We start from the raw sequence: 72,089 nt of genomic DNA on the forward strand, positions 1-72,089 counted from the left end.
CCGAAAAAAACTAATATACCCTATATTATAAGTATATGCATTCAAATTACATAAATTTTTCACTTGTGACCTCATTGAGCAATGAGTTCATAATATACCCAAATTGATAATGAGCCACACAAAAGGCTTAAATGTGAACCCAATAGGCCCAAACACCCTTATTTCATCATTCCATGTGAGAGTGCTCCTACACCACTAAGAGATATGAGCCACAATACAAATGGATTTTTATGTAGATTTATACTTAATTCTTACTAAGTAAAACTTAAGAGCAACATATTGAAAGGTTATGTTAAACAAAAATAATGTTGATGATGACCTTCAATCTACCTTTGAACCCTTTTAAAGAAAGTCAGATCTCAATATGCTTCATCATTTAAGATGAACCAAAATGTGCATTGTTCAATTCATTTGCTTCATATGTTCTTTACTCTTTTCTATCCCTACCTATATAATTCAAACTTCTACTACATGCAAAATACTTTGTAACACTTCCAACTTGTTAAATGGGCTATTGCTTAACAATTCCACGCTAGGGACCCTTCCCTAAGCTAGACACTTATCCCTTAAGTTGCTCATTTCCCTATGGTAAGGTATGTTTTGACTTTTAGGCCAATTAGTGACTCTTCTAAATACATTGTGACTTCCTACACCCTAGATATCACACCTAGGTCTAAAGACCCTTATTGATGTAGAGCACACAGCCTACTTTTGCCACTTGTTTCTTAAACCTCTAAGGGTACCCAAACCCACTTCAGGATGATGTCTTGGTTACCAACCTTTTCCAAATGATGACATTTACTTATCCAAGTGGACTCCACTCTCCTAAGGTCCTTCCCTTTTATTAGAGCTCTTGGAAAAATTGGATCAAAATATGGCTTTAGGGACACTTGCCCTCAACTAGGCCAATTAAGGCAAAACAAGTAAAAAGGTTTCATGACTTCAAACTTAGACTTATTCATCATTTCTAGGACTAAACCACTAGTATTCATGCACTTTCAAGGACCCAACACCTTCAAAGGATCAATATCCCTAACTTAGGCCTAGAAATCCTAGTTCAAAATTAAGTTTTCCCTGGCAAACTTCCAAAATTTCCAAAGGACAAGGCCAAATTATCATGTTTTCAAATACCTTCTACCTAGTTATTGAAGAATTAAAATGATCAAGGGCTAACTCCATTCTAGCATACCCAAACTCCACTTTAGTCCATAAAAACTTCCAACATCCATAGCTGATTTGCATAATTTACTAAGAAATCATTTAATTTATACTTAATCATAAAACAACTATATCTTCACCAAGTTTTTCTCAATGAACTTCTATAGGATTTTTCATGCTCAGCCATAAAATGTACAAGGAAAAAGAATATTCCTACATCATTTGGTGCTCTTTTTGCAGGTGTCACAGACATCATTCAACAAATTTTACTTTATATTCTTTAATAATTATACATGTAAGATATACTTACTATATGGCTCGTATGAATTTTCATCTCCATTACCATTTATTGTATTCATTTTATGAGGTAGAGAATTCATTCACTTTGAAATGGTAATTATGATGATCCCATCTGAAAGGGTTGTCATACCACATGACAGATTCTAATTCTTTAGTTATGTTTTAGAATTTTCAAATTGTTTCTTCTTTATGCTTATCAATGAATTCTCAATTATCTTCAAATTAAAATATTACACAAATGTAAAAAATGTTAGATTTTTAAGATAGATATAAAATTTAAACACCATATAAAATGGCACTAGCTTTTTATGTAGAATTACCCATCTCAAATGAAAACAACAAATAAGTTCTACTCAAAAGACAAATACATGAACTATCTGAACAAATTATAACATAAAATATACTATTTAGATCAAACCATGAATGATGATAATGTACCTAGATTGACATGCATGTCATCAACAACTTTAACATAGAAATCAACATCCCATTTAGCGAGTGCTATAGAGAAGTAGATCTTGGTCTTTTTTGAGAGCTGATGGTAGCCTTCAACATGTTTGAGTCTAAGGAAATCATTATGTTCTATATGTTCTTCTTCAATTGCACGATCCAAAATGCCACCGGGTGTAGCATTGTACCCAATCACAAACCTTATCACTATCCCCTTCTCCTCCTCCAACTTCTTCAACATTTCCCCTCCCATTCTCATTTCCCATTTCCCATTTTATTCATGGGCTTCAAAAAAGACATAGTAATATTCAAATTAAAAAACTTACAATTGTTACAAGTGTTTTAATTGAGTATAGGTGTTGACCTTGTGGCATCCAAGTGTGTCAGAAAAAATCACGTCATTTTGTACTGCTAAAACCACTATTGATTCCCACCACAACAAATGCTTTTTTGGTAGAAGATTTATTTGCTTTCTCCACTCCATTCATCTTCATTCCACTCACAACTCTTGCTGCTCCTAATTCCATTTCCAGTGAAGATATTTTTTTTTCTAATGACCTGCATCACTTATGCCCCTTTATATTCTTCAAATGAATTTTAAAACTATCCATTACAATACAAATTATCCCAATAGATTCAGCTAATTTAAACTTCTCATATATTTATATATATCTTATATGATAACACATCAAAATTCAATCTAGCAATATAAGATGGGTTTTATAAGTTTATGATTCGAAAATAAATTTGTTTTGGAGTTTATCTGAAATAATTACAGATGACAAAAAAAAAAAAAAGATAAAAGCATATTACTCATAATATCATTTTTGTTAACAATGTTCCAAATGCAAATAATTATTTTTTTGAGATTCTAGCAATGATCAAGCGGCTTACTGAATGGCTTGATGAGTCTTGGAAACTTCTCCCATTATATCTTTGCTTTTTCCAGTTTCAAGTTTCTCATTACATGGACACAATCATGACCTTACATCACAAAGAATTCACATTCTAACAATTTTCATGTTCTTTCATTACAATTTGATCTAAACAACACATTCTAAACTTTCACTTATTCAAATGACTAATCTGAAAATGGGTCCTATTAAAGAATCTAATATAAATTCAAATAATGTATCTATATTCTGAAAAAATCAAAACATAGAATCTATTATTTAAACTTATCTCATCACTTACACATAATAACAATACACACCTTGTCATGTGGATAGTCTTTTGGGAGAGGATGCAACATTGTATTTGGGTGAGTGACAGTCCACATTTAGTAGGCAAATAACATACAATTGCAGAAATAGGCAAGGAAGAGGAATTCAATGAATTTGAAGGGAATGGTAGAAAGGGAAACTCCAATTCCTTGCAGCTTCCTTTGATCTTCTAGACACCTAAATCTTTTCCCAAAGACCCCAAGGAATTTAAATCTATCTAAAGACCTACAAACTACTTGTTGCATACAAAATAACTCAAATTCCTCAAATTTGATCTTTGGTTCAATTTGGTATCCTAGCTTATAATGACACCAAGGATCCAATTGACCACTCTTTCTCTCTCTCCCTCTCTCCCAATTTAATTTAATGAACCAACTAGATCTTCTCTACATTTTAATGTCTCAAGTATTGCCTCATGGTCTGACTCACGAACTTTTCAAAGAAAATTATTATATGGTTTTCCACCATATTTTATCAAGTGGACATTTGATGTGACAATAAGGTTTGAATAATGAAGAATCTTCCTCTCTATTTTCCAATCCTCAAGTAAGGGTTCTTCATAGAATATTGTCTAAGCCATGTGCCGATTACAACCATCGCACTGATACGGTACTCTAAACCTTCACCATCTATAACTAAGTGATCCAATTTTTGTTTGGCTTGGACACAATGACACAAATAATAATCTATCCCTTCTTCATTGTCTTTAGGTGAAATAATAACAAAAATATGGCCTGCAGAAATAAATGTACAAAATGTGGTCATTAATTCAAAAAATACTTAGGTAAAAGTTATAAAGTTACATATTGAAATTGCAAAGATATATATATATATATATATATATATATATTACCAGGTTGTACTAGATCAGATAAGTGGCCAAAGTCTATAGAGTAATCCATCTCTACCATTTCCAATGCTTGTGGGGAATGATAGGTGTTAATTGGGTCCAAAACTCATATATCTCATTTGTCCACCCATTCAGTCGACTCATAGTCATCCCAATTTTCCTCTGCACATGATGGACAATAGCATGCCATTTTTTATGTGTGGATACTCCATATACTTGCATCAGAGCTTCTAAAAGAGTGCAACTCACTTTATCTTGTTAATGTGCAACAATCCTCATATGGTGCAATGTTAGTATTATCTATCAACCAAAAAAATCTATGAACCATAGACTCACCTTCCTTACCTGGACCTATTATAGCATTACACCACTGAATGATGGATTTTGCATCTGTCAATATTGCTCCATCTTTGTATATTAGTTCTTCATGAGCTAAGGCTATTTTGATGCATGTGCCTACACCATTGTGCTCTTCCTTTCCATAACTAGCCTCTATGAAATTCCACATATGTTGAATTCTACACAACTTGTGCATCCTACTCAACCAATAGAACAATCATGCATTCTTGAATTGAGATGTGCAATTGTCTGACTAAATAATGTGCTGACAATATGGTATGCCCCTGTTAGCCAAATCTTTTATAAAATAGTTGAAAACAACCATGTACAAACTCCATAGATTGTGATTGATCATTGCTGATGTAAAAATGGTACTCCCTCAAAATCTTCCTATCATTCTCTGTACTTGTAGGTGAATGCATGAATGTTATGTGAACAAATATGGAAACTTGTTGAGAAGTACAACACTTTGCTTGCACCTCATTTTGTGGTTGTAGTGTGTAGTTCTCTATGAATTCTACAACTGAAACAATGGTATCTAGTGGAAACATATCCTAGTACAACTTGAATTGCAAATCCAACCATCGAGCTCTATGTGTATGCCTTGCATACTTATAACTAATCTTTTCACAAAAAAGCTTCATGAACTCATACACTAGAATCTTTTCAATGACTAAATAACATCTTTTACCCTATTTCCTATCTTTTAGAGAATATGTCACTATCTTAAATTTTATATAATCTACTATTTCATTTCCAATTACATGTGTACTATCCATATGTTCACAAGTTGATAAAAGTTGCAAAGAACCACAAAATAAACATGTACCATCCAAGCATGATGTCTTGTAAAATTGTTGGTCATCCCCTATTTCACATAAAATGTTGGATATGAATTCCCTTGAAGATCTTGGTGGCTCATTCATGTCACAATCCCGCAAAACAAACTTAGAATGCAAAAACACAGATATATGCCTAAAAACATCAAAATGGTTAGAAAATTCAATATGTATCCTACAACAAGTTGTGGGTGTGTGATTTATCTTCACATAAAAGATTTATCCATCTTAAAAAGTCTTTGACTTATTTGAATTTGAGGATATGTACCAATAAATTTTGCAAAAAATTGTGTTTGAGTTGAGTCCAAAAAATGTTTCACATGTGGGTCTTAATTTTGGCTACCAATCCTCCTTCTTACAACATCTCTTTGATTAGGGGAAACACATGTGTTATTTTTCCAAAACTATTTGATCAATGATTGCAAAGGTTCACTAATTTCTTTATCCTTTTGCATTAGTTTACTGCTAAATGTTCATAACTCATTTTTTGTTGGATCTTCCAATCTCTCATGCCTTAGCATGGCTCTCCTTAGAGTACCTCTACCACTTTTTAATATTTTTCTTATTTCTCACGAGTCTAGATTTCTTTATTTGGGTACTTATTATTGTCAATGTAAGCACTCATCTTGTGATATTACTATATTTGGTGTATAATTTAGAACCCATTTTTGAATAAGCACTCATTAGATTCTTTACAATGCTTTTTTCATTTGAATCATCCATCATTCTTATCCCAAGAATCTTCATGATAGGCCTAAATTTAAAATTCTTCATCATTTCAACAAATAATTGGCATTGACATATAATATTTAATTCTTCAAAGAATAATCTCCACATATGATTAACTTTTCTTTGACAAGTATGCTTGCTAATCTTGTCAGGCACTGATTTCAAAATGCTAGCATCAATATCAATCAAATATTTTGGTCTTCTAAAATGAATTCTAGAAGGTGTTATAATCTCTTCCATTCCCTCAAAATTTTGAACATCAACAAAAGGTTAAGTGTATTGCGTACCTTTAACTAAAGGTGATGTGCCTTAGCAATAAGATGCAAAAGATGGAATATCACCTACTTGATATGTTGATGTTGTGCCTTCAACATGACATGATGGAGTGTGTAGATCGTCAGATCTACAAATTAGTGTCTCTTCAACATGAGAGGATGATATGAATCCAATATTGGAGGATAGTGTAGCTTCACAATTTAGTTGTATTCTTGAGCGTAACAGTCTCAGTCGTTCTCTTTGTCTTTCCAATTCTTCCTCTTTGTTTCTTTGTATTAGTGGTTCTTGTTCCTCTTCAAAAGTCAATTCTTCATTATTGATTTTCAATTTTCTTTCTTCACATAGTAGTAACATTTTATCTCTTTTAATTTCCAAATCTCTCTCCCTCTCTTCATTTTTTTGAGTTTTTGGTTTCTTCCTTGGCATGATGATGATTTCTACATGTCAAATTATTCAAACATCTAAATTGCTTACAATTTGTAAATTACAAATCATTCAAATACATATAAAAATTATAATTATTTCAATGAGTACACAATATATATCAAACAACTTGCCAAATTTCAAACCATTTCCAAATAAAAATTCATTCAAACATACAAATTTCAATGAATTCACTATATATTAAACATGTCAAATTATAATCAAATTTGTCTCTATATATCAACAAACAATATTTAAAAAGGATTGCACTAACCTTTTCAAAAAAATTCAAATAGTGCTTGCTAACTTCCAATAGCTTGAAACCTATGTTTTTTGTCGGAACAATAGAATGCACAATAGACAAAAAGCAGAATATGGATCAAAAGGGACCCAAACTTGCTTTCTGACCATTTTTTGGTGATTTCACATAGTGCATACGCACTATATCACATACACACTATAAAGCATGTATGCACTATAGTGTGTATGCTCTATGTGAAAATACATCTCTCCCTATCCCACCATCCCCCATCCCCTACTCTCTCTCTTCCTACTCTCTCTCTCCTCTCCCATCCCCTACTCTCTCTCTCTCTCTCCCTCTCCTACTCCCTCTCCCATCGCCTACTCTCTCTCACTCTCCCTCTCCCATTGCCTACTCTCTCTCACTCTCTCTCTTCAATCCCCTACTCTCTCACTCTCTATCCTCTCCCATCCTCTACTCTCTCTTGCTCTCTCTCCCCTCTCCCATCCCCTACTCTCTATCTTTTTCTCTCTCTTCTCTTCCATCCCCTATGCTCTCTCACTCTCCCTCTCCCACCACCTACTCTCTCTAACCCTCTCTCCTCTCCCGTCCCCTACTCTCTTTGTCTCACACACTCCAATCCTCCCCTCTCTCTCTCCCATCGCCTAATCTCTCTCTCACTCTCTCTCGCATCCCCTACTCTCTCTCACTCTCTCTCAAGCCTCCCATCCCCTACTCTCTCTCACTCTCTGTCTCCTCTCCTATCCCCTACTCTCTCTCACTCTCTCCTCTCCCATCCCCTAATCTTTCTCTCTCGCTCTCCCTCTCCTACTTCCTCTCCCACTGCCTACTCTATCTCTTCCATCCCCTACTCTCTCTCTCTCTCACTCACACACTCTCATCCTCCTCCTCTCTCTCTCTCGCTCTCCATCTCCCACTCCCTCTCCCACTACCTACTCTCTCTCTCCCATCCCCTACTCTCTCTTACACACACTCCCATCCCCCCCCTCTCTCTCTCCCTCTCCCACTCCCTCTCCCACCACCTAGTCTCTCTCTCCCATCCGCTACTCTCTCTCTCTCTCTTTCTCTTTCTCTCTCTCTCTACTCTCTCTCTCTCCCCTCTTCCATACTCCCATCCCCCCCTCTCTCTCTCTCCCTCTCCCACTCCCTCTCCCACTACTTACTATCTCTTTCTCTCACTCTCTCTCTCCCTCTCTACTCTCTGTCTCCCATCCCCTACTCTCTCACACACTCTCTCCCATCCCCTACTCTCACTCTCTCTCTCACATCTCATACTCTCTCTTTGCCACCCCCTAATCTCTCTCACTCTCACACTCTCTCCCATCCCCTACTCTCTCTCTCTCTCTCTTACATTTCCATTCCCCCTCTCTCTCCCTCTCCCTCTCCCTCTCCCTCTCCCTCTCCCTCTCCCACTGCCTCCTCCCTCTCCCCCATCCTTCTCTCTCTCTCTCTCTCTCTCTCTCTCTCTCTCTCTCTTCCCCCTCTCTTATCCCCTACTCTTTCTCTTTCACACACCCACACACTCCCATCCCCCCTCTCTATCTCCTCTCCCATCCCCTACTCTCTAGATCTCTCACACACACTCCCATCCCCCCTCTCTCTCCCTCTCCCACCATCTACTATTTGTCTGTCTGTCTGTCTCTCTCTCTCTCTCCCATCCCCTATTCTCACTCTCTCTCTCTCCCATCCCCTACTCTCTCTGCCATCCCTACTCTCTCTCACACTCTCTCCCATCCCCTACTCTCTCTCTTTTACACACACTCCCATCCCCCTCTCTCTCTCCCTCTCCCACTCCCTCTCCCACTACCTACTCTCTCCCTCCCATCCCCTACTCTCTCCCCTCTCCCATCCTCTACTCTCTCTTTCCCACACACACACACCCATCCCCCTATCTCTCTCCTCTTCCATCCCCTACTCTATCTTTCACTCACTCTCCCTCTCCCACTCCCTCTTGCACCACCTACTCTCTCTCTCACTCTCTCTCTCTCTCTCACACACTCTCACTCTCTCCCTCTCTACTCTCTCTCTACCACCCCCTACTCTCTCTCACATTTTCACACTCTCTCCCATCCCCTACTCTCTCTCTCTCTCTCTCCCTTACACACATTTCCATCCCCCCTCTCTCTCCCTCTCCCACCACCTAATCTCTCTCTCCCCCATCCCCTACTCTCTCTTGCGCTTCTCTCTCTCTCTCTCTCTCTCTCTCTCTCTCTCTCTCTCTCTCTCTCTCTCTCTCCCCCTCCTCTCCCATCCCCTACTCTCTCTCTCTCTTTCACACACATACACTCCCATCCTTCTCTCTCTCTCCCTCTCGTTCTCCCTCTCCCTCTTTGTCTGCCACTGCCTACTCTCTCTCTCTCTCTCCATCCCCTATTCTCAATCTCTCTCCCATCTTGTACTCTCTCTTTGACACCCTACTCTCTAACACTTCCTCTCTCTCCCATCCCCTACTCTCTCTCTCTCTCTCTCTCTCTCTCTCTCTCTCTCTCACACACACACACACACACACACACACACACACACACATTCCCATTCCCCCTCTCTCTCCCTCTCCCTCTCCCTCTCCCTCTTGCACTGCCTACTCTCTCTCTCTCCCATCACCTACTCTCTCTCTCTCTCTCTCTCTCTCTCTCTCCAATCCCCTACTCTCTCATTTTCACACACCCACACACTCCCATCCCACCTCTCTCTCTCCTCTCCCATTCCCTACTCTCTAGATCTCTCACACACACTCCCATCCCCCTATCTCTCCCTCTCCCACTCCCTCTCCCACCACCTACTGTCTCTCTCTCTCCCTCTCTACTCTCTCTCCCCTCTCCCATCCCCTAATTTCTCTCTCTTCCACCGCTACTCTCTCTCACACTCTCTCCCATGCCCTACTCTCTGTCACACACACTCCCATCCTCCTATTTCTCTCCCTCTCTCACTCCCTCTACCACTGCCTGCTCTCTCTCTACCATCCCCTACTCTCAATCTCTCTCTCCCATCCCATACTCTCTCTATCAACCTTACTCTCTCTCACACTTCCTCTCTCTCCCATCCCCTACTCTTAATCTCTCTCTCCCAACCAATACTCTCTCTCACATTTTCTCTCTCTCCCATCCCCTACTTTCTTTGCCACCCCTACTCTCTCTCTCTCTCTCTCTCTCTCTCTCTCTCTCTCTCACTTCCTCTCTCTCCCATCCCCTACTTTTTCTCTCCCCTCTCCCATCCCTTACTCTCTCTCTCTCTCTAAAACACACACACATCCATCCCCCCCCCCTCTCTCTCTCACTCTTGCTCTGCCCCTCTTCTTCCCTCTCTATGCACTATTTAAGTCTCAATAGTGCATGTGCACTAAAGCATGCACATGCTATTAAGACACAAATTTAAAAAGATTTAAATAGTGCATGTGTGCTATAGCACATGCACACTATAGGGTATACACGCTATTCAAACCTTTTCATTTTACCAATCCTAAGGCTTGGTTTTTCCTTGGGGATCCAACCCAAAGGTCAGGAGTCTATAAACTAGTTGGAGACATGTTTTGCTACAAACATACAAAAAATGATTGATTTTTCTTGTGTGCTCTCCTTCAAGATTCCTTGTGGTTGAGCATCAATAAGATTAGGTTACATGACATTGTAGGTCTCTGTGTTAGCTATATAATCATATAATTTATTTTTTATTTGAACTATTTCAAGCCTTTCATCTATAATTTCTTTTGATTGGATGCCCATTTTTTTTCAAAAACCAACATGGACTAATTGGGCTGTAGATTTTAGTTCGTTCATTGAATTTTGCAACAACTTAGTTTTTTAGAAACTAGACTCAATTCTACACACTTTGAAAAAAAGAAGTTTTGATTTTACATTAGTTTTCAATCATTTCTAGGGGGATCACATAGATATTTGTCATTTTTTGGATGTGTCTAGTTAAAAAATTCATTAAAAAGAAATACAAATTATAAAATTACCCGAAAAATCTACGATAAACTACATAGTGTTAAGTAACTATTGACCAAACTGATTAAAGAATTTAAAAAAAAAAAGTTAAAATTTTAGGGGGGCCACACTTTGTACTATGTTACATTTTTTTGGAATAAACAGTACCACTTTCTGTGGCCCCCTTTTTTGAGGACCTAAAACTGAACCATTTTGAAAAAAAAATATTAGTTTAGAAACTAGATTCAAAGGACTGCTACTTTTGTTTTTGTCATATCTTAAACTTTTGAGTGTAACTATCTTCAAATTCTTGTTGAAGTTTAGAAATTTTTGATTTCAGAAAAAAGATGTCCACTTATACCCCCCCTTTTGGCACCACAACTTGGTGCACTTACCCCTTACTAACCATGTTCAAAGACTTACTACCCCAACAACACTGGGGATAAATAGAGTAATTAGTTAACATAAACCTTACCATGATCAAGAGTTTATAGAAATGTTTGTAAGACATTACATAAAAAAAGTAAGCTACAATAAACCAAAAAAATGTACCAAAAAAACAAGAAAAGAAGCTAAGTCTATTTAATTTTCTCTCAATATTCATTGAGGTACATGATCTCTTTAGTCTTGTTCTCAATCTAGGTAGCACTCTATATCTCCTCGCAATTCTTTTCCTTAGCTTGGCTCACCTTTTTCATTTTTCTCTTCCCATTGATGACCCCAAGCACAACCTTTCTCATCATTTATTTTTAAACTTTGCAAATAGAGGAAACAACCACCCCAATTCAAGATCAATAACCATAATTTTGAACTATTTATTAAGAGTTTCAATTTTTTGATTTATTTCATCAAATTTATTATCCTAGTGATGCAGAGCCCTCTGTATTTATCTTCAAGGAATCTTAGTTCAACTCAAGGTATTCAAAATAGGCTGGTACACCCTCAAGGAACCAAGAACATCTCAAAGATTACAACAAAGAACCCTAACATTATACACCGATAAAGACAACATCTTCACTCACACAATCAGATTGCTATGTCTGATTGCATTGTTCATAACTCCAGTTCTAAATATCTTATTGAAAAAAAATTTAAAGGAATTGTTATAAATTAGTAATTATAAAACATATCCAAATATGATACCAATCCAATAATCAGATTATAAATTATGTACTCTGAACCAAGACCCATATTTTCTGTCGTAAACCAGAAACAAAACTGGTAACCCTGCCTAGGGTATCAGATATCTTCCTCAAAATAAATCTAAATTAAACCAAATCAATTCCATATTATCCATTCTTGAGTCTAGTTTCCAAATATGTAAGAAATTTATTTTTTTCATTCATATATAAAGTTTCAAGCACAAATCAGTGTCTATAACTCCAATGAAAATTGTTGAAAACCAGTTTTCACTCAAATACCCATAACTTTCACAAATCTATATAAAAATGATTCAAACTAGTTGTAAATGAAAGTTAGTTCACATATATTTCCAATGAATATCATTAGAGATCTTGAGTCTCCAAAATATGTCCACATCACATGCTGCAACATGACTGTATTCAGCGAATCTCAAATCTGCAAACATCCACTTTCACCAAAATGCCCATAACTTATTCATTTCTTCATAAAATTGAACCAAACCAAAAGCATGAGAAGAATTATTCATCATACTATATATTAATTACTATATTATATGGTTTCCAGGCTGTACATGGCCGTAAAATTCTTGGAAACTACTTTAAAACTTAAAAAACCAATCAAAACCACAACAATAAAATGCACCAAAAATGTATCAAAGTATTTCCTCTTCTTCCAATTGATTTGGTTCAACCATAAAATGATTTTTATATCCATTTGACAGTTATAAACCTTCCTAACTACCCCCAAGACCAACCATATACCCTTTTACATCATTATTCTATTATTAACAACTTTCTCAAAGTTGCATTTTACAACTTTTTTACGCAACTTTTACATTTTTGACAAAAAATGGCTTCATAGCCTTTACAACTTGACCCAAATACAATACAAATGACTCAAATGACTTTAGATGGATGTCAATAGATCCATTCACCAATTAAATAAACATTTTTACATTATTTATCATATTAAGACCTCCTTTGACAACTTATTACAAATGGCTTCTCTAGCTTTTATATCTTTGTCTTCTTGAAATTTAATGTGCTCCTGCACCATACTCCCAAACTTGAAAAGTTTCCAAGTCCCTTGAAAACATAGAATAAATAACCTACAAGAAAAAATATTAGATCAAAATCCTCATCTTTTCCTTTGCCTCTTCATGCCTTTATCACCATCATCTTTTCCCTTAAGGACACAGGACTGTCCTCAAAATCATCTTCTCAAATACTCCTTTTAGTGGAGCATTAATGGCTGCAACTTCCATGGTGCCTTATCAGTAAGAGATCCATCTTTACCATTGCTGCTTCAAACTAACCAAAAACAACTCTCCCTTATGCCTCACCTAGGAGTCCTCCTCTTTGCCTCTCTCCCTAGTCTCTTGGCAATCAACTAGACCAATCCATGGCCCTTGACCATTCATCTTACCCAACAGTAGATCCTGGAAGATGCCTCACCTTCTTTGTGCCATGCACCTTCTACCCAGCTTTATCTCCATTGGAGAATGGTTATGATAGACCTTCTCTTGTCTACCCATACATCCCAACCTTCATGTGTAGCAAGATGGATAAGCACCTACAACCAAAACTCATCAACAAAACAAATACAAATTCTTCAAGGTTCTGGTGTGGATTGCCTCCCTCGGCACTCTACCCACACACTCAAGATCTTCAAGCTCTAATACCAATCTGATGCAGAGCCCTTTGTATTTATCTTCAAAGAATATTAGTTCAACTCAAGGGATTCACAATAGGCTGGTACACCCTCAAGGAACCAAGAACATCTCAAAGATTACAACAAAGAACCCTGACATTATACACCGATAAAGACAACATCTCCACTCACACAATCAGATTGCTATGTCTGATTGTATTGTTCATAACTCCAGTTATAAATATCTTATTGAAATTTTTTTTGGAGGAATTTTTATAAATTAGTAATTATAAAACATATCCAAAGATGAGACCAATCCAATAAGCAGATTATAAATTATGTACTCTGAACCAAGACCCATATTTTCTGTTGTAAACCAGAAACAAAACTGGTAACCCTGCCTAGGGTATCAGATATCTTCCTCAAAATAAATCTAAATTAAACCAAACCAATTCCATATTATCAATTCTTGAGTCTAGTTTCCAAATATGTAAGAAATTTATTTTTTTCATTCATATATAAAGTTTCAAGCACAAATCAGTGTCTATAACTCCAATGAAAATTGTTGAAAACCAGTTTTCACTCAAATGCCCATAACTTTCACAAATCTATATAAAAATGATTCAAACCAGTTGGAAATGAAAGGTAGTTTACATATATTTCCAATTAATATCATTATATATCTTGAGTCTCCAAAATATGTCTGCATCACATGCTGTAACATGACTGTATTCAGCGAATCTCAAATCTGCAAACATCCGCTTTCACCAAAATACCCATAACTTATTCATTTCTTCATAAAATTGAACCAAACCAAAAGCATGAGAAGAAGGATTCATCATAATATATATTAATTACTATATTACATGGTTTCCAGGCTGTACATAGCCGTAAAAGGCCTGGAAACTACTCTAAAACTTAAAAAACCAATCAAAACCACAACAATAAAATGCACCAAAAATGTATCAAAGTATTTCCTCTTCTTCCAATTGATTTGGTTCGACCATACAATGATTTTTATATCCATTTGACAGTTATAAACCTTCCTAACTACCCCCAACACCAACCATATACCCTTTTACATCATTATTCTATTATTAACAACTTTCTCAAAGTTGCATTTTACAACTTTTTTACGCAACTTTTACATTTTTGACAAAAAATGGCTTCATAGCCTTTACAAATTGACCCAAATACAATAAAAATGACTCAAATGACTTTAGATGGATGTCAATAGATCCATTCACCAATTAAATAAACATTTTTACATTATTTATCATATTAAGACCTCCTTTGACAACTTATTACAAATGGCTTCTCTAGCTTTTATATCTTTTTCTTCTTGAAATTTAATGTGCTCCTGCACCACCTAGTCCTTCTTTAAGTCTTCCAAATTCCTCTAGATATTTGAAAGGGACTTCATCATTTCTCCAACCTCAGTTTTTTTATTAATCTTAATCCCTTAAACTTCTATAATACCTTAGTCCACTAGCACTTTCTTATCTTGAGGAAACTAGGTTTCATCATCAGTTTATGTTGCTTTTGCATCAAAATCAGCTTCATTAGAGGAGCAAAAAATAGATTTCTTTGACATTCCCTCAACTTCCATATCTTTTGCCTTAACCTCAATTTTTGAATTATGGGAGTCCTCCTTGATTTTTTCCTTAATACTCTTCCCTTTTTATATTTTTTGACCTCATAGATCTTCTCTCTCTAGAGCTAAAGTTCTCCTTTTTCCATTTGAAGTTTGCATTTCTCTCCTCTGCCTCATTAGCATAATTTCCCTCCCCTTCACTTTTATCAATACCAATAATATCTTGCACCTTTTTAATTTTTTTAGGGGTACTACTAGAGCTGGATTTTGCAGAAGCATTTTTTTTGCTTCTTGGGGGATTTAATCAAAAGGGATTATCCCAAAGATATATAATTTTTCTTAGTTTTAGAGGAATGTAGGTTATCCAAAAATTGGGGTGACTCCATTTGGGACTTATCAACATAGATTTCTTCTATAACCACTAAGGAATTAGGAGCTTTTGGGGTTATCTATTGGTGAGAGACATCTACCAAAACTTGGGTGGTGAGCACAAACATGGTGATAAAGGACAAAAATGAGCCCTTGGTGAATAGGAGGGCTTTCTTGTAGGACAATACTATTGACCAGAGAGGAAAATAGAAAATAAAAAATGTTAACTTTTTCCCCATGTCTAAGCATAGTAAGCAATAGAAAATGATACCCATGATAGGTCATATAATGAACTTCAAGAAAAAAATACTTGATTAACTAGTAAAAAATGACACCAAAAGGGCTAGAGAGAGAGATCCTACCATACCTATTTCTAGAACTCACACTAATAGGTTCTTCCATTCCTTCAAAGAACTTATGCCTAAACTTACTATAGTCCAATGTACCTTTCCTTTCCACTTTAACACCACCACATTCCAGGTCTGTTGCTTCATCAATCAGTTCTACATCACCAAAAATTTGATACTACTAATCTCCAATAGACCTTTGTTCCAAGAATTATAAAACTTATTGGAGAGAATATTTTTGTGGCCTTTCATTGCATGGATATAAAAATTTAGACCCTTCTTAGAAAAATATCCCCAAATTTATTTACTCTACTCTATCTCTTCATAGTTTCTAAGTTCAACACATTTTAGTTGGCCTCCCATGGTGTTCTCCTTCTCAAATAACCACTTTAGATTCTTATGGCCCAAGTTTAGATTGACAATACTTTTCTCTACAATATCACTCATCATGGAGACTTCCTCTGACAACTAAAGATTATGCATATTATTTTTTGGAAGTTTATTGGGAAGGGGTGGGGGGGGGGGGTTCAGGGGGGTTGTGAATGAGGACCACTAAAACTTTTATCCTTCAAAAAACATTAATCTCATTCACCACTTAATCCATCTAATATCTAGATCATGCATAACGTAATCTTAAACTTCAAATGCTGAAATAAATGTAACTTTATATCACATCCGTCAACATGAAAATGTAAACACATAACACAAGATTTGGGTTACCTAGAAATCCTCTAGGGTAAAGGTAAAAGTGGGGTGGGGATGACACCCACAAATCTTCACTACTATAGTAACAAAGTTTTCCTATTAGGACTACAAATTTGATCACTTTTGATGATCTACCCTGTGAGGGGTTTTCCCTGTCGAGAGCTTTACAAGACTATTAGGTCTACCTTGATTAAAGGATTTAAAACTCACAATGAAGTAAGCACTCAGTTAAGATATTTAGCCTGATTCACTTGCCAAAATGATTTAGTACCTGATCCTTCGATCTACACTTATAATGTTGATTAAAAATATTCTCTTTCCACTCTTTGATCCGATCTCCTTTCTGATATAGTTTTACTCTCATCTTCACCACTTCACTTAGTCGCTATAATACTCTGTTACTTCAAAACTTTTCTTGTAGCCTTATCAAATAGGGTTTGGATCTTCTTTTAAATACACATCTATAGAATCTTTCAGAATAAGAACAACGACTTGGGTATTTCCCTTTTTTCCTCTTCATCTAATTGGTTATCTTTCCTTCATAAGGATTGATGATCCACGTCAAAATGTGTAAGAAAAATTGTAACAAATAATACGATCATTAAATGGCATTTACATGTCAACTCAAAATGGTTTACCTCAAAGTTTGCACCATTTCAAACATTATTGTTCAAATTGTGTTACTCAACACATATTGTCTCTGATGATCGATCATAATTATTCTTCCTACTGACACTTGATCTCAACTAGCTCGACACCTTCTATATGACCTAGCATCCACTTGATCTACTTTTCCCAGTATTAACTTAACTCAACTTACATAGGAATACTTGACAACTATCGACTTTATCATCTCCTATAAAGCTCAACATATACAAGATTATTTACAAGTCTTGACAAATACATGACTCAATCTATATAGAGTGACTTAGTTACAGTGATGACCGACTAACACTATCTTCTATGTGATTAAGTTTTTGATACTAATAGACAAAAAAACTAGAGGGATCAACAATCTCCCCATTTTACATTAGTGGAAAAACACTTTGTCATGATTACATCATTACAGTGTAATTCAAAAAATGATAGTACTCCCCCTATGCCTATGACTCAGGCCATATAGGACTACAAATTTTTTACATCATACTCATCTATACAATACATATATTACATGACTTAAACAGTTTGATGTTACTTTTCATACCTTTGTTCTAGCTTCTTAATGTTTATCATTTTTCTTTTTCTTCTTCTTTCTCTGTTTCTATTGCTTCTTCTTTCAAATCTTCTTCTATCCCCCTTGATTTTGTCACTCATATCTACTAATGGGGTTGGGCAGATAAAATCAAATTGCATTTATCAATGAATGGCTTGTGATTTTGGAGGATCATGGAAATAGAATTATCCCATGTGGTTCTAAATAATTCCAAAAATTGAATCTTGATCTCCAAATTTTCAACTAGGTCAATCAAGCTATCACCAATATAAAGATTATGATTTGATTACACTAGATCCTTTGTTGAAGCTAACTTGCATTATGTTACCTCCAAATGAGTTATTAACATGGACTGTACGGAGATAATTTTGGCCCTCATTCAACTAATTTTTTTTGTATGGCTCAGTTAACCACCCTTGTGCAAAAAATAGTCTATTGTAATGTATTGAACTTGATCCACTTGATTGAGATATAGAATTTCCCAAAGAATTCAAATCAACCTCAATCTTCTGAATACTAGCTTGAATTTCATTGGAAAATCTGGGTAGATCATAAAGAATATTATATAGATCTTGTATTTTCTTCACAATTTCTTCTAGATTATGTACAAGTGTCGACAATTCAATTTTTCTCAAACTTCTTCTCAGACCATGCCAACAATTTCTCATTTGTTTCGATATCCTCATAGTTTACTTTTTCAATAATTTGTAGCAACTAAGAGATAATAGGGGCTTTCTCATCAATTTGATGAATGCTGAATGCGTTAACAAATATGTCTTTAATACCATGCAACACTTGTCTTTGTTGTTTCTCTCTTTACATTTCCTCTAGTCTCTTCTTTCTTGCCAAGATGTCTTATAAGATTATTGTTTTCTCAAATGTGAGATTCTTCAAATCCCAATCTAGCAACTCAATGAATTCATCCAAGGTAATAGATTTAATTGGAGTGTTTATCTTTTTCTTCTTCCCTTTTGGCTGTGTGCAGGGTCATGGTGTGCCAAAAAGTGGTGATCTAAAAAATATGTAGTTCTAAAATGCCTCAAAGCATTTCCAAATCTATTCCAAATTTTTTTGCAACCACAATGATAGAAAAGTAGAAAATTAATAGTTTTATAAGGCCTAGCATATCTATTGAAAATAGATTGATACGAGTATGATAAATTTGTTTCAATCATTGTTTTTCATTAATGTTAAACCTACCTAGTTACTAGTAAGACAACTTCTTATATGATTTAAGTACTATCATTTATTTGATTGATGAAGAGGATTTGATCAAATGAGGTAACAATAGCACCTAGAGGAAAGGTTGAGTTATGATATGAAAATGATTATAAGAATTAGTTAAGACAGTGATATTATAGTGCATTAATAATATACTTAAGGTTGCAAAGGTTGGTTACACTGATTAAGTTTAGAAGAACAAGTGAAACAAAGTTTTTCTCCCAAGCTTAATATTCTGCATAGTAGGTGTAGAGAAAAGTTAGTACAAGCCAAGAAGAAAATCAGTTGGAGACGAGAAAATTCAATTTTAGTGTAAGTTGAGTGAAATAGTGTAAGCTAAGTAAATTTTGGCTAATTTTGAGTACTAGTAAACTTTAGTTCCTATTGAGTGATTTGATAGAGGATGTTGTGCAACACAGTATGTGTTGAGCATCGTAAGCTACTTAACACTCAGTGCCAACATTATGAAGAAGATCAAGAATTCAATGAATTTGAGCCGACAAGTTTGATTTCTTAAATTATGTGAACCATATGGAAGATAAGACTAATGAGTTGGTGGCACATAATTCATGGTAAACCATTTTGAGGCAAATTCAAAGAGGATTGAAGGAGAAGTTTCTAGAAATGAATGACATGAAATAAGGGGTAGATTTATTGAATCCTACCTAATCTAACCTAACCCTAAAATGGACAATGGAGGATGAATGAAAAAAGATCTTAATTCTCTATTTATAGATATGGTTGGTCAAAAGAAAAGGTTGTCATGTGCAAGAACCTAAGGAAGACAAGGAGTCTAGGGTATTGCTTCATTCAATGACCTAAGATAAGAGACTGCATTGGCAAGTAAAGCAAGAAGGCTTAAGGGCATGGATGCTTGAAGGATGAACAAGCTATTAGAGATGAAGTGTGTTAAAGATAAGAAGAATGGAGGATAGAAAAAAAAAGATCTATAATCTACAAGTGTGTTGTAACTTGTTATCAGATCAAGCCTTATTGTTCCTTTCTAATCATTGTATTAGTCTAGGGTAAATCCTTTGGATTAATGTTGACCTAACAGTCATTTGTAAATCCTTTAACTGGGTGACATTCCAAGTGAATGATATAAAGTCCTCTAACAAGGATCACTCCTAATGGGGTGATTGAAATCCTTTAACCAGGTCACATTTAACATTATGCATTGTAACCTTTAATAGGGTTGGCCTTTCACACGGCATCACTTCAAAAGAGTGAGAATGAGTAGCATGTTATTGGTGGTTTTTCCTAAATTAGGTTTCCACATTAAATCATTGTGTCAAATGTGTTATTGAATCTATTATGTTTCATGTTTACATTTTTGCAAAGTTGATTTGATAGTAACCTACAAGTTTAAGTGATTGCATAATCTAATGGATGCATGCATGATGAAAATGTTTTATGGGTTCACTATGCTGTAAAATTTTTTAATTGTACATCTAGACCTTGAATAACTAATTCATCCCCCCTCTCAATTATTCTAAAGAATTCCATCAATTGGTATCGGAGCCATCTGCTTAAGAGGACTAGTTTGAGGGTACTAGTAGAAAAAGATAAAGATGTCAAAAAGAGAGGTACCAAAGGTTAATAGAGATAACTTTCCTACATGGAAAATTATGATGAAGCTACACCTAGAATGTCTTGGAGATCATGCACAATCTACCATTATTGTTGAGCATGTTGATTCCACTAGAGCCCTAACTATTAAAGATCTGAAAAAGAAGAAAGAACACAACCAGGCAATATTGGAGATTGCCTCTGCCCTAAGCTATGTCAAGTTTGATGATATCAAAGGTTATGATAGTGCAAAGAAAATGTGGGATGCTCTACATACAATATATGGAGGTGACAAGAATATTTTAAGAGCCAAAGCTAAAAGTCTTAGAGGTAAGTTTGATGATATGAGAATGCAAGAAGGTGAAAATATTGCTCAATATTGCTCTAGGATAAAAGATGTTGTTAATGAAATAAGAGAAGCTATTGGTACAATAGATGATGATACTATACTAAGAAAAGTCTTGATAACACTTATGCCCATCTATGCTATTATAGTTTCTGCAATATAAGAATTGAGATGTATGCCAGGGAATAATCTAACACTTGAATGTCTAGTAGGCAGGCTCACTACTTTTGACAATTACAAACTTGTTGATGTTGAATCTACTTTCAAAGCTAAGGTGACATTGAAGGAACCTAATGAGAAGAAGAAAAAGGAAAAATATGTGTCCAGTGATAGTGATACAGATGAGGAAGATGTAGATAAACTTGAAGCACTACTCATAAGGAGATTTCACAGAGGTAAAGTAAATTTCAAAGGTAAGTTACCCATCATGTGTTTTAATTGTAACGAGGATGGTCATATTGCTCTTAGATGTCTAGAGAAGAAGAATTAAAGAGGTGGTGACAAGTACAAAAGTAGAAGAGATGAAAACAATGAAGATTACAAAGATAAAGGCAAGAAGTCTTGCTACATTATTGAAGAGGAAACAAAAGATGGATTTGATGACCATGATGATGAAGTGGTGTATGTCACAATGAAGGATGAATCTGATGAAGATGAGGCAATTGAACTAGTGTCTTTTGTGAACAAGAATGACATATGGATCATTGAAAGTGGGTGTTCACATCACATGACTAGAGATAAAAGTAAGTTCATTACCTTGAATTATTATGATAGAAATAGTGTAAGGTTTGGTTATGGTGCACCATGTTTGATAAAAGGAAAAGGTTCTATCAAGCTCAGAGAAAAGATTTTATGTGACAATGCTTACTATGTTGAAGGACTTAACTATAATTTGTTGAGTGTGTCACAATTAAATAATTCAGGATGTAAGGTTGAGTTTGAAAATAAGATTGCTAAGATATATAATATTGATGGAAAATCAATTGGAAAAGTCAATCAAACTAGAGGTAATTTGTTCTACCTTGATATAGAGGATACTACTTGTTTAATTGTAGAATTTGATGATATATATAGCTATGGCACAATAGGTTATTATTGATGTTGTAGTCAAGTTTATCTATTAGTAACACATACACTTAATTAGATGTTAGTATCTACCAAGCTTATAATATAGTTTATAGTGTTAACAAGGTAATTTAGGCTCTATCAAGTTCTACACTTGTTACCCAGTTTCATGAACAATATTTAGTTCACACCAAGAAACATCTAGCAAGTTGGTTGTTATCAGTGTAAACTGAGCTTCATAGTGTTTGCCAAGTTTCTTAGTGCAAACCAAGTTCTCCAGTGCTTACCAAGTTCGCAGTTTTAGTGATGTGAATCTAGTGTTGACCGAGCTATGCAGTGTCAACCAAGTGATTTAGTTTATATGCTAAATTTTATACTATTCACTAAGTCACTAGTATAGATTGAGTTCAAACTAGTTGGAAGTGATTAGTATGAACTAAGCTTCTACATCTATCGAGTGCATGATGATGTCGAGCATTGACAATTGTTACCAAGTGTCTAGACCTCACCGAGTTTGCCTCTAGAACTTGAGTACTTGTAGTCGGGCTGACTTTGTGTATTTTGGTGAAACTTTTATTGTAGCCAACTTTGATGAATTGTATATTGGATTGGTATATATGTAATGTATTGTATCACATCCAAAGATATAGAAGTATGGAAGAATGTAATATGTATTGAAAAGTAGAAGTGCAAAGTATGAAGGCTACAAGTAGTATAAGGAGTAGCAAAGATATATCCATCATAGCAAGGTGATCATTACACTACAAAGGAGTCGCATTCAGCAAATCAAAGTTGCATATCAAAGATCAACCACTAGTTCATCCTAATAGGTGGAATAGTTAAATCCTTTTACAAGGTAGAGTTAATAGTGTTTTGTAAATCTCTTTACTAAGTGCATACTTCACTGTATGTTTGTAAATTATTTTGCAAGGTGGAACTAGTACTCCTTATTACTCCTAACAAGGTAGATCATTAGAAGTGATCATTGTAAGCCTTAATAGGCCAACTTTATACTGCAGTACTAAAGTTTCTGGGTATCAACCCCACCCTAGTTTTACATTCTATTTGGAAGGTTTCTAGGTTACCATATTGTGTGTCAGAGTATTATGAATGTTTTGATTCTTTTAGGTATGAATTCATGCAATTAGATTAGAATACATATGAAGGATCAATTGGTGAATTAAGATTAAGTTTTATTGGTTTCTAACCTCCCCTCTCAGTCACCTATCCTATCTTATATTTTTAACAATTGGTATTAGAGCTTTGTGGTTCTCAAAGAAGAAGTTTAATAGCTTGAGCAAAGATCAGAGGCTATGGAGGTATTTATACTTGATAAGGCTATTGAAAATGAAAAGCTAGATTTAGAATTAGCTATTGGGGAACTTAAGAAAGAAAAGGAGAAACTTTTTCAATCCCTAAAAAGAAGAAAGGATCTTGCAATGCAAATGAATGAAAAAATATACACTAAAGAAAGAATTGAAGATATCCATTTAGAAAGTAATTTAGATGAAGCTAATGAAGCAATAATAAAAATATTAGAAAAGAATGGTACACTCCAAGAAGAAAAAAGAATGCTAAAAAGAGAATAAGAAATTCAGTTAGTAAGATTGTGTAAAGTCATGGAAGAGAAAAACAAGATAAAAGAAGAGTTAGAAGGTAAGAATAATGAAAGTCAACATCTATCCCTTCAACAAGTAGACTTCATTGATCAGCTTACTAATGCAAATGAATAAATCATGAACCTAAGATCAGAAAATGAAAGATTGTAGAATGATCTAAACACTGAAAAGCAAACCAATGAGAGGATGATGAAATCTTGAGCAGACATGAATCAATTGAACGAACAAAGCCAATACAGGTAGAAAGGAAAAGCAAGAATTGGATATATAGAAGAAGGTGAATCATCCAAGCAATAAGCTTAAAAAAATAAAAGATCTACTTGCCATCACTGTGGTAAGTTAGGTCATACATCAAACAAATTTTGGAGTAATGGTAAAGAAAAATTCAATGGAAAATGTTACAATTGAAATATGCATGGTCATAGAGCTAATGAATGCAAAGAGAAACCAAAATTTTAAGGCAAATGTCACAAATGCAAGAAGCATGAGGACAAATGTTTTGAATGCAAAAACAAGATATTGAATCTAGCATAATAGATTATAAAAGCTATACTTGGTTGGGACTACAAAACATGGTGCAGATGTCATTATTGTGGAGAATTTGGACATATTGGAATAAATTGTGTAAAACATCACATTAGGATAAGAGACACCACTAGAAGATGTTTTTTCTGTATAGAACTTGGACATCTTGCCAAAAACTATATGAACACTAGAAGAATTGAAGATTAAAAGAAGGTCAAGGTTGACAACATCAAAAATTGGATGAGACAACAATGGATTCCAAAATCTTTTAAGAATGCAAGTTCAAGCAATGAAGCAGTTGTCACTCAAGAATTGGGTGACTCAAGCATTTCTACTTGATCTCTCACAAGGATAACTAGAACTAAGATTCTAAAGTAGACATCATAGATTAGTTCTAGTCAGCTAGAAGGAAAGATCCATATCAACATTCAAGATGCAAAGGGATCATTGAGTGTCTATGGAAATACTAGACCTTACCAAGCTAGGTTAAATTGCAAGACCCCGCTGAGCAAGGTCAGGAGTAGCTAAGTTATTGTGTGGACACGAAGTCATGAATGCTCCTAACAAGCAACTAATTCAAACCAAGTGGAATATAGTTTGTCACCAACCAAGAAAACATACTAGGCATTTATGGAAAATGGAAAGTTGAATTTGTAAAAAAGGGAAAAATTGAATTCATTTGTCACTGTCAATTTTCAAGAGCTATATGTGAAGAGCAATTTTTGTGCATCTGAGTGATCTGCATGATTTATTGTTGAATTTTTCTATCTTTTCATAAACCCTACCGAGTGATGGCATTCTCTAGAAGCAAAACAAAGAAAGGTTCCAAAATGTTAGTTCGAGTTGAATGGAAAGCACCATATTTCAAGATAATTTTAGCAATTGCAGAAACACTTGATCCCATCGGAGCACAATCACAGATTCCATCAAAGGTACTTGTAGTAAATGATATTCGATCACATTTTTGTTGTTATTTTCAAGATATTAGAACCCTAGAAATGGATGAGACTTTGGAAAAGTTGTGTATGAATGGTGTGTTAAAACCAAAGCATCAACACCTAGAAACCAAGGGTTTAACCCACATTCCTCACATGCCCCAAGAATTTATGAAAAAATGGATAATATTTATCCTTATCCATGTGCACAATGGTAAGTTATTGTTGGAGAAACCTATTTACATAATGAAGAAAATGATTCATTATATCACAAGGCTTCCAATGTTGGCAAAGGAAAAAACAACTAAAACCCTAAGTCAGGTAGAACTGTAGAAGAAAACCCTTACCGAATGGGATGGAAGAGGCATGAAGATCAATTGTGTTATTGATATGAAGCTGAAGTTTGGAGTTCATGTAATTGCACACAAAATATATAGCTCCAATAAACTCAATAGTGTATCATGTGAAACAATAGATCTCTCTTTCAAAGTGGTGAAGAACAACATGTCCTTCGACCTTGCCAAGTTGATATTGAACTAGTTTAACAAAAACATGGAAAGCATAAGAACTTTGAAGAATAACCCTTGTAAGTTCGGTTCAATTTTAACTTGTTTATTGTTCTTTGAACAATTTTTTTCCCCTCAACATGTATAGTTGTATGGAGAAAAGATGTTCCTATTCTTTATCAAATCAATGACTACATAGCAGAAATGGGAGAAAATTATGTCAGTATCATGGACAACTATTTTGATGCATTCAAGGAAAAGATGAATAACATATTTAGAATCCCAAAGAAACTTTTTGAAGATTACAAGGATGATATTTTTTTTAATGGTAGATTGTGACAAAGTGTATATACAAGTAGTAAAACCTAGAGTGGTATGGGTCAAGCCACTAGGTTATGAAGTTAATATTGATGACACTAGAGATATCATTGAAGAAATGTTGAATGAACTTGTGGATCCAAAGGCCACATATTTTGGTACATATGATGAAGCCAAAGCAAGAATTGAACTAGAGATAAAGCTTCCTTAGGCAGTCAACAAAGGAAACAAAAAGATAGCTAAGTTGAGACAAACTAGCTCTACTCTCTTGTTAATAGAAGGTAAAGGAGATGATATAGAAGAGGATGATAAAAAAAAAAAAAGATAGATGAATAAAAATTTGAAGAAGAATAAGATCCAATCAAGAATAAAGGTGAGGTTATTATAACCAAACCTACCAAGTCATCTACTGTAGTGTTTACAAGAAGCAAATCTAGAAATAAATTGAAATTGGGTGAAGAAGCAGAGGATGTGATTTTCAAATGGCCTCCACCCACATTTGAAGAGAAACTAAATGAAATTGATGTAGGAGCTAGCATGGAAAACTTTAAATCATTGAGCTATGAAACCAAAAATGCAAAAGAGAGGTAGCAAGTTGAAGAAATGGTTATGTCTAAGCTAGGTAAATGGAAATATTCACCAGAACAACTTGTACAATAGATTCTCAATGAACCGATGGAGAAAATCAAGCCAAGATGGGAATATGCCAAAAAAATTGCAAAGGACATATATGAGCAGACTCTAAGGCAACTCATATTGAGCTTAAATTACAAAGAAGTGAAAGAGTCCATCAAGCAACATGAAGAGAAAATTACTTTGAAATTTAACACCTGCTTGATAGTGGTTAATGACATTGAACATGTGGTGAAGAATTCCACTAATACATAGAAGAACATCTATAAACTTCATAAGCAAAGTGATTTTGTTGTTCATGTTAGTAACAGAGATGATGATGAAAAGGTAGAAATCGATAATGATGATGATGAAGAAGAAACAAATGATGAGAATAAAGATGATGAGGAACAAGTATAGGAAGCCACTAAGGAGAATCTCCCTGAGATTTAGAGCATTGAGGAGACTAACCTTGAAAAGATTGCAGTAGTAGTTATAGCCTCACTTCCTCACTCTTTGAGAAAAGCTTTAAAGCCATAGAGCTCAGAGAAAGCTACTACCGAGTTGATTGTGTCAAACATTGAAAATCCAAGCACTCAATCAATCTTTGCACTTGTTTAGCTCAATACTTCATTGACTAAAGTGACAAACAATTCATCTTTTGAGTAGTCAGTACTTCCTCCTTCATCAGTTGTGGTTACTCAACAATAAGGTATTTCTTCAATTAGTGCAATATCTACTTTTATTACCAGTCTTTCCATTTCCACTATTGTTTCTATTCTGAGTATGCAAATAATAAGTACAAAGATAGTTGAGAGAAATCCTCAACTAAGTACAAAAGTTTATAGCAAAGGCAAAGATAAAGAAGAAGACATTGATCTTAATGAGGATATAGTTATCTCAAATTGGGATAACTGTATTCTAAATCTTGATCAAATACATATAATTGATGAACTTTTTTAGAAGAAAGATAAGAAAAAAAGGCTTAGAGAGGAGAGAAATAGAGAGTTTCAAGTGCTAGAGGATGTAAAGAACATTCTTGTAGATGCACTTAGCACCGAGGTTGATACTTCTGAACCTATTTTGGCTCAATTAGTAGACATGGTCTAGAAATTCAATGAAGATTTGAATGGACAAGAGAAATTTTTGTAGAGAGTAGACAAGAAATTTAAAAATAAAGTATTGGATCTAGTAGCATAGAAGATTGTAATACACCAAATAGAGTTGTCTACTATTCTTAGCTCATTGGAAACCTCTACTAATAATGTCACTTCTCTATTTGGTAAACTCTGTGATACATCTATCTTCACATAGGAAATCAAAGATAAACTCTCCAAGATAGATGAAGATCTAAAGGCAAGTGCACATCAATTGTTACTTGACCCGAGCTATAGTTCTTCTCACTACACAAAGATTAGATTTCTAACTGATATGCAAGTAGAATTGTTAAGGGAAGAAGCTAGGGTAAGGGCCACACTTGTATACATACAAGGCATGATTCTTCCAAACATGGATGCATTGTAGAAATGCATTTCACATGATACAATTCTCATCCATGATAAGAAATTGTCCATTGTAGATCACATGATGGAAATATTTGTAGAAGTTTAGATTGTATTGCATGCAAGCAAGGTGTTGCGAGAAAATTGGGACAAGACAATTTCACTGATTTTAAAGGCACATTTTGAATTCTTGTCACATTTTTGCATTATATTGTAGAATACACCTTTGGCATTTATGTCAAAAAGGGGGAGAAGATGTATATAACCTATGAAGCATATTGTAAAGGAGGAGAATATGAAAATATACAATAAAGGGAAGAAGATGAGAAGATGTATATAACTTGTAAAGTATATTGAATATATATGTATGGGGAAGCATCATAATATTATACATATACATGTACAAATATTTAGATAAACATATCTTACAAAAGAAATTTTGAAAAACATAAAAAACAAAGTATGTTACCAAGTTGCAAACACAAGATGGAGACTAAGATTGTTTTGGAACTTTTTGAGAATTTAGTTTTGATTGATAAGTATTTTTGTCACTAATGCCAAAGGAGGAGATTGTTGACATTGTAGTCAAGTTTGTCTATTACTGACACATACACTTAATCAGATGGCTAGTATCTACCAAGCTTATAATATATTTTACAATGATAACCAACTAATTTAGGCTCTACTAAGTTCTATAGTTGCTACCAAGTTCTAAGAAAAATATTCATTTCACACCGAGTTACATCTACCAAGTTGATGATTATCAGTGTAAATTGAGTTTCATAGTGTTTACCAAGTTTCTCAATGCAAACCGAGTTCTCCAGTGCTTACCAAGTTCACAGTTTTAGTGATGTGAATCTAGTGTTGAATGAGCTATGCAATGTGAATCAAGTGCTTTAGTTTATACTGAGCTCACAATGATAGTGTTGACTGAGGAATGTAGTGTCAACCAAGTGATTCAGTTTATATGCTGAGTTTCATAGTGTTCATCGAGTCACCAGTGCAGACCGAGTTTAGACTACTTGGAAGTGATTAGTATGAATTGAACTTCTACATCTACCAAGTGCATGATGATTCTGAGCATTGACAATGGTTGCTGAGTGTTAGAACCTCACCGAGTTTGTCTTCAATACTTGAGTACCTATAGTTGGGCCGACTTGTGTATTTTGGTGAAACTTGTATTGTAGCCAGCTTTGATGAATTATAAATTGGATTGGTATATATGAAATGTATTGTATCACATCCAAAGATATAGAAGTATGGAAGAATTTAATATGTATTGAAAAGAAAAAGTGTGAAGTATAAAGGCTACAAGCACTATAAGGAGAAACAAAGATTTATCCATCACAACAAGGTGATCATTACACTCCAAAGGAATCTCATTTAGAAAATCTAATTTGTAGATCAGAGATCAAACATTGGTTCATCCTAATAGGTGGAATAGTTAAATCCTTTCATAAGGTAGACCTAACAGTCTTTGGTAAATCTCTTTACCGAGTGCATACTTCATTGTATGTTTGCAAATTCTTTTGCAAGGTGGACCTAACAGTCCTTATTGCTCCAAACAAGGAAAATCATCAGAAGTGATCATTGTAAGCCTTAACATGCCAACTTTATATTGCAGTACTAAAGCTTGTGGGTATCATCCCCACCCCAATTTTACTCTCTATTTGGAAGGTTCCTAGGCTTCCATATTGTGTGTCAAAGTGTTATGAATGTTTTAGTGCTTTCAGTTATGCATGCATTCAGTTAGATCAGAATACATATGAATGATTAATTGTTGAATTAAGATTAAGTTTTATTGGTTCCTTATTCACCCCTCCCCTCTTATTCACCTAGCCTATCTTATATTTCCAATAGTTATGTCATGCTGATTTTGATAACTTGGTTAGTATCAGTAACATGAAAAGAGTCAAAGGTTTGCCTAAGCTAAAGAAGCCTAAAAATATAATTTGCAAATAATGTTAGTTAGGAAAAATGAAAAATTCAAGTTTTAAGAGTAAAACTCATACCTTTGAAGGAATATTAGAGATTATTCATATTGATTTGTGTGCACTAATTGAAGTGCAAAGATACAAAGGAGATAAGTACATTATGCTTCTCATTGATGATTATTCTAGAATGATGACACTTATGTTTCTAAAATAGAAATCTTATGCTTTCCAAACATTTAAGTGGTACTTAGCAAGAGTTGAGAAGGAAATAGGTAAAATTCTAAAATGTTTGAGATCTAACAAAGGAGGAGAATTTACATCAAATGAGTTTGAGATGTTTTGTAATGATAGAGGAATCAAAAGACAAATATTTGCTCCTAGAACTCCACAAAATGGAATTGTTGAAAGGAGGAATAGATCTATAATGGACTATGCTAGGACACTCATGATGGAGAAAAATGTTGCTTTGAAATATTGGAGAGAAGCTATAAGTACAATTGTCTATACCTTGAATCATATACAGGTCAAGAAAGGTACTCTTTCAACACCTTTTGAACTATGATATGGATACACACCCAATGTAAAATAATTTAAGGTATTTGGAAGCAAGTATTATATTCTCAAAGATTTTAGAAATGATAAACTATATGCAAAATGTGAGGAAGGTATACTTTTTGGTTATTCCACAAGAAGTAAAGATTATAAGTGTTTAAATACTAACACTAACAAGGTTGTCAAAAGTGCAAATGTGAAATTTGATGAATATACAAAAGTTTATGAGGCTAAACCTATGAAGGAACAAGAAGAATACAAATCATTTGTATACTTTTATGAAGTTATGTCTGCTGATGAAGATGCCATAAATCAAGTTGCAAACCAACAACAAATTTAAGTGATTGCTGAGTCACATACTATGAATGTGGAGTTACATTTAGGAACTGAGCTACATTTAGGTGTCGAGTTACAGAACTAAGTGGAGGCACATTCTAATTCTAAGATTAGTGTATATGAAAGAGTTGTTGAACTACCTGACATAGAGGTACATAGGGATTCATAAGTTGAGAGACCAAATGTAGAAGCTAGAGTTGAACCAAGATTGTCTAAGTATGTCAAAAGACATCATCCTGCTACACAAATCATTGGAGATAAAGATGCTAGACCAATGAAAAGGGAAAAAATGAGAAATGATCCATGTTTTCTGAGCATACAAGAATCTTAAATAGTGAAATATGTCTTAGATGTGGACTGGAGTAAAGCCATGGAAGAAGAGATTGAATAAATTGAGAAAAATAAGACATGGACTCTAATTCCTAGACCAAATGACAAAAATGTGATTGGTACCAAGTGGGTATAAAGAAATAAGTTAGATGAAAATTGTGAAGTCACAAGGAACAAGGCAAGATTAGTTTGTAAAGGATATGCATAGGAAGAAGGGATTGACTATGGAGAAACATTTTCCCCTATTCCAAGACTAGAAGGAGTAAGAACTTTGCTTGCTTACTCTACACACAAAGGTTTCAAATTTTATCAAATGGATGCTACGTTGGCATTTATGAATGGTATATTAGAGGAAAAGGTTTATATAGAACAACCAAAACGATTTGTTGATGCTAAAAATAGAAACATGGTATGTAGATTACACAAAGCTCTATATGGTTTGAAGCAAGCACCAAGAGCATGGTATGAAAGGCTTCATAATTATCTTGTGAAGATTGGATTTGAAAGGACTAATGATAACAACAATCTATACTTGAAGACAAAGAAACGAAAAGGAATTTTGTTATCTGAAATTTCTATTGATGATATAGTATTAGGAGGTCAACATACTTTATGCAATGCTTTTGCAAATGAAATGAAGAAAGATTTTGGGATGTGTATGTTTGGAGAGATCAATTTCTTTGTGGGTTTTCAAGTACATCAAAAGAAATATGGTATATACATCACTCAGTGAAAGTATGTTAAGGAAATATTGAAAACTTTTGGATTGGAGGATTCCAAGCCAATAAGTACACTGATGGTAATAGGACATAAATTGTTGAAGAATGATTATTTAACTAAGGTTAATCAAGCATTGTATAGGTCTATGATTGAAAAATTATAATATGTAGTACACATCATACCTAATATTGCATTATCTATAGGGATAGTTGCAAGATTCTCTACTAATCCTAGGGAGAATCATTTGATGACCGTTAAGAGAATAATGAGATATCTAAAAGGAATAGGGGACTATGGTCTATACTACAAGAAAAATGAGAAATTTGAATTGAGAGCCTATATTGATGCTAATTGGGTTGGAAATGTTGATGAAAGAAAGAGCACCAGTGGAGGAGCATTTTTCTTAGGAAAAAGAATGGTTACTTGGACTAGCAAAAAATAAAACTGCATTTCTCACTCTACTGCTAAAGTTGAATATGTTGTTGCTAGAATAAATTGTACAAACATTGTATTGATCAAACAACTACTCAAAGGTATGAAGGAGGAAATCACCAAACGTGTGATACTTTATTGTGATAATACAAATACTGTAAATATATCAAATAATCCTATGATGCATATAAAGACTAAGTACATTGCAATCAAGTATCATTACTTGAGATAATTAGTCCAAGATAAAGAGGTGAAGATGAAATGTGTTAACACAAAAGAAAAAATTGCTAATATCTTCACAAAAGCATTAGCTAAGGATGCTCATGAGTATCTAAGAGGTAAACTAGGGGTGATACCCCTATCAAAGCCTATCTAAAAAGCATGAGGAGTGCCCTACATCAAATAAGTTGATTGACACATGTTACACATTGATGTAGTGGATCTTACTTTAGGAGCAACTTAAAGTAATCAAAGAGCTAGAGCTACAAATTAGTCACAAGCTACGTGACCGAGGGAGAAACTAAAAATATTTATATCTACATATAAAGATGAAAATTCTTTGGCATTGTTGTCAAAGAGGGAGAAAGTGTATTGAGTTCACAAATCACAAAGGGAGATGAAAGTTGAGGGAGATGAAGGAGAAATCTTGATCTGCCTAATCCTACCGAGGGAGAAATTGTGCTAAGAGAGCAACTGTACCTATTGATTAATCTACCTAGTAAGAGGGAGATAATGTTAAGGGAGATATAAGAAGTAATCAAGAGGGAGACATAAGGATGAGTTGATTGATTTTCTATTGATAAGAACATAATTTTGTAACCTATTTAGTGTTGGAATATTCAAATATGGAAAGAATACTTATGAGAGGGGGGGTGAATCAGAAGTATCACACTTTATCCTATAAAATTTTTAACTAAAAGTAAATTGCATGCATGTAAATACATTAAGTAAACATGAAACTAAGACATGCATCAACAACACATAACACTGGAATTTGGTAACCCAAAAACCCTCCAGGAATAAGAAGGTAAAACTAGGGTGGGGATGATACTCACAAAAATTACTGCAGCAATATTGTTCAACCACTTATGATGGTCTGCCCTGTTACAGGCTTTACACTGTATTAATAGTGACTTGGTTAGAGGATTTACAAACACTTTACATGAAGTGTCACTCTGTTAAAGGATTTAATTACCTATTTAAAGGATCTACGAAATAGTTGTTAAGCTAACCTATCACCATAGGATTTTCATTCTAATACAATTGCTAGAAAGTATTAGGTACAATGAACCTAATAGATTACAATACTTGATTGCTGAATGCAGGCACTTGTTCTGCTTTCTCTGATCTTGATCCTTTGTGATCTGATAACCCTTGTTCTAAAAGTAGATTTCCTTATACACCCTTGTATATCTACTTGTATTTTTTACAATCTAATTTCATCTTCCTTATAAAGACATTTAAGGATTTAGGGTTAGGTATGGATCTACGATCCATATTCAATCTCTATTTTTTTCTTATTGTTTGCATTTCTTCCATTGGTTGCATGCCTTCATCATTTTTCTTATTGGCTGCATGTAGATTGCATAGGAAAGATAAAAGATTTCATCTTATCATTTAATCCTTTGAGATTTACCTTATGTCGGTCACAAAAATTGTTTACATCATAGGTTGTGCAATTACAAACTCTTATGCTGATATTCTGAGTTACTCGACTCTTGAAGCATTGCTGATGCTCAACACATGTTGTTTCCTAGATAACTCAACACCTAAACAAAACTAGCTTACTCAACACTTGTTTCATTTGTATATTACTTGGCATCATCTATGACTTGACGCTTGAATATCACTCGACACTTTATTCTGCTCGGCACTTAAAGTCATTCAGCACTTGAACTTCACTCGACACCTAATCTTTACTTGGCATCAAAAAACTACTCGGCACATGAAGATCACTCGGCACCTGAAGACTTTCCTAACTTGGCTCATGTTGTGGAATGTGATTAAGTGTGTTTGAACTCAAGTGTCAAAAAACATTATGAGGTTAACAATCTCCCCCTTTGGCATGAGTGACAAAAACACTTAACTAACCTTATGAGTACATTTACTAATCTGTTTGCTATATACAGAGTTTAAAGAAAACTTGATCAAAATTTGTAACTTACAATATATACCTCAAAATTTTTTTAACTCCCCCTGAGTTGATTGTGCCATTATGTGTATATCATGCTCCTCCATTTATCTTTTCTCCCCCATTAATTCATCTTCATAATAGCTACATCTCCCCCTATTATATATCTCTTTTTCTCCCCCTTTTTTGACACTTATGTCAAAGAATGTTTAAGGGTTAAGACCATATTTAGCCAAAAATGTGATGTTTACCTCCATAAGAATCTTGAGAGCTGCATCCCAATTGTTTAAAGAAATTTCTAGTGACTTATGTTGGATGGCAGTCTCTGCAACAAGTTGAATAAGTCCATCTGATGTAGAAAGATAAGGGCCTTTCTTGAGAATAGTTTCAGCATAAACTTGCTCTTTATGGAGTATTTCTAAATGTGGGGTAATGGAGGACTGGAGCTATATCAATTTTGCCTTGATATTGGCCTCTTCTACTGTTAACACAACTATTTCCTTTTGAGTGTGAAGCATCTGGGTAAAATGCTTCTCACTTTGAGCTGGATCTTTAGGTAGCTGCATGCTAGAGACATTTAAATTTCTTTCCAAGCTCATTATCTTTTGGCTTGTCTCTTGTGTGAAGTATGAAAAGTCACACAACCTTTTGTACAATGAGAATATATTCTCAAGTACCCTTTTCACTTTGTCAATTAGCTTTGCCAATTCAACCTGGGAAAGTGGAATTTGACATGATATTTACTCATTTACTTTTCCCTGGAATTTTCTTTCAGACCATTCCATAAGTTTTGCATTTGTCTCTTGGTCTTCATTTGTCACCTAGTCAACAATATTTGTCAATTGCTCCGTGATATGCTTTGACTCATCTGGTGATTGCAAACTGAAGGCATCCATAAATATGTCCTTAATCTCATGTAGTGTTTGCTTTTGTTTATACTCCTTCCTAAGTATCTCTTGTCTTTTTCTCCTATTTAGTGCTTCTTGCACCTCATTTATTTGATCAATGGTTATTGTTTTTGAGTCGTAGCCTAGTATGACTATCTCCTCATCTAATTCAGGGTCTCCATAGTGAAGTACCCTTGCAACTTTTGTAGTACTAGATGTTGGTATAGATATTTGCAATGGCTAGTGTGAAAGAGTTCCCAAGGTAGGAAAATTTATCAATGTTTATATTGCCTCCTGCTCTTTAGGGGTTTCCACTATTTCCTCCTCCTGTTGTCTTCTATCTTGATCAATTATGGTAATCTTAGGAAGTGCACCTTGTGTTTGTGTTGTAGGATCATATGTAATAGTTTGTCCTGTTTGTTCTATTTGTCCTGTTTGTTTTGTTCCTTTTTCTGCAGCTGCACTAGGCTTCTATATTGTAGTATCAACTATGTCTATTGAAATAACTGTTGGCATTTGAAGCTGACTACTAGTAGCTGTAGAGATGATGGAAGGTGGTTCTTGTGGATTCACCTTATCCCTAATTGTGCTTTCTACTAGTTTTTACAATTCATCCATACTGACCAATACTGGATCTGCACATAATATTGCTTGTTGTGTAGATTGGTCAAGGATTCTTTTAAGATCTTCTAGAGTTAATGGATTGATATTCTAACCAGAAGTATCAAGAACATCAATAATAGTTACAGTTTCTATAGGTGTGATGGATACTTGAGGAGGGCTAGCGGGTGGCAATTGTGTGTCTTGCACACTCTGATCTGGTTGCTGCTCTTGCTCAGCTATTGCCATTATATCTTGTTTTTGTGTCTCTTTCTCCTCTCCATCTTTCTTTTCTTCTTCCTTCTTCTCTTCTTCTACCTTCTTTTCTTCTTCTACCTTATTTTCTTCTTCTACTTTCTTTTCTTCTTCTCCCTTCTTTTCTTCTTCTACTTTCTTTTCTTCTTCTCCCTTCTCTACTACTATCTTCTCTTCTCTCCTTTTTCTCCTCTCTTCTAGTGGAGAAGTAGCTTCTTCCTTGTATTCTTCTTCAAGAAAATCTTCAATCTTCTTGTACAAGTTTTTCCATGATTTCATTGTTCTTTGAACAATTTCTTCCATCTTGTTTTGGAGTATGAAGAATGCCCTATATTTAGGTGTAAACCTATTATTATGCCTTTTGACTGCTTTCTTTACTTGTTCCCTAGTCAAATCTGGCAATACGCTTGCTAGGGTTGATTCCCTCATCTCCTTCTCCATTTTCAAAAAAAAAATGCCATTTGTCTTCTACAATTTTAGACAATTTTTTTGGCAATTGTCCATCTAGTTCAAGTGGAGTGTACTTGAACTGTGCCATCATTCCATAAACTATTTCTTCTATCCTATTCTATTCTTCTTTAGTAAACTTATTGAAATCAACTTTATTTAAGTTGCTTAAATCACCATTTCCAATATTTTTACATAAAATATCAATTGAATAATGGCTTACCTTTTCAGATTGATCTTCTTCATTAGTATCAGGTTGAGCCACATATCTTCTTATTTTCCTTGGCTCTTCCTATGTTTCCTTGATTTGTTTCTTCTTTTTAACTTCCTCTTTAGCCTTTTGAGTGGAGGCCCTCGCTGCAGCTCGTGTTGTAGGCTATTGAGGTGATGGCATAGCAGATTTCTTTGATTTTTGTTGAGCTGGAGGCTGTATTGTTTCCTTTCTTTTCTTTGACTCAGCTTTAGTTGGTGCTTTCTTGGCTTCTTTGTCTTCTGTACCTTCCTCCTTGTCTTCTTCTTCTGCTTTAGCCTCAATTTTTTCACCAAATTTCTTCTTAATCTTCTTTAACAATTTGTCTTTCTTCTTTAGTGTGGAAGCAGTCTTTAATTCCATGTTTATTTTTTTACCTTACTACATCATAAGTGCCAAAATGTGGAGCACTTTTATCTATTTCTTCTGCCAATAATGCAGTTATTGCTGCAGATGCCTCATCAACATTAATTTCATATCCAAATGGCCTTAGCCATCTCACTCTTGGAATTGCTACTTGGATGTATGTGAAGTCAATATCAACTAAGAAACATATATCATTAACATGTTCTTCTACTAAAGAAATTGGTATTCTCACCCTTTGTTTCATGGATTTTTTGAAATCTTTGAAATATCTTGTCATTAGGGTATCAAAATTTTCTCCCATTTGTTCTATATATTCATTGATTTGGGCAATGATTGTTCTATCATTCCTCCATGTCACTTTGCCAAAAGAGGGAAACTCATTTTGAACATAGAAGAATATACAAACTAGAATTGCTCCAAATTTGCATTGAGTACCCTTTGTCCTTCTTATGGTAGCTAGGTTTTCATTAATCCGTTGTAGTTTCAGTTTTGCAAGATCATAAGTATGATCTTTTTTCACCAATTTGTAGCCTACATCTACTGCAATACATGGTACACTATTGAGTCTACTGGATTGGTAGAACCTATGGGCAATTACTCTAATAGAAAATTCAACTAGAGGATCCTGTATGGTGTGAATTGTCATTCCTCTCTTATTCCACTAAGAACCAGTGTTCTTTTCATTAACCTCCTTTGATTCACTTCTCAAGGTTTTGAACTGATCTAGGGTTGGGTACCTTGTTACTCTATGTATGATTTCTTTGGTTAATTTGATGGGAATATCTTCTAACCATAGATTACCACCATGAATTCTGCTCAGCACAAGTCTAACCCATTCTGTCTTGAATACGATGGGAAAGCTCAAAACTCGGGTCAAACCCTTTCTTTCAAAAATTTTGAATTTATCTTTTAAGACTCCATCTATGCACAATTTCTCATAGGCTTTCCTTATTTCCATATCTCCTAGGGCACCTATCTTACAATTGTAGCATTTCCTGATGTCTTGAACCATTACAACTTTTGGGGGTATTTGGGAGAGAGCTCTAGCTAGGTCATTTTTGTATGAAACTTCAAGTATAGGATGAAAATCAAGTTGCTTGACCTCATTTGACACTAACTGGACTTCAAATGACTCTTTGTCCTCAGTTTTCTTGGAACTTGATGCCATTTATGCAAACTAGAGTTTCCTTTTTATGAAATATAAAACTGCGTAGCTCGGCACAAATGAAAAATACCTCAAGATCGATGAAAACACATTGGGAGATGTTGCAATATGCTTGAAATGCTAGATTCTTTGCTATGAAGTTTCTCTACTCTTTTTCTCTTCTTTGATTCTTGATCATGATGAGTAAAACTGATTAAAATCACGATAATATACCCTATTTTCATTGCATTAAATGCTCAACTGCCAACTTGGCATCAATTATCAACTCAATTTTTGTTAGGAGCTCGACATGTGTTGGAGTTTAACTTGGAATCCAAAGATAGCTTGGCAACATCATTTAGATTTTGTTTTGACATCTTGTCTCATGCAAATTTATACTTTGAATAACTTCTTTGTCTTGGGACTGATGTGTGATATAGCTTTGTATATCAGTCCTGTATACTTCTCATGCTTAGTTTGATGAAGTGTGATCACTTGACCCATTGGGTGAAGTGATCCCTCCACTTGATGTGTTGCACTCATCTTTCTTTTTCCAAGTTTTATTCATTTCCCCTCTTATATTTTTGACATCAATCTTTTCTTTGCCCTTATTTTCTTCAGTCTGGGGTTCCTTTGACCTTGTAGGATAGTTTCTGCTAGTATGACCAGTTTGCAGACAACTGAAACCTGTGGTTTGGTTCAACCATCTCTTGTAGTTCCCTTTGAAATGTTTTTTTATGCAGTTTTGGGGCATATGTCCATATTCTTGACAATAATGACAGCTATACCTGGTGTTGTAATCCCAATGATAATGAATTCCATTCCCTTTTGTTTTTGCTGGTTGATTTGATGTCCACATAGGTTTTGATCTGCATTCAGATGCCCTATGTCCATACTTTTTGCAATTATAACAATGTCCATCAAATCTCTAAGTCCTTGTGACATTGGATCTGCAATCTTGTGTCATATGTCCTTGCATGTTACACTTGTGATAGAAACTCTTACTCTTGGGTGTATTTGATTGGTTGAATCTTCTACTCCTGCAAACATTAGTAGTATGCCCCTTCTTATTACAGTAATGACAAGTGGTTTTTGAATCCTTACCTTTGTCACTTCTTTGTTTAGCACTCTTTGATGATTTTCCAACTTCAGTGCTATTGTATCCAAGTCCTAATGTATCATGGGCAGATCTTGGAAATTTTATCAATTGTTCAAAATACTTGATGGCTTCACTTGATCTGTTGAGATTCTCTGCTACCTCTTTTTCTCTGTTCAATTCATTATGTATTTGTTCATTCTACATCTTCAAAGTAGAGATCTCAATATCTTTCACATTGAGTTCATGATGAAGGTTCATCATTTGGCAAGTGTATCCATCTGCATGTTTGAGATCCTTGTCAATTCAATACATTTTTCTTCAAGTCTATTTGCAAGATTTATTTTGTCATTTTCCATCATGACTTTCTCCTCAACTGCTCTTTTCTTTTTTTCAATAATTTCACATATCATTATGGCCTATGATTCATGTTCCATATTGAGAGATATTATCTCCTTTGCTTGAACTTTGTTTTTCTCCATCAATTCTGCTATTGCTGCATCAAACTCTTTAGTGTCTCCATTGGCAAACACTTGTGTGGTATCAACCTCCTTGTAGTGTATATCATTTTCAGCTATGGCTATCTCCTTTCTTCTCTTTAAAGTTTTTCTTAATTCCACTCTTGCTTCCTCTACTTTTTGTAGAGCGAGATGCACATCAATCACCTGGTTTTCAATGATCTTTCCAATTTTGAAAACTTCCATCTTTAGATCTTTTTCTTCAAGCTTTCAAAATTTTCCTTGTAAGAACCTAGGTTCTCTGATACCAATTGTTGGAATATTCAAATATGGAAATAATACTTATGAGGGGGGGGGGGGTGTGAATAAGAAGTATCACACTTTATCCTATAAAACTTTTAAGTGAAAGTAAATTGCATGCATGTAAATACATTAAGTAAACATGAAACTGAGACATGCATCAACAACACATAACACTGGAATTTGGTAACCTAGAAACCCTCCAGGTATAAGAAGGTAAAACTTGGGTGGGGATGATACCCACATAAATTACTGCAGCAATATTGTTCAACCACTTATGATGGTCTGCCCTATTAAAGGCCTACCCTGTTAAAGGCTTTACACTGTATTAATAGTGACCTAGTTAGAGGATTTACAAACACTTTACATGAAGTGTCACCCTGTTAAAGGATTTAATCGCCTATTTAAAGGATCTACGAAATAGCTATTAAGCTAACCTATCACCATAGGATTTTCATTCTAATACAATTGCTAGAAAGTATTAGGTACAATGAACCTGATAGATTACAATCCTTGATTGTTGAATGCAGGCACTTGTTCTACTTTCTCTGATCTTGATCCTTTGTGACCTGATAACCCTTGTTCTAAAAGTAGATTTCCTTATACACCCTTGTATATCTTCTCATATTTTTTACAATGAAATTTCATCTTCCTTATAAAAACATTTAAGGATTTAGGGTCAGGTATGGATCTATGATCCATATTCAATCTCTATTTTTTGCTTATTGTTTGCACTTCTTCCATTGGTTGCATGCTTTCATCATTTTGCTTATTGGCTGCATGTAGATTGCATATGAAAGATAAAAGATTTGATCTTATCATTTAATCCTTTGAGATTTACCTTATGTCAGCTACAAAAACTATTTGCATCATAGTTTCTGTAATTGCAAACTATTATGCTGATATTCTGAGTTACTCACCTCCTAAAGCATTACTGATGCTAAACACAAGTTATTTCTTGGATAACTTGGCACCTAAACAAAACTGGCTTACTTGGAACTTGTTTCATTTTTGTAGTACTCGACATCATCTATGACTCGACACTTGAATATCACTTAGCACTTAAAGTCATTTGGCACTTGAACTTCACTCGATACCTGATCTTCACTTAGCATCTAAAAACTACTCGGCACATGAAGATTACTCGGCACCTGAAAGCTGCTCGACACCTGAAGACTTTCCTAACTCGGCTCATGTTGTGGAATGTGATTAAGTGTGTTGGCACTCAAGTGTCTAAAACCATTATGATGTTAACATAAGATGGAAGTTGTTGATAGAGGGAGAGATTTCAATACAAGGAATTATTTTCTATTTGGTATTTTGTTAGTCATACTGATTAAGTATGGTCAATTTGGTTTTTCGTCAATGCCAAAGAGGGAGATTGTTGAAAATAGATTAATAAAAGTATGATAAATGTGTTTCAATCATTGTTTTTTCATTGATGTCAAACCTACCTAGTTGTTGGTAAGACAATTGCTTATATGATCTAAGTACTATTATTTATTTGATTCATGAAGAGGACTTGATCAAATGAGGTAGCAATAGCACCTACAAGAAAGGTTGAGTTATGATATGAAAAAGAGTACAATAATCAATTAAGACAATGATATTATAGTACATTTATAATCTACTTAAGTTTACAAAGGTTGGTTACACTAATTAAGTTTAGAAGAACAAGTGAAATGAAGTTTGTCTACCAAGCTTAACATTCTGCATAGTAGGTATCGAGAAAAGTTAGTGCAAGCCAAGCATAAAATTAGTTGGAGCTAAGAAAGGTCAATTTCAGTGTAATTCAAGTAAAACTATGTAAGCTAAGTAAAGTTTAGTTGATGTCGAGCACCAATAAACTTTAGTTTGTGTTGAGTGATTTGATAGAGGATGTCGTACAATGCAATATGTGGTGAGCATCAAAAGCTAGTTAATATTGAGTGTCAACATTATGAAAAAAGATCAATAATTTGATGAATCTAAGCTAACAAGTTTCATTTCTTAGATTGTGTGAACCATGTGGAAGATAAGATTGATGAGCATGTGACATAGAATTCATGGTGAACCATTTTGAGGTGAATTCAAACAGGATTGAAGGAGAAGTTTATATAAGGGATTGAAATGAAGTAAGGGGTAGATTCATTGAATCCTACCTAATCTAACCTAACCATAAAATGGATGATGGAGGATGAATGACAAAAGATCTTCATTCTCTATGTATAGAGATGGCTAGCCAGAAGCAAAGATTGTCATGTGTGAGAACCTAAGGAAGACAAGGAGTCTAGTGGATTATTTCATTCAGTGACCTAAGAGAAGAGACTACATTGGCAAGCAAAGAAAGAAGGCTTAAGGGTATGGATGCTTGAAGGGTGAACAAGCTATCAGAGCTAAAGTGTGTGAAAGCCAAGCAGAATGGAGGACAAAAATAGAGATCTATAATTTGAAAGTGTATTGTAAGTTGTTATCAGATCAATTCTTACTATTACTTTATAATCATTGTATCGGTCTAGGGTAAATCCTTTGGATTAAGGTTGACCTAATAGTCATTTGTAAATCCATTAACAAGGTGACATTCATAGTGAATGATCTAAAGTCCTCTAACAAGGCTCACTCCTAATAGGGTGATTGAAATCCTTTAATTAGGTCACATTTAATAGTCTGTATTATAACCTTTAACAGGGTTGGCTTTTCATAGGGCATCACTTCATAAGAGTGAGAATGAGTAACTAATGGTTCTTCCCAAATTGGGTTTTCATGTTAAATCATTGTGTCAAATGTGCCATTGAATCTGTTATGTTTCATTTTTTCATTTCTGCAAAGTTGATTTGATAGTAACCTACAAGTTTAAGTGATTGCATAATCTAATGGATGAATGCACGATGAAAATTTTTTATGGGTTCACTATGGTGTGAAAATTTTTAATTGCACATGGGTAAAAGTACAAAGTTGTGTCACCTTTCAGGCCAACTTATCAGAATGACTAAATTTGAGTATTTCTATCTAAAAATCAATTTTTTTGAAACACATGATCTTTATTAACTTATTCTAGCTAAGTTATATATGGTCTAACACTTTTTCAATTGGAAATGTCTACTAAATGCATGTTTTATATTAGTTAGTAGCCAATTACTAAAGAAATAAAATTATTTTAGAAAATTGATATTTCAATAACTCTTACTATTTTTTATTATATTTTTTAAATAAGATATAAACACCATTTTATAGAGCTCAAAGTCATGAATATTCTCATATAGAGTTCATAGTGTTTTAATTAGATATAGTATATTATAATTAAAAAATTCTACAAGTATGTATTTTAACACTTGAGAAGATGTCGATTTTGAGAAAGCAAAAAATATTGAATCGTATCAAAAAAAATTTAAAAAAATATGACGTTCTAGAGAGAGTCCTCTTCGAGAATATATAATTTTTCTTTTGGTTGGAGTAAATTTATTCAAAAAAATATGGTGGGAGATGAAAACTATCAATTTGAATAAGTTGAAATTTGAATTGTTATCAAAGAGAATATATAAGTCTAAAGCCTATTTTTATTTTTGATTGTTCTAGCTACATACATTATCTATAACATAATTTGAAATCAAAAGGAACTAAGTTTATTTCCATGTCATTTTGTGGTGGGAAATAGACCCATAATTTCTAATGTTTCTCAGCAACTAAAAAGTTATCTTTAAAAATAAGAAAATATATCATTTCTTATCCCAAATAATTATTAAAAATTATAATCCTATTCTTCATCCATTTCTACACATTTCATTAGTTTACTTCATTTTGAAATTCTAAATAATAATAGCAATTTTATGTCATTCAAGGTGAACAATTAAATAATTTTGTTAGCCTTTTCCTTTGTAAAAGGGTGACATGGGTTTGTGCTTTTACCCACATCTAGACCTTGGATAACTAATTTACCCCCCTCTTAGTTATTCTAAATAATTCTAACAATATCTTTTGATACCAACCCTACATGGTCAACTTTAAAAATGTCCTGGAAACGTGTTTTTGGCATGTTCTTGTGTTTTTTTTTTACTTCAGACATGTAGCTGACGACTTTTTTCTCACCCAAATTTGATGAAATGAAAAGGTTTTCTTAAGAATGTTCTTAGATTTCTATAGATGTAATGTTTGTAAAATTACAAGTTTGATAAGTAATTATTATTTATTTTCTAATGGAATTGCATATAAACTACTAACTGGCACACTAATAGAAAAACAACTATAACTTTCAAACGACACAACATTTTTGAAATCCAAAAGATGCATCACATTGTATGCTTCTTCTACTATAAGGGGAAAAAAGGAAAAATTAAATTTTATAGAGTTTTGAATTAGTTAAGGTGGTCAAACACGAGATTTTTTAAATTCCAAAAATAATATAGTAGATAATTCATAATTAATTAATTATTTAGAATAAAAATACCCAAAAATATGCATCACATTTGAGCTTGAGTCTACTTATTATATCTAGAACCTTATCAAAAAAATATTATCACTTGAGTTTGGTAAGGGTGGTCAGACATACATCTACTTCTTATTTTTTTCCTAAAATGTTTGTATTATTGCATTAAAATTTAAAGTTTTGACCAATCAATTTTTTACTTTTTTTTATAAGGCCTAGTATTTAAGAAACTAAATGAAATTTATTAGAGACTCTTTTCTCTCATTGTTTAGATAGAAAGTCTATAAAAAGTTGAAAATTATAGGTCAAGTTGGCATGACCTTGATTTTCTGATTTTTCATTGCCACTTAAGGGCATAGTTTGATTGACAATGATCCTGCACATAACCTTTTCCATTTTTAAGAGTGTTGTTACTCGACACATCTAAGGCTAGAGTGGGTGAAGGGGTTTCACCACTTAGTCTATCTTGTGCATCAGTGCTAGAGACAAAAATAGTAGCACTTGGCATGATTTGTACTATAGGGGCTTGCACCTATTGTGCAGATATTGAATCTAAAGTAGCAGGGGGAGTGTGAACTATCACGCTCAGCTCTATCTATGAAATATCTATTCTATCATCTTTCTTCTCTTTTTCTTTTGGTTTTGTCTCTTTGTTTCCCTCTTCTAGAGGTCTTTAGACTTCTAGTTCTTATTGACTTGTAGTAGATTGATCTACTTTTGATTCTTTGTTTTTCTCTTTTTGCTCATCTAAAGCCTTTGTTTCCTCTTTATTATTTTCCATCTCCTTGACACCTGTATGAATTTGAGCAGTAGGTTTTACAACTACAGCTTTTTTTTCTCCTATTTTACGATAATCCCTTATTTTTTGTATTATAGGAGTGTTAGTTGTGGTTGAACAAATAGGGGATAAGTTACCCTTTTCCTATGAGCTTGGCACACTTGTGTCTTCTTCATTTGTATGAACATCTTCAAACATTACTGTATCTTTCTTTACTCTCCTGACCTTTCACCTTATGACTTCTTCAAGTGTATCAAGGTCATTATATCTATCTTGTACATTATCTAGTTATGCATCTCCAACACCCTTACTATTATCACTATTAACCTTATTGGTTTCTCTACTAGTAGTCAATCCAAAAATAATTTTCCACAACAATTCACTTTTTTTACAACATCTTCAATTTTATGTTGCAAGACCATAAAAGATATATATTTAGCAACAAATCTATTTCTATAATTCTCCAAAACTTTTGTAATTTTCTTATTTGTTAGCTCAGGCATAGTATTGGATAATTCCCCTTCTCTAATCTACCTCTCAGTCTTTATTGCATGTTTCCACTTGGCATCAACTTTACTATACCATTCATTAGGAATATTATTTCCTATCTCTATAGGTGTGGTCTTAAACTTCACCATCATCCACAACATGGTTTCTTCTACCCTATACTTTTCAGCTGCCCTAAGGTTCCATACTTTTCTATTTTCTTTGCATCTTCCTCTATACTCAACTTTATAAATGTTTCTTTGTTGACCTTTGGTGGTAGATAATTTTCTCCTTGTTTCACTAGAACCTTCTCTTGGTTTTATAATTCTTGCAACACTCTTTTGCAATGGTGGTTCAACACCTACTATATTAGTTGCCCAAGTTCTTAGTTTTATTTATGGAGAAGGATAGAGGATCTTAGATATTACCTTCTTTAAAACTTTCTTCACCTTAAGTTCAATGATTTTGACTATCTTAGCCTTCTTTTTTGGCTAGGGAACAAGAGCTAGAGCTTTACCCTTCTTTTTTGCATTTTCTTCCTCTTCCTCTACATCATCTTCACTTTCTTGATCTCCACCAATACCTTGAGTAATCACTAAAGGTCCTTCACCTTCATCCTATGTTCCTAGTTTCTCTTCTAGGTCTTTAATCATTTTCTTCCTTTTCTTGTTAGTTGAAGGAATCTTAATATCTACTGTTATTTTTGCTTTAGCTTATTCATATTTTCCAAAGGGCTCAACCTTTGTATAAATTTTCTTAGTAAGAAGTGGAATGATTTCTACATTCATGTCATCAATGTTAATCTCATACCCAAATGGTTTAAGCTAGGCTACCCTCTGCTTAATTGCTTGTACATAAGTGTAATCAATATCAACTAAAAAATATACATCATTATAGTATTTATGTACCAAAGATGTAGGAATCCTTGTTCTTCTCCTCATTTTATGTTTAAATTCATCAAAATATCCATCTAACACATTCTTAAAATTGTCTCTCATATTTACAATGTACTCAATTATTTGGCTATTAGCAGGTTTTCTTTGCTCCCATAGAACATTAAATAAAATATATATTATCAATGATCCAAACTTAGATATTTAATTCTTTTCCTTCTTGATCAAAAAAATGTTCTCAACCAATAGAAACCATTGGAGCTCATAAATGTCATATTCATGGTCCTTCATCACAATCTTTCAAGCTTGATCCATTGCCTAATAAAATTCAATTGGCTTGACTAGTAAAATTTATGTACAATTTCTCTCACAACAAAGTCTATCAATGGAATAGTTACGTTTGAAATCAGCATGCCACATCCATTCCAATTGGTCTTTGTTTTTTCCTCAACTGTGTCCTTTCTCTAACATCTCATAGTTTTCTTCTTGTCAAATGTTTGATACCCTATTATAGCATGAATAATCTTCTTAATGAATTTTACTGGCCCATTCTCTAGCCATAACTTCATATCATGAATTTGTCTCAACACTGATTTAATTCATTCAATCTCAAAATTTCTAGGAAAATCCAAGGCTCGTGTCAACCCTTTCCTCTCTACAATGTTAAGCACATCATTCAATACTCCTTCATCAGACAACTTCTGATATCCCAATCAAATTTCATTGTCTCCCACTTCACTGATCTTACATATGTAATAGCTCCATACATTATGTATCATGATAACCCTAGGTGGTATTGATGATAATGCACCTGTTCAATCTCCTTTCATAGAAATTTTAGGAATAATATGGTATTTAGGTGGTGGACACATGCACTCTTTACCAATTGAACATTACTAACCTCTTTTCTTTGATTTATTACTATTGCTGATGATCCAGATACCATTCTCATGTTTAGGGTTTTGAAGTTTTCTTCTTGAGTAGCTTGGCACAATTGAGAATCAATGCTCATTCACTTTTCAACAAAAAATTCATTTGTTATCATTTTTAAAATAACTTTACAAATTACTCAAATCACTTCAGACTCTCATAATCTAAATAGAAAGTGTGTAAAAAGCTTTAAATTTTTTAGTATATATCTTAATTCATTCAAATTAGGACACTCATACATGCTATATACTCTATTACATAGAATCTAACTATCTCGATCGATATAACATCTTTTAACTTGGTCTCCACTATACAACTTGGTCAATACCATTTAGCTCAACCAATACATCAGCTCAGTCATTGTAGGAATTCAAACCATACGGTAATGCTCAGTCAATACAAACAATATTAGTGATGCTCGACACTCAATAGTGTAATTGATTTGATTTCTTAGTTCTTTCCACAAATCTATTATAATGAATCTTATCTTATACAAATATGAACTTAGGATCAATTCATGTTAGGAACTAATGTAAGATATGTCATTATAAATGTGGAGCTCCTTACATACCTTACTTGATCAATTTGATGTAGTGTGATCACCTTCTCCATTGGATTGGGTGACCTCAACTTTACTTTTTCCATCGCTTCTACCTTCTACTTTCTTCTTCAAGGTTTGATTCATATCCTTCTTTGTTTGTTCTACATCTACTTTTACTTTTCCCCTGTTGTGTTTAATGTTTGGTGCGTGTGCTCGGATTATGCACTTCATGGTCACATGACCAATTTTGTGACAACTAAAACAAATTATACTTTCATTCAACCATTTCTTGTGATTGTCTCTAAAATGTTTTCTTATGTATTTTTCTAGAATGTGTCCATATTCTCCACAATAATGACAATTATACCATGTATTGTAATCCCAACTATAACAATTACCTTTCTTAGGTGCATTTTCTTGCCTTTTGGTTGTCTAATTAGATTTTGCCTATGTTTTGGATTCTTGTACTCCATGTCCATAGTTTTGGAAATTTTAGCAATAACCCTTAAATCTAGGTGCAATAGGTGTATTTCTAACCTTTGATCTGCATTCATGTGCTTGATGACCTTTCTTCTTGCAATTAAAATAGTTACGAGTAAACTTAGGTTTAGGGTTTTTCTTACCAATCTTACTTTTGCAAATGTTTGTTGTGTGTCCCAACTTGCCTCAATGATGACATGTAGGTTTTCATTTTGGTTCCAAATTTATTTTCTCTCCACTCTTGGATGATTCTCCTTCTTCAGTAGATGAGTAGTCCTTGATATGTCCTAATGCAGAGGTATCACTAGATGACCATGGTGATCCCATCAGTTATTCAAATAATCTTATAGCTTCATTAGGTTTTTTCATCCTCTCCAAGAGTTCTTTCTTAGATCTTAACTCATTCCTCAGTTGGTCACTTTTTGATCTCACATTTGTAAGCTTCATGTCTTTTTCATTCAGTTCTTGATTTGCAAACCATAGTTGATTCATCATGTCTAGCTAAGTGTTTGTAATATTTTTCACATATGATGACCTTTCTTCAAGTCTGATAGTAACTTTTATTTTGTCTTCTTTAGCCACAACTTTGTCTTCTTCAACTTTCTTCTTTTTTTCAGTCCCTTCACATAGCCTTATTGATTGGATTTCATGTTCTCTCTTCAATTATTTGATTTCTTCACTCATAATGTTGATATTTTCCAATAGATCTTCTACAGTTGCATCACTTTCACTAGAACATCCATTGTCAAACATTCTTTTGGTATCTATGTCTTGATAAAGTGTCATTCTACTAGATAGCCATCTCTCTTCTTTTCCTTAAGGATTTCCTTTGTTCCTCTCATGTTGCTTCAATTTTTTGTAGTATGAGTTAGACGTCAATCATCTAATTTTTAGTACTCTTTCCCAATTTGTAAGTCTCCATCTCCAAGATCTCAAGTCTCATGTGGTTAATCTCCTTTTAAGAGAAAAAAATATTTAACACCAATTGTTTGAAGTTTATTTGGAAGGTGAGATACTGGTAGCAGGGGGGGTGAATCAAGATCAATAAAACTTTAATCCTTCAAAAACACTTACATTCACCACTTAATCCATCTTATATCTAGATAATGCATAACATAACCTTAAAATTCAAATGCTGAAATATATCTAACCATGTATCACATCCATCAACATGAAAATTTAAAAACATAACACAAGAGATTTTGGTTACCAAAAAACCTTCCAAGGTGAAGGTAAAACTGGGGTGGGGATGACATCTACAAATCTTCACTACTATAGTATAAAACATTTCTTGTTAGGGCTACAAATTTGATCACTTTTGATCATCTACCCTCTGAGGGGTCTACCCTATTAAGAGCTTTAAAATACAACTATGTCTACATTGATTAAAGGATTTAAAACTCATAATGAAGAAAGCACTCTGTTAAGAGATTTACATAGGCCTATTGGAACCACTCAGTTAAGAGATTTACCCTAATTCACATGCCAAAATGATTCAGTGCTTGATCCTTCAATCTGCACTTATAATCTTGAATAAGAATATTCTCTTTCCACTCTTTGATATGATCTCCTATCAGATATATCTTTACTCTTCTCTTTAATGCTTCACTTGGTCTCTATATTCTATTACTTCACAACTTCACTTGTACCCTCCAAAACCTAACTCCTTCACATAAGAATTCACAAAACTTTATAACCTTGTCAAATAGGGTTTGGATCTATCTCTAAATAGACACCTATAGAGTCTTCCATAATAAGATCAATGATCTAGATGTTTTCCCTTTCTCCTCTTCATTTGATTGGTTATCTTTCCTTCATAAGGATCGATAATCTACATGAAAACATGTAACAAAATTTGTAGCAAACTCTACAATCATTAAATGTCATTTACATGTTGGATCAAAATAGTTTAGCTCAACGTTTGTGTCTTATAACACCTTCTTATTTAAACTCTGTTACTCACTACATACTCTCTCTAATGCTCAGTCATATCTATTCTTCCTACTAACACTCAGTCCTAACTATCTCAACACCTTCTATATGACTTGGCATCCACTTGCTCTACTTTTCTCGATATTAACTGAACTTAGCTTCGATAGGAATACTTGGTGACCATATACTTTCTCATCTCCTATAGAGCTCAACATATACAAGATTATTTAAAACTCTTAAAAAATACATGACTTGGTCTATATAGAGTGACGCAAATGTAGTGATGACCAACCAACTCTTCCTTCTATATGACTAAGTGTTTGACACTAATAGATAACAAAAATAGAGAGATCATAGTATTTATTATGTCTATTTAAAATCATGTCACAAATCTTACTCTCAATCCTTGTGCCTTAGCACTTCACATAGCTAAGTCTTTTTCTACCATCAATGTGAAAAATATAATAAATTATGGTGACATGCTACACATATAGCCTTGGTTGAGTAGAGAACTTTCCAACTCATCTCCACAAATACCTAACATCAATATTATTAACCACCTTGGGAAATAATGGGTGAATATATGGTGTAGGATTCACAGAACAAAGATTAAAAAAAAAAATATATGGGAAGTAATTTTTGGCTGAAAAAAATTAAACTCATTATTAATGCATTTATTGATCTTGAAACTCAACAAAGGCTTAGTCAAGTTATATCTTTAAATAATATTCTTAGAAAATGAACCCTGATGACTTGATAGCTTAGCAATCCACCTGTCAAATTTGATATTCCTATTACATGGCATGATATTTTTTATTATAATTTAAAATTATTAAACTTAACTCTTGTGTGCACTCCATTTGAGGCACCATCTTCCACTCCTCGTAGTTCAATCCCCACATGGCCAAATAGTCAGCAACTTTATTCCCTTCTCTGAGGGTTTTTTTCATAATAAATTTTGTAAAGGATAAGATCTGTCTTCAATAATCATTTATAATCAAGGAAATTCTCCAAAGGAAATTAACTTTTTTTAGAAGTAAATCAATCATTAGCTTTGAGTCTCCTTCGAGCTTAATGTTATCCACTTCTAGGTCCTATAGAGTTTTAATGCCAAACCACATTGCAATAGCCTCAGCATAGTTGTTAGACTTTATTCCCACCAACTTTGTAAAGCCAGGATCATTTCACCTTTCCAATCTATGGTAATTTCTCTAGGATTACCTTTAGATCATCCTTCCATATTAAATTTAATCCATCACCTTTCAAGAAAAATCCAGTAGCACTTTTTCCTTTTCCTTTTACCTTTTGTTGATTTGATGTTTTGAAGGTCAAAGTGATTACTAGTTTGATTAGTTTCAGTGGGTGTCTATTTATGTTTAATTTGGTGATTATTAATTTTACCCTCCCCCCTCCCACCCTCTATAATCATTCCTATATTAAAATTTGAATAAGATATTTGGTGCCTAGATATGGATAGCTTAAGAACTAAGGGAAAATATCTTAAAGATGTGTAGGAAGGAGTCACCTAAGTTTACAAAGGACAACTTTAACACATGGAAATCAAAATGAGGTTGCATTTATCATGTCTTATAGACACAATAGTGGTACATACCTTACTAAAAAGTACACACAACCTACTAGAACTTGTAGCGTAGATGATAAAAGAGAAATGATGATCCAAAACTCGATTATGATAGAGATTGCAAGTGCTTTGTCTTATGGGTGATATATTGATATCAAGGACATGGATAATAGAAAATATAGGTAAGGCAAACTATTGAAAGTATATGGAGGTGATTCTTATATAGAAAAAGATAAAGTTGATAGTCTCAACAGAAAATATGATGAAATGAAAATGTAGGAAGGTGAAAACATTGCACAATACAGTTCAAGGCTAAAGAATGTCATTTCTATAATCATAGGGGCTAGAGGAAAAATTGAAGTGGATGAAGTTGTACTTAAAATATTGAGAACTCTCACAATACAATATGTGATTACTATTAGAGTAATTATTTGTTTTCACTTATTAATTAAATTACATTGATTTAATTAAATAAGTTGCCTATTACTCTAGTTTTCTTAAGCTATTTCTTCGGTGCATATAATTAATATTTTATATTAATTATAATGTGCAACCTAGCTTTTTTAGGCTTTAGGCTTTCATTCACCTCTAAGGTTGAACTCTTGTAATTCTTTTTTAATATATCTTGGAATATAGTTTTGATCTCCCTTCGTTGAGATTTTTCAAGCTCTGCTTTTTCTTTCTCTAGATTCTCTTCAACACAGGTTATTTTCTTGCAGGTGTTCTTGGCAATCTATGAAGTTGGTTTTCACAACTTCTATATGTTATCATAACCACCCTACTACATTGCCTAGTCTAGAGATCTTGAAGTCATGATTTGAAGAAGAAAAACCCAACTTTTCATTGTTGTTTTTCTTCAATCTGGAGGAGGCGCATTTTTTTGGGGCACTTTGGGCAAAAAAGGATGCCACCATCATGCTCTGAAGGCTTGGTACAATAAAAAATCATATAAAATTTTTGATTTTTGGTCACTGTAGCTTTTGGAAAAAAACTCTTGGCCTCCTCGAAGGCCATACAGATGAGAAAATAATTTAAAAATAAAAAATAAAAAAATATTAAAATAACCGATGAAAAATAGTTTTTCAGCACGCAATTGACTTGTCAATGCCATCGAAGGCCTTTTTGGCACTGCTGATAGCCTTTCCAAATCTCCAATAGTGGCGGTTTTTATCGGCCATCAACGACATTGTTTCACTAGGCCACCACTACCATGCCATGGGGTTTCTATTGCCTCACCTCCACCAATAGTTTGACTTGCTACCTCTGTTGACCGCCAAGCTTTGCGCTACCCCTACAGCCACCATAGTGCTACCCTATGATGGCCACTCTATAACACACCCATGTGATACAGTAGGCACTTGCGATGTGTCATAGGTGCCACATTAGCACTTGCCACATGTTAGGTTCCATGTCGGCACCTGCCACATGTCAGGCACAACGTCACCTATCTCTGTGCCCAATGCCATGTGGTAGTATTTTTTTCTATTGTGGCCTGCAAGCCATCAAATTTATTTTCGTGAAATGTTGACATTAACATGATGTCAGCACCACATCAGCCCCTACATGCCCTTCAGGTCCTTTTTTGACCTACTGTCAATTTTTTGGCCGTAACTTGAGCATATAGAGGTGTTTTTTAGATCCAAAAGAAGCATCAAAATGCTAGTACTAAGACAGAGATAGTGGTGCAAGATTTTTTTGGTTTTGATGCAATTTTTTTGCCTACTTTGGTAGTCAAAGTTGGATGTTTAATATGTCACTCCGGAGGGCATATCTTGAGCGTCCCATCTCTTCTTTTTGAAAATGTTATATTTTTGGAAAGATGGTTCTGTCTACTTTTCAAAAATGCTATAATTTTTTCTAGATTCTACTCCATGCTCTTTCTATCATTTTTTTTTCCTTTTTGTACTATGGTGGATATCTTGGATGTTTCAGGTCTGAGGATCATTTTCATGGCATGGGATCTCTTCTTTTGGGTTGTACTTGTTGAGATAATGGGTGTTGCACACATTGCATAATATTGTTATATTTTATTATTTTATTATGTAATGTTGTGCCTAGATGGACGTGCAACATGTAAAGATTCCCATGGAATATTCTTGATGAGTTGTATTGTAACATTGTGAAAATATTTTATGTAATTATTTAATATTGGGGAAAAGAATTAAATGCCCAATATTAAATGTGGGGTTAGTGGGTTAGGTAGCACATGGTTTATGTAATACCACTTGGTGGTTTTGTGGGACTTGCTACTATATAAGTAGCCACAAAGGGTAGTTGTTGTAGAGTAAGAGTGAGAAAGGCAAGAGTCGAGTGGGACAAGGCTTGATAGGTTAGCTAAGAGAGCATTTGTGAAGGTTGAAAGCATGGCATGGGATGTGTGGATTCATGCTTGTTCACATAGTTTTCTCGATTGTGGCTATGGCCATGAAGGCTTCCATGGTTGTATGGCAATGGTATTTTTGCTGAATAATACATGGTGATGGATGCTTTTGGAGGCTGGGTTTTTCCCTCAATAAGGGTTTCCCAGGGTATATCTTGTGTCACAATTTTGTGGGTATGTTGTCTATTCTCTTGCATGTGGATTTACTTCCATTTTTATTTTAGATCTATTATGGGTTATGTGGAAACGGTTATATTCTTTATTGCCAAGTTTCCTTACAAGTGGTATCAAAGCTATGGTTTTATTATTGTAACCCTAGATTGAATCCATGGGAATGCATGAGAGGATAATAGAAAGGGCAAGATATATGAATGATTTATTGCAAATCTGAGGGTTTTGGATTTGCTATTATGATGGGATGTTAAAATGTTTGGGCATGAGAAATTGTTGGACAAAAGAGTTTTTCGGATGTTTCATTTAAAATGAGGGTTTTAGGGGGTAGCATGCAAAAATGACCTCCTGGGTAAAAACAGACCTCACCACTGGATCCGGGTCAACATTTCCATTAATTTTGATATATAATATGCCCTAGTTTGGCCATGTTCAGAGGAAATGAAAGAGTTTTTTAGTTTCAGCCCATGATGGCTGTCAAATTTAATCCCGTCGGAATTTTCGTCATTGAAAAAATAAAAAATGAAAAATCGTACTAAAAATGGTAAAAAGTCTGTCTTAGTAAAACGGCCATAACTTTCTCTCAGAATATCGGATTTCAGAGTTCTTATAGGCGTTGGAAAGTTAATTCATAGCACTACAAGATGGTGTAGGTTTGGTTCTATGATTTTGATATTTTATCAAGTTTTGAAAGCCCTAAAGTTAGATGTTATTTATTTTGAGCATGGATTAGGGCATAACTTGGGCATACGGAGTTGGATTTTAGACTTCAAGTAGTCAACGGAAAGCTCTTGGAGAGCTCTAAAAATTGGTTCAGATTTGGTGTAGATTTAGCATAATTTATTTGTTGATATATTGATCTGAATAGTTTATAGATATATTTTGACTATGGTAACATTGTGAGTTTATAGCATTGGAAATTTATGATTTGATGTCATTATATACTCAGTTCATATTTTAGATTGGTCTCATAATGATATGGTTATCAGTGTTTGGTTTGGATATGCATGATGACTTGTTGGATCTATAAGTTGTTCAGTGTTGTAAGCGGTCTATACTTACAGGTTGCATTTATAGCTTGGTTATGGGTTGTCTTTGCCCATTGATCTTTCATTATTGATGCATATTCAGATTGGTGGCTTGGATTTGGGTTGTCTATGCCCTAAGTCACATGATTTTATCTTCATGTAAAAGGGATGAGATGTTGTTACCAAGTACAGTTATGGTGGAGGATTGTGGTTGACTATTTTATGCTGACAGATTGGACACTTTGAGAGCCAGATGCTTGGTTCATGGATGTGATCATGGTCTCATAGATTTTGACATGACATGATTGGTTATACAGGTACATCCTTGATGTTCATTAGCTTGGATTTCTAATTTGGTTATGGTGGTATATCTTCTTGGTTGAGGATCATGGTTATTTGGTTTCTTTTGAGGAGCTCATGATGTGCACTTTGAGTTCTTTGATGGTTTGATGTCTTGGTTGATTCTCATGGTTAGAGGATGGGTTTTCATCATGATGTCATGGATAGCTTGGATACACGGTTTAGTGGGAGCTTGTGATAGTGATGGGGTGACAGTGCAGGATTAGTTCCTGGTTTGGTTTATATCTTCTTGGTTTGGAGAGGATGGATTTTATGATGTCATAGGTGACTTGGTACCACAGTTGAGTGGGAGTTGTTGGCATTGATATATTTATTGAGTGTTTACAGATGTTGGAGGTTTGTCTTAGATCCTATTGCTGTAGAAGGGTCTTTGACATTTGCATGGTGCACTTGTTATCTTCATGGTGTGTGAAGATGGTTAGATCTTGAGGACTCATGGAGTTCTTGGTTATCTTCATGGTGTGTGGAGATGGTTCTTCCTAGTATGTGGAGATGGTTTTCTTCATGGTGTGTGGAGATGGTTACATCTTGAGGACTCACATGGTTCTTGGAAAAGGTGTGGTTTATATTTTTTTTATTTGGCATGTTATCCTTGGTATGAGGATGGTTTCATTATTATGTCATGGTATACTCTTGATACGCATTTAGAGTTGTGACAAGTTATGATATATTCATATAGAGCATGTTATCTCTTTAGTTGAGATGGTAAGATCATGTTGTCATGTTTATGTTCCTGAGACCATGGTTGGAACTTTGACATTGATCTTGGTTTAGTTTCTTGGTATTGAGTACACTGATCATAAGCTGGATACTTCATGATATTGCTATGTTGCATTTGGAGTTGGCATGGATTGATTGGTTACAGGTGCTCATGGATACTTAGAGATGGTGGTGATGCTGATTTATCTTGGATTAGAGAAGTATTTGTTGGGACGGTTGATGGTTTCAGCAGGAAGTCCGAGGGGCAGTCACCTAATATGGAGTTGAGAGGAGATCTTTCTTAGATGAGTCTTGGTTGGAGACTTGGGTATCTTGATGAGCATTCTCATTCCCCACTCTTGGTCTACTCAGCGGTTTGCTACTTGAGAGGTATAGCCCATTGTTTCTCTCAGTTGCATTATATTTATGCTTGTCTTTCATGGATATGGATCTTGAGCTATGGTACATGAGTTAGTTCTAGAGGGTTCATTTGAGAGATGGTTTAGCATTGGTTATCTCCATGTGCATATGTTGTTATGCTAGTTGAGTTTAGGAGATGGTTTTACATTGGGCATTTTTCCTTGGATTAGGAATGGTTATTCCTTGGTTTAGGAATGGTTTATTGAGTTTGATCTTCTTGTGAGAGGCTTACATCCATAATTAGTTATATGGTATGGTTTGGGTGTTGTTGAGGCTTCTTGTTGGGGTTTTATGGAGGAGATCATACTTGCACAGTTTACATCTAGAGGTGTGTGTAGAAGGACATGATACAGGTTTGATTTGCATGGTTTCTCTGGTCTTGGTTATCTTCCTGGATGTTCAATTTTGACTACATTGGATTTGAGATTGGTTGGATATTATGATCACTAGTTTGTGCTCATGTATTTCATGTGAGAGATGACATGATTATTTCTTTCTCTTTCCTCTGTTGGTTGTGGAGAATTTGAGAGACTATTGGAGACTTGTTATGAGAGTTATTCTTGTAGGATATTGGATTATGTATTATGGATGTCCTTGATACTACATGGATTCACTTCTTTGAGATGTGTTGAGTGGATTGGTTATAGATTTGACATTATCTTTTGCAGTAGGAGCTTCTTGGTAAATATGTGGCAGGTATTGCTCTTGAGGCTTGTGATTGCAGGTTGCAGATTGGATATGTCGGTGATATGAGATTCACTTGTTATACCTTTGAGGTATGGATTGTTGGATGGGTTTGGCACTTTGTTGTGGTTGCTATTTCAGCTATGGATATTTTGACAACTACGGATACATGTGATTACCTTTGGATCAAGTTTTTTGTGCTTGGAATTTTAGTTGGTATAGGATTTTATGATCTTCTAATGTGACAGGTTGGGTGGCTTTCTCTTTTGGATGGCTTCTATGTATGTCCAGTGGGAGTGTCATAATAGGAGGTGAGATCATTCATGTTTGAGATGCTAAATACTTTGATTTTGTTGTGGGTATCAGGATGGAGCACTTGGTATATTTTGATCCATGATGGTGGATGTGCTGGGAGGGATTGTTCCCTTGTTCATTTATGTGGCTACGGATTGACCCTATGCAATGTATACAACAAGTGGGAGATTGTTGAAATAATGGGTGTTGCACACATTGCATAATATTGTTATATTTTATTATTTTATTATGTAATGTTGTGCCTAGATGGACATGCAACATGTAAAGATTCCCATGGAATATTCTTGATGAGTTGTATTGTAACATTGTGAAAATATTTTATGTAATTATTTAATATTGGGGAAAAGAATTAAATGCCCAATATTAAATGTGGGGTCAGTGGGTTAGGTAGCACATGGTTTTACCACATGGTTTATGTAATACCACTTGGTGGTTTTGTGGGACTTGATACTATATAAGCAGCCACAAAGGGTAGTTGTTGTAGAGTAAGAGTGAGAAAGGCAAGAGTCGAGTGGGACAAGGCTTGATAGGTTAGCCAAGGGAGCATTTGTGAAGGTTGAAAGCATGGCATGGGATGTGTGGATTCATGCTTGTTCACATAGTTTGCTCGGTTGTGGCTATGGCCATGAAGGCTTCCATGGTTGTATGGAAATGGTATTTTTGCTGAATAATACATGGTGATGGATGCTTTTGGAGGCTGGGTTTTTCCCTCAATGAGGGTTTCCCAGGGTATATCTTGTGTCACAATTTTGTGGGTATGTTGTCTATTCTCTTGCATGTGGATTTACTTCCGTATTTATTTTAGATCTATTATGGGTTATGTGGAAATGGTTATATTCTTTATTTCCAAGTTTCCTTACAGTACTATCTATTGTATCAGCTCTTTTCCCTTTCTGATCATTTTTTATATCATTTGTAAGCATTTTTATGCAAACACACTAAGATAAAGTGCCATTTCTTGCCTTTTGGGATCTTTTTCATCACTGTGATTTATTGTACTCACACTATATTATAAAGTGTCATGGGGGGATAGTTGATTTCCATTTAGTGCCCTCTTCCTTTTTCAAACGAGTGTCCCTTACATGAAATTAGCCCTACGATGTGTCATTGATACGTCCCTTTATAGGTGTCTGTACCTCTTTTCCACTCTCGATGTTCATGGTTCTTTATGTTTTGTAGGAGATTTTTGGCCCACTTTCTCAATTTCCTGTCACCTCACCCTGGTTTACATTAAGGGGGCGTTCTTTTATTGTTTCTAATACTTCCTTGGTTCGTTGGAGTAAGCTATGTATTCATTATTTGATCCTATGTACTAGGTGATTACAGTGGCTAGATACATATGCATTTCGGTGAGATGGATCATCTACCATATAGACACTTTTTTCTTCATTTTATTTTAGAGGAGTTTTTATAGATCAACAACTTTTTTTTGATAGAGTTTGCAACTTCTTCATGCTTTAGTGGTTTTCTTCATGATCTCTCTTTGTTGCTATTTTTTGGAACATTCCTCTAGTTGGAGGCTTCTCTAGAGCTTTTCCCACTGGATTTTCTCTATTTCTCCATTTCATGGAGATTTTTTTGTGATTGGGTAGCTCATCAACTCTTGTTTTTGGGACCCATTTTCCTACTTTCATAGTTGTGCTAGGTTAGCTTACCTCCCAAGCTTCACTTAAGGGGGGTGTTAGTGTTGAAATATTCAAATGGGAAGAATACTTCTGAGAGGTGGGGGGGGGGAGGGGGTGGGGGGCTGTGAATCAAAAGTAATACATTTTATCATTTTCAAATCCTTTAAAACAAATAATTGAAAATAAACTATATGCATGTAAACATATCAAATAAATGTGAAGTAAACACATGCATCAACAACACATAACACTAGATTTTGGTAACCCAAAAACCCTCCAGTAATAAGAAGTAGAACTAGGGTGGGGATGATACCCACAAAATCACTATAGTAATAATGGTTTGACCACTTCTGATGGTGTTCCTTGTGAAAGGCCTGCCCTATTAAAGGCTTTACACTATGTCAATAGTGACCTAGTTAAAGGATTTACAAACACTTTACATTAACTGTCACCCTGTTAAAGGATTTTATCACCTCTTCAAAGGATCTACAACCTAGTTGTTAAGCTAACGTATCAACATAGGATTTCCTTTCTAATACAATTTATAGAGAGTATTAGGTATAATAAACCTTATAGCTTACAATCTCAAATTGCTAATTTCAGGCATTGGTTCTGCTCACTCTAATCTTGATCCTCTGAGATCTGATATCTGTTCGTATCCCTTGCTTTGTTCTGATCAACTAGATATGTAATTGCTGCTCTGTTCCTCTAAGTCTTACACAATTCCTTATTAGCTGCATGCTAATTTCATAGGAAATATAAAAGATTCATTCTTATCCTTATTATCCTTTGAAATTCTTCTATGTCAGCTAAAAAAATGGTTTACATCTAAGTTTGTAAAGGCACAAACTCATATGTTGATTCTATGTTACTCGACACATATTAGACTACTAGTTCTTGGCACAGATACTATCCTGGTTTGCTCAACACCTATTACATTCTATCTTGCTCAGCACATATATGTTTTTGGTTCACTCAGCATCAACTGTGACTCAGCACCTATATATCACTCGACACTTATATCATGCTTGGCACCTAAAGTCACTTGACACTTTGATCTTCACTCAGCACCTATTGGAATACTAGCTTGGCACATGTAGTGTACTCAGCTTCAATGTGGAAAGTGGTTAAGTGTGTTGACACTCAAATGTCAAAACCACTCTTGAGACCAACAATCTCCCCCTTTTACATGAGTGTCAAAAACACTTAACTGATTATCTAACCTTATGAGTACACTATCCAATTTGTTTGGCATATATACAAAAGTTCAAAAAATTGATTAAAATTTTGTAAGGGACAATATACCTCAAAATGATTGTAACTCCCCCTGAGCTAATTGTGCTATTTTTAAATTTTTGTAGCCAAAATTCCTGTATTCTATTTCAATGCTATCTTCCATACAATTCTCAAAAATTTATTATCTCCCCAAAACATTATATCTCCCCCTCAAAACATTATATCTCCCCCTTTTTGACACTTATGTCAAAGGGTTCTATGGGTTAAGACCATATTTCACCAAAAATGTACTATTTACATCCCTAATTATCTTGAGAGCTACATCTCAATTATTTAAAACAATTTCCAATGACTTGTGCTTGATGGCAGTCTCTGCAGCATGGTGAACAAGTCCATCTAAAGTAGAAAGATTAGGATATTTCTTAAGAACGGTCTCATCATAGGCTTGTTCTTTATGGAGTACCTCCAAATGTGGGGTAATGGAAAATTTGAGTTACATCAGTTTGGCTTTGATGGTGGCCTCTCCTACTGTCAACATAGCTAATTCTTTCTGGGTGTGAAGCATTTGGGAAAAATGCTTCTCACTCTGAGCTAGATCTTTTGGTAGCTACATGCTAGAAATTTGTAAATTTCTCTCCAAGCTCATTATTCATTGACTTTTCTCCAATGTGAATTATGAAAAATCACACAACTTTTTGTACAATGAGAATACATTCTCAAGTACCTTTTTCACTTTGTCAATCATCTTTGCCAATTCAACCTAGGAAAGTGCAATTTCAGTGGATATTTTCTCATTTACTTTCCCTTGGAATTTACTTTTATACCATTCTATAAGTTTTACATTGGTTTCTTGGTCTTCATTTGTCACCTGGTCAACAATATCTGACAATTGTTCCATTATAAGCTTTTTCTCATCTAGTGACTGCAAGCTGAAGGCATCCATAAAGATGTCCTTAATCTCATTTAATTCTTGCTTTTGTTTATACTCCTTCCTAAGTATCTCTTGCCTCTTTCTCCTATTCAATGCTTCTTGCATCTCATTAATTTGTTCAATACTTATTGTTTTTAAGTCATAACTACGTGTGACTATTTCCTCATCTAACTCAGGGTCTCCATAGTGAAGTACCCTTGTAACCTTAGTAGCAATTGAGCCTAGTGTTGATATTTGTAGTGGAATTGCATCATTGCTTGGCTATTTTGGAGGAGTCCCCAAGGTAGGCAAGTTTATTAATGTTTGTATTGCCTCCTGCTCCTTAGGGGTTTTCTTTGCTTCCTTCTCCTCCTGTCTGCTACCTTGGTCAGTTATGAAATTTTGAGGAGGTGCACCTTGTGCTTGTGCTATAGGATTAGATGTAGCAATATGTCCTATTTGTTCTATTGATGTATCTTTGTCTCCTTCTACACTTGGCTTCTGCACTATGGTGTCAACTATTCCTGATGTATCAACTATTTGCATTAGAAAGTTGACCACTAGTAGCTATAGAGATGATGGAAGGTGGTTCTTGTGTATTCACCTTATCTCTCATTGTACTAGCTACTACCTTTTGTAACTCATCCACACTAACCAATACCAGATTTGTACATAATTTTTCATGTTCTGTGGATTGATCAAGGATCTTTTTGAGATCCTCTGCAGTTAAAGGATTGATGTTTTGAGCAGAAGTGTCAAGAACATCCTTTACAGTTATAGTGTCTGTAGGTGTGATGGTTACATGAGGAGGGCTAGGAGGTGGTAATTATGTGTCTTGCACACTCTAGTCTTGTTGCTGCTCCTTCTCAGTTGCTGCCATTTCATCTTGTTTTTGTGTCTCCTCACATTTTTCTTTCTCGTCTTCATCTTCCTTCTCTTCTTCTTTCTTTTCTTCTTCCCTTTTTTCTTCTTCTCCTTTTCTTGTTTCCTCTACTTCTATTTTGTCTTCTTTCTTCTTCTCACTAGCCTCTGCCTTATCTTCTTCTTTAGTGTTTTCTCCCTCAAGGGGATCTTTTTCTCCGTCCTTGATAGTAGTCAAGCCATATATCAACTTCCATAATTTTGTAGATTTCTGGACAACATCTTCAATTTTATTTTGTAGGATCCTAAAGGCTCTATATTTAGGTGCAAATTTGCCACCATTTTTCTTATTATCCTTTGTTATTTGACCTCTTGTTAGGTTAGGCATCACTTGTGCTAAGGTAGATTCTCTGATCTCCTTCTCCATTTTTAGACAATAATGCCATTTTTTTTCAATTATCTCATGTAATTCCCTTCACATGGTATTGTCTAGTTCTAGAGGTGTATTCTTAAATTCAGCCATCATGGCATATACAAATTCCTCTATCTTGTTTTGTTCTTCTCTACTTAACTTGTTGAATTCAAGACTTTTCAAATTAGTCAAATCTACATTTTTAATATTTTCACAAATATTATCTATGGCTGATTTGGGAGGATGACTTATCACTCTGAATTGGCTATTATCATCTAACTCTATTCTCTCCTCCTTAGAATCTAGTTGTGCAATATATTTCCTCTTTGGTTTCTTCTGCACTCCACCAGTCTACTCAATAGCTTTCTTCTTCTCTTTCACTTTCTCCTTGGCCCTTTTATTGTATGCCCTTGTGGTAGCTCTTGTGGCTTAGCGACCTTCTTAGCTTTGGGCTAGGCTATAGGCTATACTATTGCCTTTCTTTTCTTTGGCTCTACTTGAGTTGGTGCTTCCTCGACTTCTTCTTCATTGCCACCTTCCTCCTTATCTTCTCCTAAGACCTGGGTCAATTCCATTGGGCCTTGCCCTTGCTCTTCTTTTTCTTCACTCTCACCTTCTTCTTCTTCTTCCTCTTCAGCACCTACTACCCCTTCAATGTTTGCACCAAATTTCTTCTTTATTTTCTTCACTAGTTTATCTTTCTTCTTTAAGGTGGAGGTTGTTTTAAGTTCCATATCAACCTTGGAATGCACGACATCATATGTTCCAAAATGAGGAGCCTTTTTATAATTCTCTTTAGCAAGCAATGGAGTGATTGCTATAGAGGCTTCATCAAAATCAAGTTCATAACCAAAGGGTTTGAGCCATCTCACCCTTGGAACTGGTGCTTGAATATAGGTATTATCAATGTCAACCAATAAGAGCATGTCATTGATATGTTTTTCCACTAAGGAAACTGGTATTCTTACTCTTTGTTTCATGGATTTCTGAAAATCCTCAAAATAGCTTGTTATTTGGGCTTCACATTTATCACCCATCTAGTCAATGTACTCACTAATTTGAGTGATTGCAGTTTTGTTTGGATTCTAGTTTACCTTTCCAATTGAAGGAAAATCTTCCATGACATAGAAAAATATGCAGAAAAGAGCTAAACCAAACTTGCATTGAGCTCCTTTTGACATTCTTATTTCTGCTATTTTCTCATTTATCTGTAGAAGCATCAGTTCTACTAGATCATATGAATGATCTTTCTTAACAATCTTATATGTTGCATCTACAACTATGCATGGAATGCTATTCAATTTGATAGATTGATAGAACTTGTGAGAGACCACTCTCATTGCAAAATCTAGAAGAGGATTTTTTATAGTATCAATTTTCATACCCCTCTTATTCCACTTAGCCCCTGTGTTTCTTTCAATAATTTCTTTAGAATCACTGTGCAGGGTTTTAGGCTGATCTAGGGTTGGGAAACTTGTAACCCTATGTATTATCCTCTTGATAATATTAATTGGTCCTATTTCTAACCATAGATAGCCATTGTGTATCCTGCTCAAGACAATTCATATCCATTCTATTTTGAAACCTGTAGGGTAAACTCGGGCATTTGTTAAACCCTTCTTGATTATCTAAAACTCTTCCTTCAATTTTTTTTCATCACACAGCTTGTCATAGGCTTGGAATATTTCAAGATCACTTATAGCTCCTATTTTATAGTTGTAATACTTCCTTACATTCTACACCATGACAACCTTGGGTGGAATTATGGACAATGCACCGACAGGGTCATTTTTGTAGGTGACTTCTAGGATTGGCTTGAATTCAAGTTGTTTTACTTCATTATTGACCAACTAAACCTCATGAATTTCCTTTCCCTTGGGGTTCTTAGAACTAGAAGCCATTATACTGATCTAGGGTTTTAATATATTAAAACTTTAACACTGCATAGCTCAACACTTGATAAATACCTTGGATCTATGAAATTTATGTTGAATCACTATTGAAATCGATGAAAAAGGCTTCAAGGTTGTTTGATTTATTTTGCACTCTTCTCAGCTTTGCTTTGTGTTTGAATGGTGTAAGAATGATCAAAATTTGACCTTATATTTTTAAAACCTAGCATTAAATGCTTAGTGTATATAGATGTAAACTCAACACTTGAAGCTTTCAACATGACTTAGCTTCCACTAGATTTACAATTCACTTGGCTTCCATTGACATTTCTCAAGTTGGCATCAACCATCAACTTGGTCACTATTAGAAACTCGGCATGCACTAGAGATTTACTTGGCATTTGAAGATGACTCAACAATATTTGCGAAAACTTCAAATTATGACTTTGCATCATTGCTCACGTCGATTTCTTCTTTGTAGCACTTCTTTGTCTTGGGACTGATGTATGATATAACTTTGTATATCAGTCCCATACACCTATTCATGATTAGTTTGATGAAGTGTAATCAATTGATCCATTGGGTGAAGTGATCTCTTCACTTGATGTGTTGCATTCATCTTTCTTCTTCCAAGTCTTGTTCATTTCTCCTCAGATATGCTCAACATCTACCTTCTCTTTACCTTTGTTGACTTATGACTTGGGTGCCTTTGACCTTGTTGGGCAATTCCTACTTATATGACCAATCTTCAAGAAATTGAATCATGTGGTTTGGCTTAACCACATGTTGTAGTTCCCTCTTAAATGTGTTCTTATACAATTTTTAGGAACATGTCCATACTCCTAATAGTAATGACAGCTATACCTGGTGTTGTAATCCCAATAGTAGTGATTTCCATGGTTATTTCTCTTTGCAAGCTGATTTGATGTCCACTTAGACTTTGATCTACATTCAAATGCTCTATGTCCATACTTCTTTCAGTTGTAGCAATGACCTTCAAATTTTAGTGTCTTGATAGTCCTAGTCCTGCATTCATGTGCTTGATGTCCTTGCTTGTTGCAGTTATGACAATAACTTGTATTCTTAGGCTTATCATGCTAATGGGCATTCTTACTCCTACATACATTAGAAGTATGCCCCTTTTTACCACAAAAATGATAGGTAGGTTTAGTGTTCTTACCGTTGTTACTCCTTTCTTTTGCAATCTTGGATGATTATCCTTCTTTAGTGCTAATGTAACCAAATCCTATAATGTCATTGCTAGCCCTTGGGAATTTTAGTAGCTATTCAAAGTACTTGATGGAATCATTAGGTTTGTTGAAGCTTTTAGCAATCTCCTCTCTTTTTATGTCATTTTGTAGTTGTTCATTATGAATCTTTAGTGTACAAATCTCAATGTCATTCATATTTAGCTGCATGTTTGAGATTCTTTCAAACTCAATTGTCTTTTCCTCTAGTTTTTTGGTAAGATTTCTCTTGTCATCATCTATCATGGCTTTTTCTTCAATGGCTCTTTTCTTTGTTCAGTCACTTCACAAAGCATTATAGCTTGTGATTCTTGTTCAAGCTTCAAGGTTCTAATTTCTTCTGCTTGAGCTCTTTTCATCTCCATCAATTCTGCTATTGCTGTATCAAACTCTTCAGTATCTCCACTAGAAAATACTTTTGTGGTATCAATCTCCTTGTAATGTATGCTATTTTCAGCTATGGCTATATCCTTCCTTCTTTTCAAGGATTTTCTCAATTCTTCTCTTGCTTCCTCCAAGTTGTGTAGAGCGAGTTGCACACCAATTACCTAATTCTCTATAATCTTCCCAAGGTTGAAGACTTCCATCTTTAGACCTTTTCTCTAAGTTTTTAGGATTCTCCTTGTGAGAACTTTTTCTCTAATACCAATTATTTGAATATTCAAATGGGAAGAATACCTCTGGGGGGGGGGGGGGGGGGGGGGTGAATCATAAGTAATACATTTTATCATTTTCAAATCCATTAAAACAAATAACTAAAATTAAACTATATGCATGTAAACATATCAAATAAACATGAAGTAAGCACATCCATCAACAACATATAACACCAGATTTTGGTAACCTAGAAACCCTCTAGGAATAAGAAGGTAAAACTGGGGTGGGGATGATACCCACAAAATCACTATAGAAATAATGGTTTGACCACTTTTGATGGTTTACCCTGTGAAAGGCTTGCCCTATTAAAGGCTTTACACTATGTCAATAGTGACCTAGTTAAAGGATTTACAAATTCCTTATATTAAGTGTCACCCTATTAAAGGATTTTATCACCTCTTCAAAGGATCTACAACCTAGTTGTTAAGCTAACCTATCAACATAGGATTTCCTTTCTAATACAATTGGTAGAGAGTATTAGGTATAATAAACTTGATAGCTTACAATCTCAAATTGCTAAATTCAGGCACTGGTTCTACTCATTTTGATCTTGATCCTCTGAGATTTGATATCTATTCATATCCCTTGCTTTGTTCTGGTCAACTGGATATGCAATTCTTACTCTATTCCTCTAAGTCTTACACACCTCCTTCTAAATTTCACTATAGTTTCCCCATACACTATTCTTATTGACACATACAATGGGGTTTTCATCTTCCTTATAAAGATTTTTGAAGACTTAGGGTTAGGTATGGATCTAGGATCCATATTGAATCTTTATTTCCCACTCATTCCTTGCATTTTTATTATTGGTTGCATGCCTTCTCCATTTTCCTTATTGGCTACATGCTAATTGAATAGGGAATATAAAATATTCATTCTTATCCTTATAATCCTTTGAAATCCTTCTATGTCAGCTAAAAAAATGATTTACATATGAGTTTGTGTAGGCACAAACTCATATGATGATTCTATGTTACTCGGCACATACTGGACTATTGGTGCTTGACACATATACCATCATGGTTTGCTCAGCACCTATTATGTTTTGTCTTATTTAGCACATATATGTTTCTGGTTCACTCAACATCAACTGTGACTTGGCACCTATATACCACTTGACACTTGTATCATGCTTGACACCTGAAGTCACTTGACACTTTGATCTTCACTTAGTACCTATTGGAATATTGGCTCAACACATGTAGTGTACTCGGCTTCAATGTAGAAAGTGGTTAAGTGTTTTGACACTCAAATTTCAAAACCACACTTGAGACCAATAGTTAGAGTAATTATTTGTTTACACTTATTAATTAAATCACTTTTATTTAATTAAATAAGTTTCCTATTACTCTATTTTTCTAAGCTATCTCTTAGGTGCATATAATTAATATTTTATATTAATTATAATGTGCAACCTAGCTTTTTTAGGCTTTAGGGATTTCATTCACCTTTAAGCTTGAACTCTTGTAATTATTTTTTCATATATCTTAGAATACAGTTTTGATCTCACTCTGTTGAGATTTTCCAAGCTCTTCTTTTTCCTTCTCTGGTTTCTCTTCAACATAGGTTATTTGCATGCAGGTGTTCTTTGCAATCTGTGAAGTTGGTTTTCACAACTTCTACAATTAGAGTATATGATATACAAGAATTAAGATCTATCAATCGTAATGTTGTAACTTTGGTCTAATTTATTGGAAAATATACTACATTTGAGTTAAGTAATTTTGATGATAGTGTTCCTAAAGTAGAAACTTCATTTCAAGCTTCCCTCACTCTTGGTTCATATATAGAAAAGGAAAAGTAATTTCTCATAGATGTTATGATGATTATGAGTGTTTGTTGGATGATGAAAGAGAACTATAAGAACTTGAAGATTTGATTCTTAAGAGGTTTCCTAAAGCTATAGGATGTAGGTCTATGATTTATTACTAAGGGTGAGGGGGATGAATCAGTAATCACCAAATTTATTTTCTTTTAATATCTTACAACACTATCTACTCATAAGATTTTGTTCTTCCTATAACACTATTATAAGTTAAGTACATAAACAACCACAAAAAATAGTAAAAGTATTCAAACAATAATAACACCAATATTTATCGACTCATGGAAACCCTATTTGGGTTAAAACTACAACATAAGAATGGTTCTCACAAATGTTGTACTCTTTTGTAATACACTTTGTTAAGAGTTTTCTCAATTAAGGGTTGCAAAACACTATCAAGAGTACCTTGTTAAAGGATTTTCCTCTAGATCTATTAGGATCTTTACTCCATTATTTATAACCTTGTTAAAGTATTTCAACAGTATAATATAATAATGCTACCTAGTTAAAGGTTTTACTTAAGACCAATGAACACTATCCTTTCAAGGAATTTCAACTATTACAATGGTAAGAAGGTAACATAAGAAAAAAAAGATATGTATTTTTCACTTGATTAATTAGATCCTTTAAACCTCTTCAACACAATAACATGCCATTAACTATTCTCTACGGTTGCAACCCACTTTTTATTTTCGTGCTTCAATAGCTCTATCTACAACCTTTTTCTTTACTTCATTTTACAACCACACTTCTTCCAGTCATGAAACCCTTCTTTTGTCTTCCATTTTTCCTTAATTATATCACAAATCCTAAACCTTTATACAAAGATCACAATAACACCCTTCCATCCTTATAGAAACATCTCGAACAATATTTCTCTCCTTAACCTAATGCTAACATGACGTTTCCACTTCTTTGATAAGAGATTCACTTCATTGATAAGTCCTCTTCTTCAATAGTCTGATAAGATATTCATCACTAGTCCATCTTCCAGTGTTTATTCCAATAGTTACCTAATAATTCTCATTTTAACTATTTTTTCTCAGTTTCTTATCTTCTTGGTGACATTAACAATATCATGTCTAAAGATTGTTAGAGTGTAAATTCCACCAAGATGACTGAGAGGGGGGTGAATCAATTATGTAATTAAAACAACTCTCAATATCTTTATTAATTTTGAAACATGTAAATGGTAGATGCAATTATCATAGAATGATAACCATATATAATAATACTAGGTATGTTAACTAGGGAAACCCTTGATTAGAGGGAAAACCCTGATGGGAATGATGCCCACAAGATGATGTACTAATATAAAAGTTCCTTGTGAAAAGATAGACTTTGTTAGAAGTCACTAAAATAGAATCTCTATATATGAGTCCCTGTCAAGAGAATTCAAATTGCTATTAAGAGAATCCAACCCTATTAGGAGTTGAAAGGGGGACAACTGAACTCATTGTCCAAATAGCCTCTAAATAATCTTCATTAAACAATCTTTTAGATAAGCATATCCAAGATCTTTGAAATCACTAAAAAAAAAATCATTTTCCAATACAGTTCCTTTAAAGCTCATAGTACATACTCAACATCAATCTCTTCTTTGACCTTAGCCAAATTTGCATTCAAGTTCACATAACATAATTTGTGATCTCACTTATCAAAACCACAAAGAAAATGATTGTTCCTTTATACCAAGTTGTAATGCAATTATTGAGTTGGCCTTCAAGATTTTCTAGTTTACAATCAAAACAATCAATAAGATATTCAAGTATATGTTGAATCATAATTTAACACTTGTCACAAAGATCTTGTTCCAAGTTAGCCCCCCTGGGAAACATCCACTAAATAGACTTCATAAGTCATTTCAAAATTGATATCTACGACATAGAATCTTCAACATGTCTCTGACCTTTCTCTAAGTTCACTTAACCAAATTACATATTTGATAAAAGATATAATTAATTTACTAGTACCCTATTTGTAGAAAATCTCTCTAAAATATACCTTAAAAAAATATTGCATTACTCTGTCATATCTTCATAGTTCTTTGCATACAATTAACTTTAGCATCTCACACATTACTGAATATATTTTCAACCGTGCATAACTAACCTCATTGACCATTGAGCACACCAAACAATTCTTCCTCTTTAACTTAGGTAATCTTCATAGAATAAGGTATATATTATCATTAATGACAAACACTATAATGAATGCAAAACATAAGCTCGTAATCTTATCTCTAGCAATGTTATAATACTCCCCCATATAAATACCATCATAATTCATGCTAACAAAGATATGGTAACAAGTTAAAATAACATTACAAGCATTTTGACATAAATAAAAATTAGTATAACTAATGAACATACAATACATAAGTCTCCTTTTTTCATCAACTACTGGTAGGTCAATTATGCCAACATAGCAAGGTATAAAGGAAAGAGTCTCAATTCTTATTGGATCTCAAGAAAAATTGGTCACCTTGCTCATAAATGCCATGAAAGAGATAATGGAAATAAAGAAAATGATAATAAAGACAAGTATAAGAGGTTTAATAATCATAACGATAAGAGAAAGACAATATGATACATAGCTGAAGATGGTTAAAGTAGTTATTATTCTAATGGAAATAATGATGATGAAGAAATAGTGTTTGTTATAGAAAAGAAAGAGCCATCAACAAATCCAGGAATCAATGAAGAGAATGTATTAATCTCATGTTTGAAAAATAAGGATGATTGGATTATTTGTAATAGATATACACATCATATGACTACTGACAAGGACAAGTTTATCTTAATGAAATAATGTGATAGAGACACAATCATATTTGGGAATGGATCACCTTGTGTCATAAGAGGTAGAGGTTTTAGTGCACGTAATGAAAATGTTACTTGTAATGGTATCCATTGGGCATATGGTTTGTAGTGTAACCTATTGAGTGTATTGTAGTTGGATAACAAAGGTTTCAAATTTGAATTTAGTAATGGTATGTGCAATATATCAGGAAAGTCTAGGGAATTGATTAATACTAGTAAATAGAAAAGAGACAATCTTTTGAAATTGAACACTTCTAATGGACATTGTT

At 34.3% G+C, this 72,089-nt stretch overlaps 1 pseudogene; it reads right to left on the reverse strand.

Annotated features, from left to right (window-relative positions):
* Positions 1-1,870: 1,870 nt before the first annotated feature.
* On the reverse strand, positions 1,871-53,460 carry LOC149579483 (putative beta-1,3-galactosyltransferase 8; annotated as a pseudogene).
* Positions 53,461-72,089: the final 18,629 nt, after the last annotated feature.

Source organism: Cupressus sempervirens, chromosome 1 (assembly GCF_028749045.1).
Source record: "Cupressus sempervirens isolate cs-2001-9-10 chromosome 1, ASM2874904v1, whole genome shotgun sequence".
In the NCBI taxonomy this organism is placed as follows: domain Eukaryota; kingdom Viridiplantae; phylum Streptophyta; class Pinopsida; order Cupressales; family Cupressaceae; genus Cupressus; species Cupressus sempervirens.